Here is a 72089-nt window from a genome sequence, read left to right as displayed (position 1 = left end):
CCTATGAAGTAGGAGTAGAGCAACACCCTCATATCTATTCATGCTTTTCAGTTTTGAGGTCTTTTCACTGTGGTTCAGTGAGTGAAGCAGAGGGAGGAAGCCTAGCATAAGGATAATATAATATAACGAAAAATACCCTGTTTGTTCACACAAATACACATTAGACCTTTTTCCTGCCATACCATTTAAGGTGGAAATGGAATGCTGACTTGATGGTAAGGTCTATGAGGGGTGTGCATTGTACTTTGATCAGTCCTGTGGGTGTCCGTCTGTGATGGACTTAAAAGCTAACATTACATTAAGGAAACAACAGTAACATAAACATCAAAAGGCACACATTTGATGTTTCTTTGCTCAGTTAATCTACAGGACAATTAAAGAAATCAGGTGATTGAAACCAACCAATGGAATTCCTGTGTCCACTCTGAGTTATAAGAGAGCAGTCTCTACTAGTGATGAGATAGGTGTGAGATATTGATAGGCTTTATTTCTATAGACTTCCCAATCAATGACAATTTAATCAGTCCATACAGTTGTATGTAATTTTCTACATGGAAAAAAAATGACACCCGTGACCCTAGCTTTAAAAGCACTGTGACAGCGATCCATGTCTTCCTTGTTTTCTTCACACACAGTTGACTCTAGAATTGAATTGGAAATGAAAAGCCATTAGGATCAACAGAGTCTATGTCATTACCAAACACCATGCAGTCTATCGCTCACCGTTTACCATTTGTCAGCACCTCTGATGGCGCAAATCCTTTGGAGATGATGCATGGAGCTCATGCCATTATCCCCTGCCCAGGCTCGAGTCGTGAGAATGACGTGGGTCATTCCAGTTCGTGATTATGACTAAACAGCTGCAGGAAAGAGGCCCTCTCCTCAGGCTGCTTTCTGAGGGCCAAACGCTAATGGCACTTCTAATGGCCAAGTGCTGGAGGCAGACAGCAGTGTTTTATGCGTTATGGTCATGCTCGCCGACGGCTTAGGCCAGAGAGGGACTGTGCCTAGAATAAACAGGTCTCTCCATTGTTGTGCATGAGGCCATACAGGACATGACTACGAATAACTAGACCTACACTAACTCTGTTTCCGACTCTTTCTACCTAGAAGCTTATTTTCCTACAGCAACACATACATCATCATAATCGATTGCTCCCGAATTGGAGCCATTCATTTCACAGTCACTGGGATCAGGATCTTAGACAATCGTGATATGTCATTAGAGCTGGGGAAAGGAAAGTCTCCGATCTACAAAAGTATATAACAGTATTTTTTCTGTATTTTTTTAATATTCAGACATTCTGAATTAAAAATAATCTCAGGGGATTCCGGGAGAATTTTTCACAAATTGAATCCCCAGTGATGCCAAAGCCATCCATGACCATAAGCCTTGTTTTCATTTGGTGGGTGGATGTCCTTTCCTCTCTAACCATCAATAGGTAATGTTAGTCAACGTGGCTATGTGTTAGCTGGCATAACTGAACTGTACATTAGCAGTCTCCTCCAAGTGTTGTTGAGCTTTCCAGTGTCATTAGTTTGAAAAAAAATATATATTGCAATTGCTGGCTTCACATGTCCCAGAATGTGCTAGTCTTGTTAGCATTGTGTGATTGGGAGAGACCTAAATATAGTGGAATCACTAAAAAATAATGTGGTGAAAACAGAATAAACAAATAAACATTCATTCATTATCAGTAACCGCTTATCCAGTTCAGGGTCACGGTGTGTCCAGAGCCTACCTGGAATCATCGGGCGCAAGGCGGGAAATACACCCTGGAGGGGGCGCCAGTCCTTCACAGGGCAACGCACACACACACTCACACCTACGGTCCCTTTTGAGTCACCAATCCACCTACCAACGTGTGTTTTTGGACTGTGGGAGGAAACCGGAGTACCCAGAGGAAACCCACACGGACAACACATCAACACAGACAGTCACCTGGAGCGGGAATCGAACCCATAACCTCCACACCGTTGGAGCTGTGTGACTGTGACACTACCTGCTGCGCCACTGTGCCTTTTTTTTTTCTATCAACACTTTAGCTGTATAATTCTAAAATAAAAACACCTAGACGTGTTCCCAGGATGTTACTGTAAAATATACAGTACCCTACTGTTTTATAAATACACTATAATTGTCACACCTTGACACTTTCTGGTTTGTTTTCCTCTTCCATGTGGCTGTCTGTTTGTTGTCATTCCTAGCTCCGCCCTCGTTTCACTCTTACCTCCGCCTCTTTTGTCATCGTTTCCCTTGTTATCCGTGTCAGGTGTGTCTAGTTAGTTCATGTATTTAAGCCCTCTTCCCTCACTTCCTGGTATCGGTCATTTTGAGTTTGTTCATCTCTTTGTTTGTTTCATGGTTTCATTGTGTTTGTTTCACGCTCACGTTTCTTCGTAGTGTTTCTCGTTTGTGTTTTGTAATGTGTGATCTCTAGCTTGCCCTGTTTCCTGCTCGTTAATGTTATTTCGTGTTTCTCGTCTAGTTCGTTTGTTTTGTTATTTCTTTATTAAAATTCCGTGTTGTAGCGAGTGTGTCCGCCTCCCTGAATCTACTCATCACACCACCCTGACAGAATGACCGATCTGAATAAGGACACAGCTAACACGGACTACCCCTTTAGGAGAGGTGTAATTCGCCGGACTCCGTTCCGCAAAGATCCCGTGGAGGAGGCGTTGAGAGCGGCTTCGGATTTGAGTCAACGGCTTCAGAGCATGTCCGGTGTGGTTCCTTTCCCCCGAACAGAAGACTCGATTCAGGAATCGAGTGAGTCCTCCAGCGGGAATCGACGGAGCCGGAGGAGAAAGCAGGCTGAAAACCCAGCTCCAGTGAATTACCCCCTCAGGTCCGGAGAGATTTTTGGGGGGGCGTTATGGACAAGGGCTGTTAGCCTCAGATCACAGGACATGGGAGATGAGGCTAACAGAGGCGCATCTCCGGGGGAACTAAGTTCAAAGAAGTCCCTCGAGAGTGCGCCCAAACCCGCTAGAGCCACAACTCGTGCTCGGAGAGCAGCACGAGCAACTGCCTCGCTGGGCGTTTCAATTCCTGCTTCCATAAAAGCGGCATCTACGGCCGCTCCTGTTCCTGGAAGAGCGGCACCTCCGGCCGCGCCTCTCTTCATGCCCGCGGCACCTCCGGCCGCGCCTGTCTCCCTGAGCGCAACACCTCCGGCCGTGCCTGTTTCCCTGAGCGCGGTGCCTACGGCCGCGTCTGTTTCCCTGAGCGCAACGCTTCCGGCCGCGCCTGTCTCCATGGACGACGTCGCAGATTCTTCTGCCTCCGTGGACGTCGTCGCTAGGACCCCAGTTCCTAAACACCGCTCTGCGCTCACTCCTGACCTCCAGGAGAAGCTTACAGGCCTCATGGCACGCCTGGAGCTCTCCCTGAAGGCGGGGTCCGCTTCTCCTGTCTTCGAAGGAGCGACGCCCGCCTCTTCTGTTTCCGTAGACGACGTCGCAGATTCCTTTGCCTCCGTGGACGTCGTCGCACTGTCTCCACTTTCCGTGGATGACGTCGTCGCAGTTCCGTCTGCCTCCGTGGATGACGTCGTCGCAGTTCCGTCTGCCTCCGTGGATGACGTCGTCGCAGTTCCGCCTGCCTCCGTGGATGACGTCGTCGCAGTTCCGCATGCCTCCGTGGATGACGTCGTCGCAGTTCCGCCTGCCTCCGTGGATGTCGTCGCAGGGTCTCCAGTCTCCGTGAGTACGGCTCCCTCAGCTGCTCCTATCTCCGAGACTGTGGCTACGGCCGTTTCTGCCCCTGAGACTGTGGCCACGGCCGTTTCTACCCCTGAGACTGTGGCATCGGCCGTTTCTACTCCAGTGACTTTGGCTAAGGCCGTTTCTACTCCAGTGACTGTGGCTCCGGCCGTTTCTAAGCCAGTGACTGTGGCTCCGGCCGTTTCTAAGCCAGTGACTGTGGCTCCGGCCGTTTCTAAGCCAGTGACTGTGGCTCCGGCCGTTTCTAAGCCTGTGACTGTGGCTCCGGCCCCAAGGACTTCGAGGCCAATCCCCAGAACTGTACCCAGGCTGGCACCTTGGACAGTCCCACAGACACATGCCAGTTCTGGGTACCACCCAGTTGTTTTTGTTCCTGTTTCTGTTCCTGTTCTGGTTCCTGTCTCTGTCCTTGTCCCTGTGCCTTTGTCTGTTTTTGTTTCTATTCCGGTCCCTGTCACCGTGTTTGTTTCAGTTCCTGTTAATGTCATGGTCCCTGTTCCCTTGCCTCATGTCCAGTTCCCAGTTAAAGCCTTTGTCCAGTCTCATGTCAAATTCCCTGTTAGTCTTCTTCAGTCCTCTGTCCAGTCACGTGTATCTGCTCCTGTTTTGTCTCAGCCCAAGGTCCAGTCACGTGTGTTTTCTCCTGCCTATTCTCCGTCTCTTCTCTCTAGTCCTGTCCGATGTCCGTTTAAAGTCTAGTTCCTTGTTCCCTTTTTCCATTCTGAGTCTTTTCTAGTTTGTCTTGTTTCTTCTGGCCCCCTCCTGCGCCAGCTCCTGGAGAGTCTCATTTTTCGCGCTCCGGGAGTTGCGCGTCTTGGGGGGGGCGTCTGTCACACCTTGACACTTTCTGGTTTGTTTTCCTCTTCCATGTGGCTGTCTGTTTGTTGTCATTCCTAGCTCCGCCCTCGTTTCACTCTTACCTCCGCCTCTTTTGTCATCGTTTCCCTTGTTATCCGTGTCAGGTGTGTCAAGTTAGTTCATGTATTTAAGCCCTCTTCCCTCACTTCCTGGTATCGGTCATTTTGAGTTTGTTCATCTCTTTGTTTGTTTCATGGTTTCATTGTGTTTGTTTCACGCTCACGTTTCTTCGTAGTGTTTCTCGTTTGTGTTTTGTAATGTGTGATCTCTAGCTTGCCCTGTTTCCTGCTCGTTAATGTTATTTCGTGTTTCTCGTCTAGTTCGTTTGTTTTGTTATTTCTTTATTAAAATTCCGTGTTGTAGCGAGTGTGTCCGCCTCCCTGAATCTACTCATCACACCACCCTGACAATAATACTGTGTGCAATTAATTTTTTTCATGGTTGCAGTGGGTCCAGAGCCCACACTTAATCATTGGCTATCTATGATAAGGGAGGAAAATCAGTCCACCACAAAGCATCACACACTCACAGTCACTCACTCATCTCACTCTTACCTGTGGATAATTTCACTCACCAACACATGCTTCTGGATTGTGAGAGGACTCCAGTGCCCCCGGAGGAAACACACTCAGACGCAGGGAGAACACACCAAACTCCGCACTGACAATGACCAGAGATGGTGATTGCACCCTGGACCCCAGCATCCTTGAGCTGTGTGGCACTATCTGCAGATCCACTTAGTTCACAGTACAGGTGAAGATATATGTAGGCTTTGGGCACTTCTACAGCACCACAAACCATTGTGTTCATACACAGCACACCACAATATCCAAACCAAACACATTAAACACATCCAATGAGAAAAACAACAACAGACAACAACAACCACACAATATATTCCCTGTTTCTGGGAAATAGTTTGCATACCTGCATCCCGACACATTCCTCAAAAAATGATCCTCACAATATACTCATTCATGCAATGAGCTGATCTTAACATAATGGATTAGTTCTGTTAAATGTAGCTTGTAATTTACACTCACATTTCATGTATAATAACAAGTGAAAATAACAGAAATAACAAGTTCATGCAGCAACACAAAAGTGTCCATAGGCGTGAATGTGTGTTCCCACCTTTCGTGGGGTGTGTTCCCGCCTTTCGCCCAGTGATTCCAGGGAGGCTCTGTGGTAAGATGTTACAGACAATGAATGAATGAATGAATGAATTAACAAGATTAAGCTCTTAAAATGACCTTTAAAAAAATGTATATTGTTTTAAATTCTGTATTTCTTTATTCATTTATTTTAAACAGTAAAGTGTAAATACAAAATGAGAATAAAAATGTATTGTTTCATTGCCAAACTCGATGCAAATGGATGATCGTTCCAAGCTGGACATAACTAATGGTTTGCAAATGATGACATCAGCCAGAGAAAGGTGTTATTGTTCTGTCATCTGACAACTCTCAATCTGAACCACCTGTTTCTATTGGATGCATTTCATTAGGCAACATTCTTGATCTGAGCTTATGTAAATCTATAGTTTTCACTTAAATATGTTCATATACTTCATACAGTATCATTGCTTATGTTTGATGTCATGTGATGATAACATTAAATTTAAATTAGACACTGTAAAAATGACCCACCACAATGTCTGCAGAGAAAGGTCAGTTTCATGCCAAAGCAATCACAGCTTAATAACTATGGAAGCTTCTAGTCACACGATGACTAACTGTTTTCCAAAATCTCTGTCTCAATTCTCAGAAACCCATTTTAACCAAAAGGTAATTATCCTTTGTGCTTCTCTTGAGGAAAGTGTTTGGCATTCAATTTTGACTAGCACTCTTATGGGTTTTCCAGTTTACGGTTAGAACCAAGTCTTCCCCTTCTTTTGAATGCACCCACTAAGAGTTGTTATGGTGGAACATTAGCATCCCCATACTCAGCTTGCCACAGGTTATACACTAGTTCTCTTGATGAAAGCTGGTACCTGCATGTGTGCCCCCAGTGGCTACGATACCATTTCTGCATAGCAATTCAACCTACCAAAGCATGCTTCTGGACTGTGGGAGGAAACTGGCCAACCAGAGCAACCCTACTCTACTGGGAAGGCTTTACTGCTTGTTGGAACATAGCTATGAAGCTTTGCATTCAGGCACATGAGCATTAGAGAGATCAGGTACTGATGCTGCATGATTAGTTTAGAATCAGGAACACCCCCCAACCCCTATTTCATCCAAAGGTATGGTGCTCCTTCATTCTAAAGAATCCCAGCCATCTTCCCTGCTCCACTTCCCAGGGCTGTATCATTCTAGAAGACTGAGCATGGTCACGCAGGCTGGTGGCTCCACAATTTCACAATCTACAATCCTTTCCAATACAGATGTCTATGGATAAACTGTATCAGTGTCACCTGAATGCTTTTACCAGCCAAGGGTGCACCTTTAAATAGGTGAAATGGCTAATAAGGATACAATGACCACATATATTTGGAAATATAGTGTACATTCCTCTCCAGGCTTGTTGAATTTATCATGGTTGTTGTCTTGTATTTTTGCTATAAAACCATGTCTAGCCTTGGACTGCTTTATACAGAGCTTTAAGGTGTTGTCTAAACACTAATATGGTAATTAGCAGCATGTATATAGGTAAACAGTGTAATTGCAATATTGATTCAGCAATGCATATACTCTGAAATCCGAACCTCACAGCACATAATAGTAAACAAGCTTCAATAAAATGCTGAGTTTCTGTGATATCAGAATGGTAAAAGCCATTATCTCACTCATCCGTTATCAAATGATATACTGCATAGTGCTATCTCAGTGTGCATTTTGTGTGTTGGTTTCCCTGTATGCTGCTAATTATGCCCTGTGTGTGTGTGTGTGTGTGTGTGTGTGCATGTGTATGTCTTTGCATTGTGTGGTTTTGCCATTTTTCATGCCGTGACGTAGCGTGTGTGAATGTGTGTGGTATCTTTTGAAGGCAGCGAGCCCTTGAACAACAGCTGCTATTGTAAAAAGCCAGCGTAGCTCATAACCCACCAATCAGTGCTGTGTGTTGCTTTTGTTTTAAAACCAGTCGACCATCTCACCTCCCTCCACCATGCCCCATTCTCACATCCATCAAACTAATGGAGATATCTGAGGATAATGCTGCTGAGGAGCCACTGACAAACACACACACACACACACACACACACATAGGAGCGGTGAAAGGAAGCAAGGCCAAGCCCACCCTGTAAAAAGCACAATTAATAACCCCTCCCTCCCAAATGATGTCATAGTTAAGTGTTTGGTGTTGTGTTTACACATGGGCATAGCCATCAGTGGAGTAACAGCCACGCATGCACACAACACACACACACACACACACACACACACACACACACACACACACACACATGCTGAGTGAGAAATGAGGCCGGAACATCTTCAGACTAATGCATCACTCACTGGAAAACAGCCATAAATGAATACAGCCATCATTATCCTTGGCTTTAGCAGCTATACTTAACCATAACATTAACTTTAGTAACTATAGGATACAATATAAAACTTCAGGATTGATTGTTATATTAATTACATTATTTTATATATTATACATATTATATTTTATAGATATAAAAAAGTAGTTTAGTATATACGTATATAAGCATAAGTAACATTTTGTTCAAGAAGACTGCACAAATTTGTTAAAATGAAAAGGAGCAGCCTAGATATTCATAATTTCTACTTTATATTTCATAGTTATGTTTTCATCTTCTGTCCAGCTCCTGTCCACCGGTGGCACTGTTTTACTAAATCAAATATGTTCCAGAAGAAGAATTACAGATACGTCGTTGTAGACTGTTGTAGATGAATGATACGTGGAAAGCAATGCTGCCAGCTCTACATTTTGCAAGTTTAGATTTAGGCTTAGGGTTAAATTTAGGTTTAGGCTTGAGATTATGGCTAGGATTAAAGTTATGGTTATTATAGTTAGGGGCAGGACTATGTCAGATGTTGTATGCTGGGTAGGCATTAGATATTAACATATGCATATGATCTATGATTAGTACAGGAAAAAATATAATCAAAGACAACCTATGAAAATGGAAATGCAATCTGCTCAGTGTGTGCTGTTTCTCCTTTAATGTCTGAATTTTGCCATCGTTCCAGTGTGGTGGTGAGTTTGAAAATTACATTTCAAATGCATTGTCAATTGAGTGCAAATGCATATATTAGGTAGATACCATTTTAATGATGATTTTGACCCAGTTTTTGCACGATCAAATGACACAGGTTGATTCAATTTACATTTGAATACAAATATAGTTTCATTTAAATAAAAATACTCAAAGCATTCAAATCTTAGTCTAAATGAAATATCAGTAGAAGTCTGTGAAATTGCAAACGTTAATTGAATTATTGAACTAGAATTTTAAGCTCGAATTTGCATGTTTAAGTGGGAAATTAAAACTCAAACTTAGGATTATATTGCCATTTTGCATATTGCATTTTCATTTGTCAAATGTCAAAAATAAGTACAGTGGACAGTCCATTATTAAAAAATTATATATATTCACAACATTTACATTCAAAATCGGTGGCCATAAGGATGTCTGACTACCACAAAGACATTAAAACAAATGCAAAACTAAACACAAACACCACAATCACAGTAGCACTGTCATGCTCTACAGTTTCACATCAATACACAGACATCACGGCTCAATGCAAACAGATTTTTCCCTTTCTTTAATGAAAAAGAGGAGAGGAGGAGGATGGAAGATGGGAGGGCAGCTCTCTCTCTCTCTCTCTCTCTCTCTCTCCCTCACTCAATACCATCTAATGAGACATATTAATGATGGTAGACCTTAATTCAAGCCATGCATTATTCATTATAATTGATTACCCCGCTTTGAAGGAATACCTTTTTTGCCTGAAAAAAATGATCCCATTAGCAAGAGTTTAATCCAAATCAAAGCTGTCAAAACATCCAGGTCTGGGCTCCCAGGCCCTCCCCCTCCGACATCCTTCTACAGCCACTGTCATAAGGCTCTGGGATGAATCACTATCTTACGTTTGGAAGTGACATTTCATTCATAATTTTCTGCCCTAAAGTGGCAGGCAGTTTTTTTTCCCTTCCCCCTCCCCATGTCCCTCACCCACTACACTCTGTCCTCTTGAATTTTTGATTCATTTTTTACATGCAGAGTAGCTAGAGGGAGATTTGAACTGAATCAATTTTGAAGACAGATTTTCACCACTGGGCGTCCAATTCGTCTTGAATATCTGTTTTAATCGGGCCGTTTCTTGGGATCACTTTCTCTTCCGGGGAAAATGGAGCCTAATCGCTCAGAGGAAGGTGCATATATTCAGTTTTAAAGTAATTGCGCTCTTATGTTTTCAGGGAGGTATTGTAAAAGAAAGATTGCTCATTGCTATTAAAATTTTTCTCAATATTACTCTTGGTTGGATTAAACACGTCATATGCACCAATCTGCCATAACATTAAAATGACCCCTTTGTTACTGCACTAATTTATAAACAGTTATGAAACAGGTGCGTTACACTTTAGTCTTTCTGTAGCTCTGCATACTGTGTTAACCCCTTTTCATCAGTTCTCAATGATCAGGACCATCACAGGACCCACATCATTTCCTGCATTATCCCTGACATGATGGTGATATGTTAGTGTGTGTTGCGCAGGTATGAGTGGATCAGACACAGCAGCACAGCTGGAGTTTTTAAACCCTGTGTCTCTGTCTACAGATGCACCTACCTTTTTTGTCCATCTCTTATGTAAAGTCAGAGACCGTGGCTCATCTGTTGTGCCACAGTTTGTTTAGATCGTCCTCTACTCCTTCGTCAGTGGTCTCAGGACACAGGCACAGGATGCTGAAGGCTGTATATTTGTGGTTGATGGACTGTACTCAGTCCAGCAATGACAACAAAGGGGTTGTAAACTTCAGCAGCTCTGCTGTGTCTGATCCACTCATAGCAGCACAACACACACCAAAACCACACCGCCATTGTCAGTGCAGTGCTGAGCCTCTGTGGTGGTCCTGTGTTTTCCTGACCATTTAAGAACAGGGTGAAAGAGGGCTAACAAAGTATGCAACAGGTGGCGCTTTATAATTAGTGAATTTAGTTACTTTAATGTGCACACATTGTGAGGCTGAGGACCTCCCTTCTCTGGAGTGCTTTAGCACCTTTAGGGGTTTGGAGAGGTTTGATCCTGACCTATGTATGCTAATTCAGAAGAAATAAAGACCATGAAATGTGTCTATCATATTAAAAAAAAAACAGACAGTGTCTTTTTACAAGCGTTATGAACATTGTACATATGATATAAATATCTGTTTCTATTTATCATACTCTTTTTCTGAGATTCTGTTGCAGACCATACCATAGATATGCACAGTGCCCAGTGAAAAACTCCTTAATACACCACCCTGATCATGCAGCGTTGGTTATTTTGTATTCCCTGATCATGCGCTGCTATCATGTTGCTTTCCTGAACCCTTTTACCCAGAATTCCCCCCACTCTCCATTACTTTTATCGAATCTTACACATGCTAGTTTTTAACAATGCAACCCACGGCACAAATACACTCTTTGTGATCAATACGGGTTAAGAGGTATGTGTGTGTGTGTCTGTGTGTGTGTGTGTGTGTAATAACCCTGTGATTAATGTGTTTTAAAGTCAGCCTTTATTTACTACTCTCCATCTCTGTCCTTTGTTTGGCCGCGGTGTTTTAGATCATTCAGAAATTGATTGATACACACAGTAATCAGAGGGGTTTGATCGAGAGGAAACGAATGCTTCCTTGGTCATCAGACTGCATTGTGCACAAATTGCAGCTTCAGACTGACCTTTGGCCCACTGCGCTTGGACAATTTGTCCAAAGGAGATTATTATATTTATGCGCTTTAAATGACATCCTCACTTTTATTCTCTGAAAGAAATGTGAATCAATACCATGTGCTGAATGTGAACTGGTCATACGATGTCACACTATCTTTAAGGTGAACATATGACACCTGGCTCCTTACTGGTGCACACATTTTGGACACAGATGTTCAGATGTGCACAGCTTGGGTAATCTCCATAAAAAAAGCATGAAATGAAATTGGACACTCTGGAGAAGCTACGATTACCATGTCTAGTGCCAAGTGTCTGCCAATAGGCTCTAGCAGTGAATCTGCATGCTCTCGAGTGATGGAGATCATCCAGTTTGTTTGGAATGAACTGTATGTAGAGTTTGTAATGAGCTGGAGTAGGGTTTGTGATCGAGAACTAATTGTCGGGCATTAGCCCTTGACCTCAGTAAATGTAAACAGAAACAAAATTGCGCCTCCTCATTTAACCCATCCGTGGCGGTGAACACACTCACTTACACACAGAGTGGCAGGCAGCCACCTCAGGGCCCGGGGAGCTGTTGGAAATAGGTGCCTTGCTAAAGGGCACCTCAGCTATGGATGTTTAAGGAACAGACACTCCTCTGCCCCAAATTTTACCTTCTGTCTAAGGCCTCGTCCACTTACATATATTTATTTTTAAAAACTGAGGTTTTTGTCTGTGTTTTGACCTCCCATTCACACTAAAAAATGGCATCTTATATCAGTGAAAATGGAAGGTTTGGAGAATGCTCTTCAAGGTGGAGATTTTTGAAAATGCTTTTGACACTGGTTTCATGTGGATGAAAGAAAACAGATAGTTTTTGAAATGCTGAAGTCACAGAGTGTGCCTGTCTGGCTGAAATGCAAATACCTTCTCACTCCCTATATAGTGATGAACATAAGTCAATAAACTCCTGCATTAGAAATATATAATGTACTTTTAGATCCAGATTCAGTCATTTTATGACTTGGGTAGTGCACTACATAGGGAGTATGGAGTGAAATGGGATTACACCTCATGCGTCGTGGTGTTTTGATGCCTCTCTAAGAGGTTCTATGGCCCCATACTAGACTGGCATGATACAGTTGTCTTTTTATTCATCTGGGCAGGGATATTTTCAGACAATGGAGAGAGGAAAATATCTGTTTTTAAAAATAAACTGATCCATGTGGAAGGATCCTGAGGGGATCCAACCAGTCCAAGTCTTACATATACCTCAAACTCTAATGGCTGAATGGCATGTGATCCTCCCAGTACTGTTCCAGTATCTTGTGTAAAGTTTTCCTAGAACAGCTGCTGCTTTTACCACAGGTAAAATGGGTATGAATTATCTAATGCTAAGTTCTTTGGTCAACAGAGGGTTTTTGATTAAGAAAATTAAGGACAGATCACATTCCTTTCCACAAACAATTATGGTGCTTTTCCATTGTATTGGGTCTACTCTTTTCAGCTCTACTCTGCATTTTTGATATTCCATTAGGCACAATTTGATACCTGGTCTGGAACTGGGTATTTTTTAGTACCTGCTCACTCGTGGTTCCAAGCGAGCAGAGTAGAGACTAAACCATGACGTGTAAACGTTGCACAGTGCTGAGTCGTCACTCAACTCATAGATTCAACTCTATTCAACACAGTGCAGACATCCAGCACAAACTAGCCGTTTGTAAAATCTAAACAACACAGTATATAGTGATCACATTTGTTTTTATCCAACTCACAAGGGCACCACATAAAGTAACGTTATCATCTTTTAAAGAGGTTGATACATTCCTTGAATTGGTGGCATTTGAAAGAATCCAATGAGATCTGGATGGGTCAACAAGGAACGATGCACTTTGCTGTGATCAGTTTCAAAAAAATAAAAACAACAACAATCCTTGGGTTCCAAGGATTGCAGCAGCAGCTACTTTTTGGGAATTTGTGTTAGTGAAAAACCAACCAGAAACCAAAAAGCATGTACCATGCGGTGGAAAATCCCCATCACTCTGTGTAGTAGTTTGCTTGCTTTTTAATTTCCCTACCTTTTGATGGTGCACAATTCAAAAATGCATTTTAGTTTTAAAATCGAAGCTTTAAAATAGAAGGAGCACACATAATATTTCAGCTCTCACAGTCTTCAAAAGATTCACTGGTCCCTGAGAAACAGCAGTGGAACAGGTAGTGCTGCCCTCGATATTTCAGACAGAACATTTACTGCAAGTGTATCTTACAGGGAAAGGTACAACATTAACTCCACCTCAAATTACATCATTCCAACTGATGGCACTGTTTACAAAATGCTAATTTTCAGTGTGGTATGAAGTGCGGCTGGTTGAAATTGCAGCTGTGTTGTTTGGTGGGAGATTTGTGACTCTGTCCGAGCCGGCAGTTCTGATAAATAAGAATCGAATTTAGTAGCGGCTGTGACATGTTGATTGATCAAAAAGCTCATGGCTAAAGCCTCCCTTCTCTCCAATCTTATTTATCCTTCGTCAAACGGTTTCAAAATCAATACAGGCCTTGTATACAAGCATCTCTGCTACAGGCGCCAGTGGAGACGTGGGGAAGAAAGAAAAACACCTGCTCTCCCACTGATGGTTACTCATTTTTCCTGTCAATGATGTTTGAAGACTAAATAATTATTGCGGATATGGTTGGAGGCCAGGTGGGGATTATTGTGTGATCCATTCAGATAGTGTGTGTGTGTGTGTGTGTGAGAGAGAGAGAGAGAGAGAGAGAGAGAGAGAGAGAGATTGCTCCAAAGCAGATGGATTGAGCTACCAGGGTGATGCATCATGAAGCCCAGAAGATAGCTCAGCATATAGACCCACTGTATGAACCCTTTTCTAACACACACACACACTCACACACACACACACATACTCACACGCACTGTACTTTTACTGGAAGAATAAACAAGTTTAATTTAATGGACAGAATGGTTTTACAGCCTTTAATCTGAAAAAATAAATAATAATAATAATAAAAAAATATGTTTGACCTGTATTTTGTTCTTGGAAAACCCAACATATCTCTGCTGTCTTTGAAAAGCAACAGTAATAAATTTTATTCAATATATTTACTTGATATATATAATTCTTCTTATTATTATTAGATTGCTATTACTACATAGGTTTTAGTTCAGGTGTCTGCAAAAGCATTAAACAGACATAAACTAACAATAACAGACATAAACTGCAATTTCTAACCTTATGGAGACTTAAGTGTACTATTAAGTTCTCGGTCAAGGTCAGGGTAAGAGACAGGGTTTGTTGCAGTTTGAAGAATGACGTTTCTAGAATTGTGACAGATTTATTTGGATTTATACACTGTGTGACTCCTAGGAATCGCCTTTAAGCAAAATATCTACAAATTCACCTTGAGTCCAAGCTGTTATAAAATGAGATTTACTTTGTTTTTACCTCTGTATAAATTAATGACCATTTAGAATGCATTATTATAATAGGATATTATCACTATACACTAATGACCACTGAACATTGGCTGTTTTAGTGAAGGAAGATAGACAGTGTGAACATTGTGCTATGATGGAAAGTTCAGTAAAGCCTACAACAATGCCGAGTACAGATCCCATGTTCTAATTTTTAGATTTTAAACCCTTTAATGTCCAAGGCACATATAATTCTGGACTTTTTTTCTGTGCTGATTACTAAATGCATTATTATTAAATAGTTACATAGTAATCACCAAATAACAGAGAGTAGTAACTGTGTTTTATATTTTAAAATGATTTTACTACTAATAACCATGGGTTTTGCTAATAAGCATGGGTGTTTAATTTAAAAAACATCCACAAAAAGGGGTCCATCTGGCATCTTTGTCTTTGTCCTAAAATGGTAGATAATAGGTTTACTACAATGTTATTACACTTCGTAATAGGCCCCAATGATTCTTTCCAAGAAAGGAAGGAGAAATGGATTTTGGAAGACTATGGTTGTACCTTTCCTCATCAAAGGATTTATTTGAGTTAAGGGCCATTCCAATCCCTTCCGGACCACTTTCTGGACATCACGTGCACCAAGCCAAGTCTAGCCTTAGCAGATTGAATGGATAACACACTAAATGTTTTCATGGTTTGGGGTCTTCGTGCCATCTCAGACGTAATAAATTGTAATCAAGTGTGTTTGTGGGAAACAGTTAAAGGGGAAGAAAGCAAGCATGATCCATGTTGATTTTCGCATTGACTGCCAGAATAATAATGGAAAACACACAAATTCAGAGCTCTCGTCATAGTGACACGCGCTTATAGGCTTTGAGTGCGGTTGGTGAGACGTGGTGTAGTGCAGCCATCCAGAGCTGTCCATCAAACAGCGGTGGCCTTCTTGCCCTCCCTGTCGGGGGCAGGCCCTCAGGGGCCGGCCTGCATTAGACCCTGCGGCGAGAGGGTGAGTGGAGACAGGGCTGATGTATAAATATAATGGATGGCCCTGTCCGCAGCTGAATGGCTGTCATCAGTTTCAGCCTAATAGAGGCCTCATGTCTAAAACTGACAGGCTGTGGGAGAGAGAGTGGCGTCAGTTCTGTACCACTGCATGAAAGAGAGACCAAGTATTTCCAAACATATGTTCACACTGACCTTTTGCTCTGTGTTCAACTGACAAAGCATGTTTTAATCAGTGCTCTAGATTCTAGACTCAGGAGAGTAGAGAGTCTTACTGTCATATACACAGTAGAGCAGGAATCTACACTGAACAGAAATAGACATGAAGAATACAAATTAAACAAGTCTGTTAACATGTCTGTGTGATATTTATACACTAGAAGACAGAGGATAAATGAAAGGAGAGGCCATGTATCATATTTTTTGCAGACTATTTTTACTTTTAAAACAATGATAACGGTGTACGAGTTTTCAGTGGCCAAAGGAGAAGTGGGGAATCTCTGGAGTACAGTGACAGAGCAGACTGGATCTAATGAAGATCCAGTGGATTATTAGTGGACATAGTGAACACCATGTCAAATGCAACCTACCATCAGCAGCATAAGACTTAGGTGTAATTTCCCTTACCTGAGCAGCAGTTCCTTACTGACACAAACATTGGTGATTTTGACAGAAAAAAAAAAATGCCAAAGAGAAAATGTGCAGAGAGAAAAGGGCGAAAGCTACGGGGTGATGTCACAACAGGAGAGCATGGTCATGATTAATGGTGAAATTACAAATTTCTTACAAAAAGGCCATTCCCAAGATTTGTAAATTATGTACAAGTTATATGTGAATATCTGGCAACCCAGCATGAAAGCACTGTCGTAAAACTTCCCTCCAATGTGATCCTATACCTAAACCTAACTCTAAACTCAACTCTAACCTTAAACGTCTGTGTAAATTTAAGACTAAGCTCCAACAGAAAAAAAAAAATAATAATAATTATAAAAAACAAAAAAAATTGTTAAAACCTAACCTTAAACCTAAGCCTAAATATAACTGAACCTGTTTTTATAGACCTTCTATGGGCATGTAACATTGAGCTTGAATGTGTTCATTGAAACAACACTACCCGAGGATTAGAGCTTGGTTAGTAAATGTAAATGAAGTAAAATGTAGGGAAGAAAATGTTTTGTTAATGTTTGTAGTTGCACTTGTTGTTGAAAGCAAAGCTTACAGTTGTTGGATCTGAGCTGCTTTCTGATCTGTGGTATGATTAACACTTTGGGGATGTGAGTCATGACAGTACACTGTCAAATTGGTGGGTTTAGAAAGAGGCATGAGCAGCTTTTTTTTGGGAGGTGTCACAAGACATTTATTTATTTTTATTTTTTTTTTTCAAAGGACAACAGAAACACTATATATTGGGGAAGTTTGTAGGGCCCAATTGTGGACACGGTCAGCTTGTATACACTTCATAGCACTGACCAATAAAATGGCTTGTTCTGGAGCAACTGCACCTGAAGCTAAAGTCTTTGTGTCCAATGCTAGTGTCTGCCAGAAGTCATATAGTCCCTCAGCATTTGGCAGTAGAGCAATACTCGAGGGAATACATTTTGAAAGTGTTCGAATGCTGTTTGTAGTCCAGAACTATGAATCCTACCTCATGACCTGACCTCAGTAACATTCTCATGGCTGAATACAGTCAAATCCTGCACTGTAATGTTCTGTCATCTAGTAAGGGAGGTCTTGGCTAGTCAACTATGTTTGGCCTCAAAGGAAAATTGTATGAAGTTGTTGTATACGTTTTGAAGCTGAGTGGGGCTCCGTCTACTGAGTATACACTTATGTAGAACACAACCGAGTCACCACAGTGAAGGGTTTGTGTCTGACTGAAACATAAAGATTGATGGCAGTTCTTGTTTACGTGGCATCTTCTATCGTTCTTTTATTACTGTAAGTGCTCTCTCTTCCCCTCTTGTACAATCCCTCTGTAAATTAACATCTTCCAACTTAAGTTTGGCTCCATACAGCTCCACACAGAGTCTCTTCAAAGTTCCCGAGGAAGAGAAGCCTCCCTCTCGGGCATGTCGTCTGGCCCACACGCGATAAATAACTTTGATGATGTTTATGAAAAGTAATGGGCTTTTATGAGCACACCGTTTGCCATTTGCCAGCGATTTCAATGCTCTTTGGCTGCAGAGGGTTTATTGAAATTAAAGTTGAAACCACTCTGGATATTACAGTTAACCTGTCTGTGCTGCGGCGGCCGGTCGTAAAACACATGTCAGACGCATATTCGTATGTCAACTCCACTGACCTTTAATGGAGAGCTGGGGTCATCAGGAGAGTGTTTATCAGACTCACTGTCTGTGCCCTCTGAGCAACCCTCTCCTCAAACATCACACACGTCATATTGCAGCCTCCACGGCTGCCTGGAGAAATGAGCAGTTCCTAATGGCTTTGAGATATTTATTTATCCTTGGGAGAGAGCACTGAAATGTCTTCATTTGGTCCAGCTGCGTGTTTTCAAGTGTTATGGGACAGTTATGGGAAATGAAAAGCATATTCTACTATGATTCACATGTAAGACGAATACACATTATCTCTGTGTGTGGGGGTGGGGTGGGGTGGGGGGTGTAAGTAATGGATTTTAAAAGAGTTTGAATACTGACTATAGAATATACTGGAATTCTACACTCTTAAGAAAATAAAAAAGTATGGTACAGGTACATTATTTTCACAAACTTTACACAAAGTGTAAATGTACCTTTAAAAGATACAGCAGTGGTTTTAAAGTCCAGTTGTGTTGCCTAAAGGTACATTACATTCTCTTCTCCAGAAGGGGAGTGTCATGGGAAGTCCTTGGGGAGACAGAGGTAAACCCGAACCCCGCATTTTGCGGGGTAGAAACACACCTTATATAATCAGCTTTGTAAGTCTTGAATGTCTGAATGCGTCTGTGAGCTCCGTATACCGTTAGAAAGCGCAGATCCTACCGTTTCTAAAAATAGCGCTCTCATCGCGGTGCTGTGAAGCCTCTGGGGGTAATCCAGTGTGAAAAACCACCTAAAAATCAAGGCGCTCCTTCAAAATTTTGGTCTTATGTCCTTGTCATGAAAGACTAATGATAGGCGCTAAAATCATAAAAAAACCGCTGAAAAAGGGACAAGAAAGACGCTGTTTACTTTCAGTTTCGTTTTGACTCACATAACGTCAACCCACGCTGTCTCTGGGCAGAAAAATATGAGTCATCAGCAAAAACATATTTCTATTATTGATTTATAGTTTTTCAAGGTTTTTTTTAGGTTTCACATCAAATAACACTGCATTAGATCAACAAATATAAACTAAAAAGCTTAAATAATTATTTATTGTGTGTTTTCTAAATAAACAAGTATTATTTCATCATTTTTTAAAAAGATTATAATAATAATAATAACTGTAAACATTATCAGCATCTGAGAAAACTGCCAAAGTACCAAAATGTTTTTTATTTGTTGGGATATTGTCCATATTTGCCCTGAACTAAATTCCTGAAAGTCTGGGCCTGCTGTGACTGTCAGAACTTTATCAGTCATACATCCCAGAGCTTAGAATATCAAGAAAAATATGTCCGTCTGATGCTAAAAATTTATTTTGTCACAGTAATATGACATGTAATAAATTAGCATCAAAAATGCTTATGTTTTCAACTAAAATACACCTCACACTAACAATCTGTGTCAAGATATCCACTGTGGGAATATTATTTCAAGGCTGTACATTGAGAAATATGAAAAAAAAAGCAGGCGCTAGGTAAAATTTTTGGTCAAAACATGACAAATTTATAGAAAAATTGATTTATCGGTCAGCATGAAAACCTCAAGTGATTACATATTTGAGTAGCTAAGGTTCTTTAGAAAATAAAACAACATAGCCATATTCAATATGTCACATAATTACTGTTTAAATGCAACTGAAAGAGGCACTGACAAATAAACGGAATAGCAAAATAGCTATATATATAGAGTCCATAGGGTTAAATGAAAAGGACACAAGGGAAACAAACAATGAAGAATAAATTAACTACAAACAACTAATCAAAAGAATCTGAAACTTAACAAAATATTAGACAAAGACCCGAACACTAAGACACTAATTAGACCTAAACAAATCTCAGAATTACAAGACCAGACGAACAGAGAGACCTGGAAAGCTAAATTAACTACAGATACCTAGACATAGAGAGACCTAGACAGAGAACCAGGAACATAACAAAGAGAGCTAAACCTAAACAGAGAGAGCTAAAGTTAAACCTAAACAAAGAGAGCTAAGACTAAAGCTAAAAAAAATACTTGGACAAAGAGACGGAGGGACCTGGAATGTCAATGGTGGACACCCACTGAAACTTGGGAGAGGCAATGCGAAACACCTGGGAACAAGAGTCACACGAGGAGACTCTGATGAAAGGGTAAAGCTAAGGACCAAGGTGGGGCTAAGGCAGAGACAAGGGAGGAGAACAACAACAAAACCAAACAAAGAGCCATGTGCTTCAACTCACATGACAAACAAGGGAAACAATGAGAGAGAAGGAACACACAGGACAGGGCAATTTATGACAGAGCGGTGAATATATGTGACCTTTCAATACAGAACTGTGGGAAATAAATGCACATGACATAAGTCCTGGAGATCAACATAATGTTAAAATTATAGTAGAACAAGGTACAATAATGTTCCCTAGTTAAAGGTACAGATTATGCACACTCTTGAGGTTACCACCAGAGTGACAATTTTTCTGACGGTGTGCATAAATCTACATCATTTATTGCTTTATCGGCGGCTCTATACTATTTCCTGACAAATTGTGACTGATAATTGTTATTAAATGAGACTGATACTGTGCAGCTGAGTGGCCTTCTGAAACTGTGCATCTTTCTCATTCGTCATTTTCATTTTCTATAGATCCATAGAAGGAATTGCACAACATTTGAATCAAATCAAATCAAATATGAAAACAGCAATGTTCAAAATTAAAAATGAGTGAATTCAGGTTTAAGGGCGCTTCATTAGTGCACAACTTCTGTAATCTCCATGGAAAAGCATAAAATTCATATGTATGTTGACAACAGATGCTTATTATTGGTTTATAATGCTGTTGTGTACCATAGAAAAATATTAGGTGTACACCAGTTTTAAAAACACTTTTTTGTGTTGGAAAAAAGGTGTTATGTGGAATAGTAATTAAAGATTGAATTTCAAACATTTTCCCCAAGACAACTTGACCATTGTTATTTTATAAAAAAAAAAAACTACAAATGATAAATATAATCATATAATATAACCTATTTTAATAATACAATAAAATAATAATAAATTATTGAATATATTAAAATATAAAAAAACTTTAAAAATGGCAAGCTAGAGGAATTCTCCACTGCATTCTTTCTGTACTCAAAAGTACATGTATGTTTTTATTTAGCTTATTTGAAGATAGTGAAACCAGCGTATTAATTAATTAATTCATTATTTAAACTCCTGAAAGTTTCTCCTACAAGTTGACGTAGGTTTTTCTACTGTGTAATGTTATTCCCTAATCATTTAAAGCACTGTTTCCGTTGTTTCTTTTGTGAAACTGTGCCAACAGTGGACAGAAGCTCATTTTATGATGAAAACGCAATGACATGAATAACTGTAATTATCATTTTGAGGTTTGATTCTCCTTCCAGTCAGACATTACATTCTTTATCATTTTATATATGGCTGAAATAAAATGTGTCAGAATCAAGCAATGTAAATACTTCATACAGCTGTCATGACTTGTGGTTCTAGTGGTATAAATGTGTGTGTGTGTGTGTGTGTGTGTGTGTGTGTGTGTGTGTTTGGACAGCTGGGGGACATTACGCAGAAACTACATGACCTCTGCTAGTGCGAGAGAGCACAGAAGCCTGCCCTGACTGGAGTTATGATTAGCCTAAATGGAAGTCAATGGGAGTCATCTACTTAGTAGCCTCAATTTCCAAACCTTGCTTTTGTTTGTTTATTTAATGCTGTGGAAACAGAGCCAATCTTCCTTTCTTCTTAGCAAAGGGCAGATTGTTTACAGTGCAGTTCAGTTGTCTTCCTTCATGGAACCAGGAAGGGGAAAGGTGAGGGGTGGGTTGTCAATTTCAGTCAAAAGGAATTATTAAAAGTAATGAAGTCAATGGGAGACCAAATGAAAGCTGACCCTCTTAATCATTTCTGTTATGAAAATGGACTGGGATGCAGATGTGACACCAACTCTATTTGTTTGAGAAAAGTGCTCAGATATTTGTGCAGCTGCGATGGTCATAGGGTTGTGAGGTGTGGTGATCACTCAATAAAAGGAGGAGGGATTTCTTAATAGATGACCACACCCACACAGTTTAACACACCTAAACATGTAATAGACATCTGCCAGAGTCTTGACTATCCATAGAGAGTTAGGACTAGGGTTATGGTGATGTCTAATGCTGAGGTTAGTGTTAGGATTAGGGTTATGGTGATGGTATATGGTTCTTTTGGGAATCTGGGAGAACTGCTCATGTATAGGGCTGGTTCTACACTTGTTACTGGTTGAAGAACCCTTTTAAGCTTCATTATTTTAGAACTATTTTTAGTGTTAGACTAGTGTTAGTTTAAAGGAACATTAGAAGATTTGAGTATTTTGCTCCTGAAGTGTTTCCTAAACCCCTGCAGAAATGAAATAGTACAGTTTCTGCAGTGCTGAGCCCAGAGTAGCAATAAAGGACAATGTTTCCCCCTATTACAGGCCAATGGATCATCACTATTTTAAAGCTATAATTTCAAGGTAAAATATTACATACTGTCTCTATAAGTGTGAGAGTTTGAGTTAAGCTGAGGCTTAGCAGTTGAAGTTTAGGTTTTAGGTTTGGCTTTGAACTAGATTAAGGCTCAGGGTTAGGGTTAGATTTTCCATGCTGGTAAGGACTCATATTTCATGCAGGGCACGTGTCGCAAAGTCATGTGTATGCATTTGAAGTTCAAACTATATATCTCTTGTCTAAAAAGTCAAAACTGATTTTCCTTTTTTGCTAAATGCTTTGTCCAAATGAGCCATTGTCTTCTCTTGTGGAGGTACGTGTTGGAGCCAGCTTGGTAGAAGATATGGCTCTATTTCCTTTAGCAGGATAACAAGGAGTTATCCATAGCTGCAGGGACAACCATTCTTCAGCCAGTGACATCACCATTAATCATCAGAATTCTGGAACTCTCAGCGTGGAGCTGGGAAACGCTCAATCATGCTTCTGCAACATCTGAGTCCCACTGTATAGTTACACATCGCTCCATTAATGGAAAAATAACATATCACGGGTTACAAATGAGAGCTGGAGAAGTGCGAGGACTTCAGAAATGGAGAGATAATTAGATGTCTGCCGCTGGATTGATGGATGCGCGGTAATTGCTTTTGTGTTATTATTTCAGGTCCAGACAAAAACGGAAAAACGCACTCCTCTCCTCTTCCAGCCATTCAAATTCATTAATCTCATTAATGCGTGGAATTAATATCATTTTATCAGACATTCCAGAACTGCTGGAGGTGCTTGTGGCCACGCTCACATTGTGGAGACTGATCAATCATGCACAGAGGCGCTCATCTGGTGTGTGTTAGTGTGTGTATGTGTGTGTCACATGGCTTTAATTTGTTGGGGGGTGGATTATTATTAATTTGTTGTTGCATCTTTGTCGCTAAGACCAAAGTTGACCACAGATTTTGGAGGTGGAATTGTAACTCGTGCATTCCCTGCAACACCATAGGATTCTACTCTCCTACAAAGGCTTCAGACTGAAGTTTTGAACATTGCTGTGTGGATTTGACGGCATTCAGCCACAGGACTATAATGACCATAATGAGTAGATTAAAAAAAATGCATTCTCCAGGACTTATATTATGTTGTTATCTTACATAGTTCCATATTGAAATCTTCCAAATCTTCACATCTCCTTCTGGAGAGGAGAATGTAACATACCTTAAGGGAACACACCTTTAAAGGTACATTTGCACTGTTTGTACCTTTAGTGACAATAATGTATCTCCACTACATCTTTTTTTTCTGAGAGCATACTCCTGCTCCAAAAGTTATTTTTACCCACCTGAATTCACAGTGTTATCCAGCTGCACACTGCAGATGTGAACATTTCACATGAGTAAAACACTATAATTGTAGACCCTCTGTACCCTTCTGGAACAGCATACTGAGATTAGGAGGCAGAAGGCTGGATTCTCTCCTCTTGCTGTGGTCTCTGTGGGGGTTCAGATTTATGGGGAATGTTCAGCGTGTTCTCAGTGTTTCAGAGGGGCAGGTTGGTATGTAGTGGGGATGATAAGGATGTTATCTAATCTGCCTGAGATAGGTGAGGGTGACTCTGCAACAACAATCCAAGCACAGGTGCTGCATTATCAATGATGGGAAGAGTGTTTCACCATTAGTGAAGAGGACAGAGGAACTGAGGAAAGTGATCTGGGTTGGATGGTATGGAGTTGTCATCATTGTTTTTATTATTTATTTATTTATTTATTTAGGGGGGGTGGGTTCAAATACACAAGTTGAGTTTATTGTATAAGATATGGGGGGATCATCATCTATGACATTTTTCTAATTGATATTAGTGATGGCATAATACTACTTGGCCTTGTTCTATTTATTTATTTATTTATTTATGTATGTATGTATGTATGTATTACTTATTTTTTGCCCTGTGAGGGGCTATGCTATGGACCCACCACGACCCTGAACTGAATACGTGGTTACAGACAGATAACAGATAATGAATATAGTGAATGAATATATATATATATATATATATATATATATATATATATATATATATATATATATATATATATATTTTACATTGTTTTTCCTGTGTGGGGGAGAGGTGAGTGAGAACATGCTACATTTACTGACAACATGTTTACAAAGATATAAAGGGATTTTACTGGATTGGGTTATTGACATTGTAGCTTTTTACATTTAAAAAACGAAACAGAAAGTTATTTACAGTATGTTCACATCCTTGATTTTGATCATATTTCAATTAAATATACCTTTTAATCTGTCAAACGAAACATTTGGAGCAGCCTATTTCAGAATGGAATCCTAAAAACAGGCATTAAGAACAGTTTTCTCTCTTGTTTAGTTTTATTTATTTATGAGAACAATATTATGTGCTGATATTTTCACGTCTGCCTGTGTGTATAGGTGTTTGTTTGTGTATATGTTGCACACATTGTGGTAGGGCTCGGTCTGAGGGGCAGTTGGGTGGGCTATGATTGAGTGTGTTTATATGGTCCATCACTGCCACACTAGAGCGAGCCCACCTGTAGTCTGGGAGTCATTATGTGGAGGTCATGGGATATCCTCCGTGTAAATGCAAACTCACTTCAGCTCAAATTGGGTGTAAAGATCCCATTTCCTCTTTTTCAGCACCCTGGCCCACCTGTAGAGGAACAGAGCGCCGTGGCAGTGCGGACCCCCGGTGTCTATTACCATCACATTACAACCTCATCTGGAGAATGGCCACATTTAGGAGCTAAACGTTTTTTCATAACTTAAGTACAGGGCGATTTAGAAGCTGTCCGACAAAATGCTTAAACAACACTAAAATGACCACTGTTGCTACCGGATGCTGACTTTAAGGTGTAATTATGGGTTTACAAAATATTTTTTCATCCTATTTGAAATATTATATGCTACCAGTATGTTTTTCAGTATCAATTAAATTTTGCAGAAAGAAATTAAATATGTTATGTATAACCTAGTAAACAGTATGAAGTTAAGACTTGACATTCTCTATATTACATTTGCTCTGTAACATATTATTCTATGAATAATATGAAAATATTTACAGCTCCACCCATCATCAAAACCTTAATATTTTATATAGATTCTGAAGCTTGAAATGACTCCATCAGCAGCATCATTAAGTAAAACTGAATCCAAACTTTTGAATGGTCGTGCATGGAACTATTGAAGCATCTGATCAAGAACCAAGTTGGTTCTATTGCAGCATGCCACAGAACAGTAATTAATACAATGTAATGAGTAGTTTGTAAGTATGTAATTACATCAGTATTTATGCCTTATGTATTGAACAATTCTTGAATTATTTTAGCAGTTCTACCAAGTGTTGAATAATATTTGCATCAGTTTAACAAATTACAAGCCACTAATTAATATTTAATGATATGTTTTAGATTTAGGACTGATTTATCCGTTATCTATGACTACAATCCCCAGTACACCTTACTCCATTGTCAGGAGTTACATTTACATATTGTTCAGCAAACCAAATCAGATGAAATCTTCATGACCACCACCATCATATCCATCATGGACTCAAATAGCTCTCGATTAGACTGCATCAACACGACTGAGCTTCACCCAAACCCACCATGTTATACATGAGTGGAGGCCCTGATGTCCGTGGAGCTGAGCTGCTAGCAATGATCCAAGTGAGGAAAAAATGAGCAATTAAACCTTCATTAAGTTTCCATTAATTATTAGATCATTTAATTTCCCTTAATCAGTAGATGTGGCAAAGTGGGACATTCCATTTAATCACCCCTCTGACTGATACTGAATTAGACTCATGATATAAACCACACAAGGCCATACAATTGGTTGAGTGCACCTTTTAAAATGACTGACAGCACTATCCCTCCATGAAAATTCTGTTAAACACCTGAAGAAGGAAAACCAGATTAAGGGCTGTAAACCCATCTTGGAGAAGGTTGTGTTAGTGTGTTCGTTTTTGTGACATCACAAGCATAGCTCGTCTTAACTGGCCTGGACTCTAGGCACAGGGAGAGAATGGTATGCTTTGAAATTTTGGAAATGTTAATTTCTTTCCAAAATAGTTAGGATTCTTTTCAACTGAGGCTCATTACATCATAGAGTCTACACTCCAGCATCTGCCTCTGTACAATGCCATCACTGCCTTCAGCTCCTCAGATCTCCACTCTTCCTTATCTCTCCTCCCACTTTTACTCCTTTATTCCCCAATCCTCCTCCCTCTGTCGTCAGTTCTCATGTGGGTACCATGTGAGTGGTGGTCTGGGAGTCTGCGGTGTCCCAGCACGCGGTGAGGACAAAAGCACAGGGACACGGCAGCAGTGTAAAGCAGCAGAGAAACAGCTGTTCACGCAGCCTTACCCCCCTTTAATAAGACCCCACTTCCGCACCAAGACTCCAGTACAACAGCTACTCTCCTTAGTACAAACACGCTCTGACTATAAAGAGAGAACTCTCTCACTCTCTCTCTCTCTCTCTCTCTCTCTCTCTCTCTCTCCCTCTCTCTCTTCCAGTCTGTCACTTTCTTCTTTCCCTTTCATTGTTCCTTTTATTTTATTCTCTTCCTACTTTCTTCATTCATTCATTCTCTCTCTCTCTCTCTCTCTCTCTCTCTCTCTCTCTCTCTCTCTCACACACACACACACACACACACACACACACACACACACTCCAGTGCAGGTTGTGGTAAAGGAAGGGGTTTGTAAGGGTAATAAACAGTCTGGATGAATGAATGGATGTGAATGAGAGGAACAGAGGAACAGATCTGAGGTTGAGTGCTGACTATGTGTCTGAGAGTGTTGAGAGGGAAATATTTCAGAGGTTTTGTGAGTGGACTGTGTTTAAGTGTGTGTCCGCTGTGGTCAGACAAGTGCTCTGTCTTTTTAAGAGCCATGTGCAGGTAAATGCCAATAGCAATGCTGAGGGGTATTACTTTCATGGAGCACAATGCTGTAACATTCAATGGATCCAATATGCGTGTGTGTTTGTGTGTGTGTGTGTGTGTGTGTGTGTGTGGGTGGGTGGGTGTGCGTGTGTGTGTGTGTGTGTGCAACTAAGATACAAAAGGAATTCCAAATACAAAAATAAAAAGTCTGTAATCATTCGTTTTCATGTTAAATATGTATTACCCATTTAAATATTCATAATCATATTTGCTTATTTTTGGATCAAGAAGAGTGTATTGCATCATATACTGTCATTCTCTTGATCATGAAAATATACATAATATACATTTAATATAAATAATAGCCATAACACTTTTACTAAAGTGGTTTGTATTATATTAATGTGACAAGCAAGTGCTTGTGTATGTGTGTGTGTGTGTGTGAGTGTGAGTGTGTGTTTGTGTGGATGTGTGGGTGGGTGGGGATGCACTGTGTGTTTGTGTGTGTGTGTGTGTGTGTGTGTGTGTGTGGTATCTGACAGCTTCTGGGTTTGCACTGCAGCAGATAATTGTTGTTGACTCTGGACAGCAGTTTTGACTGTTTGGCATAAAATTGGCAGAGAGAGAGAGAGAGAGAGAGAGAGAGAGAGAGAGAGAGAGAGAGACTAAATATCAATGAGGATGTCTGTGTGTATCTGTGTGCACGTTTGCTTGTTTGTGTGTGTGTGCTTGTGTCTGAGAGGGGGAGAGAGAGAGAGAGAGAGAGAGAGAGAGAGAGAGAGAGAGAGAGCGAGAGAGAGAGCGCGAGAGCGAGAGAGAGAGAGAGGGATTATCTTTATATGGAGGGAGGGTAGATCATATGAATCAGTCAAATCTGCCATTAAGTATTTAATTGGAGGTAATAAATCATGCTGTGTGTGAGGAGCCTTGTTTGGTTTTGGCCTCATGTAGAAGTTTGAGTGTGTGCGTGTGTGTGTGGGTGTGTGTATGTGTGTGAGAAAGTTTACTCTCAGTCATGTTGGACTCTTCCTCGCTCTTCCCAGAACGCTTTAGTTTACTTCAAATTAATATTTATTTTAACATCTTTTGCAAATTTGATCTATTTCACACTGTACACTTCGAGCCTGTTGCTGCACTGAACCAAACACACTTCAAATCACATGCCTCTGTGTTGTGAATGTAATTTACCAACCATCAGTTAGCACAATATATATTGCATAATATTAGTGGGAGTCATGTATCTCTGCTAGCAATATTAGGAAATTAATTCTGACAATGATCAATTATACATTTATTATGCATATTAGCTTTTCTTTAATGGTATTGTCCCTTTAACTGATCAGAATTTAATAGTAGCAGTTACACACCAATAACTACTATATATATATATATATATATATATATATATATATATATTTATATATATACAGTACTGTGCAAAAGTTTTAGGCACATGCAAAAAATGTTGGAAAGTAAACATGACTAGTGGAATTAATTCTTTATTACTTGAAAGGAAAAGACAACCAATGAAAAACATTAATAAATGAAAGAAAGTCAGTATTATATGAGACAAGATTTTTTTTCCTTATACACTAAGTCCTAAATAGTTTATACAGTTTTACTAAGTGTCTTGGAGAATCAGCCACAGTTCTTTTAAGAAGTTGGATTGTCACAATTCTTTTTTTCATGTAAAAACTCAGGAAAACTCATGTTATTTATTTATTTTTTAATAAGCTGCTTTCTTTACAGACATACAATTATTATTTTTGTAACATTATTATTACTATTATTGCTAAAGTAAATCTCAAATGTTTTTGTAGTTTGTACTCCAAAAATAGGGTGCCTAAATCTTTTGCACAATACTAGTGCTACCGTTGACTGTCACCCTGTTTCCACCAGTTACCATAAAATCATTAGGTGGAATCTGTTTCTTATCATGTATTGTTAGCGATATTAGCTTTCCTGTGTGAATGGCCCCCTTTGACAGCTTCCCAAATGACATATATTTCATTGTTTTTATCATTTTATAATAAGTATAATAAAAACAAACCATTACAGGTCTTTATTTACTCAGCTAGGCTTGATCTCTGTAAAATACGTTGAGCTCTAGCCAACATGGCCACCCTTATCCAGCAGATATTGATCCTAGCAGTGAATAATCCATACACAGCAGATCTACCCAGCTTTATATCCTGGATCTGTATGTTCTCTAGGAGCTTTAGCTGGACACAGACGAACAGTGAGTTAAGCCTTTGAGGTCACTGCCTCAGACACTAATGGCAAACCGCAGTGTATTACACCTCCATTTACAAAGAGAATAACACACGCAGCACTGAGGAGAAAGAAATTGAACAGGAAGTGGTTCTACTTTTCATTAACCTACATTATTCAGTGAAGTGCTTGGAAGAATCATTCACCTATGAATGTGAAAGAATGGATTGGGAATGATTTCATTTCATAAGTTAGTGACTGTGGACACAGGGTGGGTCTGTGAAAATAATACTGGAAAAGTATGTTTTAGCGTTATGCAGTGGTCTTTTCTGCATAAATATAAATTTGCCAGAGTTAGCTAATATACTAATTTTCATCTGTTATTCTAAAGTTCTCACACACATTGTATGGAATAGCACCCCACACCATGACACCAGCCATGACAACAAGCCGTACATCTTGGCGCTGGCCACAGTGCCTCTACATACAGATTTGTTGGTTATCTCAACCAAGACCAAAGCAGGACTCATCATCTGAAGATGAACCAGTGTGATTCTGAATGACACCATAACAGTCCGGCATGAAACCACTGCAGTCTATAGCATGCATACTTTTATAAGACCATCCCACTTCCTGGAGCCCTATGACATGACCTCACTTGACCTTTTGCAACTGCTCAAAAAGCTTTTAAACTCCTTTCAGAGGTATATTTTGCACGCAAATAATGCTACCAACACAACAGCACGAGTCTGAATGGAAAGCATGCACAATGCCATGACCTTATATAGTCCATCTGAAACTTGGATCATTTACATGTCTCATTACTAGTCACATTGCAGGGCGTTACTCACTCTCCCAGCCACTCAGACCCTCACTTCTGTGAATTACTTCACACATTGTGATTTCTAATTGTGGGGGAAGCCAGAGGAAACAAATGCAGACACAGGAAGAGTTCTACTCCTCAAATATATTGAACTGAAGCAAGGGTTGAACTCAGGACCCTGAGATTTTGAAGATGTGGAGTAGGAATGCTACATGTAGTACAAGTGAATGATGGTGATGCATATGACAACAGGTGCATCAATTTCAATACACTTTAATGTAACATCAGTAACAAAAGAAAACATATACAGTTTCTTCAAATTAATTACATTTTAGTAGAAGGGAAAAACTTTCTTCACTTTCAGTAGAAGTCAATGTTTTATTCCAAATGTTCCATTTTGGAACATTTCTATTGGTCCATTCATCATGCAATTTGCACCATGTGAAGGACAGCTCCTGTTGTGATGTAGTAAACTAAAAAATGCCAAACGGAGATATGCATGTTTTCCACTGGACATGATATATATGCATGGGTGATGTAAACTAAATATTTTAAATGTTTAAATAGAAATGCCAAAAAAAATGTATATCTTATAAAAATATTAGGAAAATAAACAGTAATATCCTGTGTATTAATGAACATGGCAGTGGGGCTTTTTATTGGAGGTGTTCTGGCCCTCGCTGGGTCAATAACACCTTAATTGAATTTGGAGGTGTGATGTTTTGACTGTAATCATGTAATGAATCATCTGTCATATTTCACTGGCTCTAAAACCTTGGCCCTAACACCAGCATTCCTTCAATGGCTCCTTTTCCACGGCTGTGTTTTGTTTCTGCGTGACCCTACCTTGGCGGAATGCTGGAAATATGACGGTTATGAATAAGTGCTCTTGTTGCCGAAATGACTGTGTGTGAGATGTGTGAGGTCGCGCATGACTCGGCCCTTGTCTCTCCTCAGGTGGTCAACCAAGGGTCAGAGCCTGGCTGAGCCTGTTCCTATTTGCATTCAATTAATGTTACGAGCTGCAGAAGAAAAAATACAAAAAAAAAAAGAAAAAAAGACCCCAAAAACTAGGCACAGTGGAACACAGAACAGTTTCTCTTTCCACCGCTGGCTTCTCTGACATTTTATTATTTGTTTTAACAGTTCTTACTTAAAGGATTTTTTTTATTTTAATGTTTTCAGACGCTGCCCTATAAAGCAGTGAAAGCATCAGGCGCAAATGAAGGAGGAGAAACCGCAGTAGCAATTCAGAAGTGAAATGATAATTAGCCGTGTCTAAAAATAAGGAGCCATTAGTAGCTGAGGTGTCAGAAAAGTCATGAGGAGGCATAAATCACCAGCTGTATGTCATTTTCACACACACACACACATATATACATGTTCACACACACACAAAATAAACTTTTGCATACACACACACATACACTGTCTCGTCTTCATGATTTCAGGGGACCATGGATTTCCATTCATTTATTGGAGACTACCATCCTAATACTAACCTTAACCTTAGCCTAACCTTAACACATCTTCACATTAAACATGTAATGGTTTGCATTAAAGGACATCACTTTTATCTCCCTGAGGAAGACAAGTCCCCACAATAGGAGAGTGTTGTTTGCTTGTGGTCTCCACAATGTGCTATACATCTGAAATCGAAAAAACACACGTACCAACACAGACGGTTACATACACACACATGCTGTTGGTGTGTGATGCCTTTGGGGAGAGCTGAAATGTTTTTCATACTCACCCTCTTCTCATCCCGCAGAAGCAGCATGATGTCCCACACACAGGAAGGACATGTTTTCACTGGTTTTGGATGTGGCCCATCTGTCTGCAGTAATTGGTGTGGTATAGGTGTGTGTGTATGTGTGTGTGTATTGGTTGGAGGAGACTAGAATGTATTCAGAAATGCAACAGCTGTATCTTTGTTAAGGTTTATATTTACTTGACAGTGACAACACTACAGAAACCTACAGAGATTTCTTCAATTTTTAAAGAAGAGATACACAACATAAACAGCAGCTGGAAAATTATATATTTAATATATTTCAAATAATATTTAACAAGAAAAGACATGAATATAAAAAAACAACAACTGATGAATACATTTAATGCAGTGGAATGTTCTACATTCGTTGTCTATGTAATCAGCTCCACTGATCATATGTAGTTCTACAATGAGAGTCCATCTGGGCTCTTCAGTGGTCAGGGCCCCCTCTGGACCATCACAGATCCTGTATGATTTGGGTAGTGGATCATTCTCAGCCCTGCAGTGACAATGATGTGGTGGTGGTGTGTTAGTGTATGAGGTGCTGGTAGGAGTGGATCAGATATAGCAGTGATTTTGAACCCCTCATTTTCAATCCTGGTTATTGTCCACCAACGATTACTGATGAAGGACTAGAGAATTATTGGTATTTGTATTTTTAGAGCCCATTTACAGGACATTCACATAAACTACTTAGAAAATCACAGTTATATCAACAGTGTTCAGGAATAAGAGAATTCTGATGTAGGTTTGTGCGTTATGAATGATTAGTTTCATTGTTTAAGCAAACAAAAGTATATAAATATGCAAGTGTATCAGTGGAGTGAGTGTGTGTATGTGTGTGAGTGAGTGAGAGATAGAGAGAGATTGACTGACTTTGGGGTTAATTCCCTATTCGTTTTTCACTGTGAGATCATTTCCAATCACTGGATTGATGAGGACGTCCTGGGGCATTTTGATAGCTGTTATTCCATACAGAAGAGCCTCTATTTTCAGACAGAGGATGTTATGATAACAGGGGTCAAGTAGAGGGGTCACTTTTTCATTCAGATAAAAGAAAAAGGAAATGATACATTAATGGCCACTGCCTGTCACGGTGGTCCTCATACAGATTTGTCCAGCTGTTGTCTGGTCATCTTGAAGATCAAGGGGGAAAAGAAAAAATTATATCCAGTGATAAATGGAATGTGGATCACTGTCTTTATTTTTCTTTCATTATGAGATTTAGTATTTGAGAAGGATCATTTGTAAAACAAGAGACTGAGTGGATTATACAGAATACAGTACTGACATACAGCCACCCTTCCTCCACCAATAAACATTTCTTATGCATTACAGTAGGAAGCATTCTCCTGACATCTGCCAAACTTTGATTTATGACCTGACTTTGGCAAAAGTAGCATCATTCATTGAGACATGAGAAGCTGATTTATTTATTTATTTATTTTTTTTAAAAAGCCACTAAAACAGCTTCTTCTCATTGTGAATTTTTAGATATTTAATTGAAGCAAATGTACACAATGTGTGCCAAATATAAGTCAACATTCCTGTTTGTCCATGTCAATTTATGATGGCTACCCAGCATATTAAAATCAGCCATAGACCTTCCTCTAAACCTACCAAAAATCAAGCTAACAAAAAAAAAAAGACCCCATCCATAACCCTAACTCGAAGGCTGCATCTCAATTGTGTACTATACGCACTAATACTATACTGTATTGCCTATGTACTAATCCAGTGTGTATTGGGCAGGACTTGCAATGTCAACATACCACATCGATTCTTACAAACAGGACTTCCTGAACTGTTGCTATGGCAATGCACGCCATACAGAGCTGCAGCTGTAACATTTTATGTCATTTTTTTCAAAGGCTGAAAGTCAAAAATCTTCTTCCATACTTTGTATTGCACAATTGTGTTAATGCAATAAAGGTTTCTGCATCAAAATTGTGGATTGTATGTCAGATAATAAAACCATTAATATTTGATATAAGCTTCATGTGGCTCTGTCCAATATTTAGTGCACTGTCTGTTGTAGTAGTAACCTGTGAAGTGCACTATGTAAGGAGTAGGACACTGTGAGACTATATGATTATTTTGCAGAAAATGTTTCTGGATTTAGTGAAACAGTGTCACCAGTGGATGCGAGCTCACTTAGTGATCAGAAAATAACTATGAATCCTACATATTCATAACATACAAAAGTCACAAACAGAATTAATAAGCTGATGATGAGACTGTGTGGCGTTTGCTCTTGTCCAGACTGTATAATGTCAATGTCCAGCGTAGGCAAGCCGGTTGGCTACTGAACTTCCATTATTGCTGGTCATTTAAAGCTGCACCTGCTTATTTCTGTCTTCTTTATCCCTAAATTATAGTTCATTTTCTTGCATTCTTATGGAAGGTCACTGTGTAGGAGATGAGATTATACCACAAGGACGCTTCACTGATGTTTACCACATGTAAACATGTTTTTCTGATGTTTGGTTTGCTCTGCTTATGATTCAAAGCATTTGTGTAAGCAAAAGGGATGACCAAAGAGGATGTGTGGTGTTTTTTTTAATGTCATTAACCCTTGCAGGTTGTGTTATTTGCATTATTGGGGCAGCAGTGGCTTAAAGGTATAGGTTGGCTTGGGATCAGAAAGTGGAAAGGAATCCAGTCCATCACAGGGCATCACTTGCTCACCCAGTCTTACTAAGGTATAATTAGATTGTATGAGGAAATTGGAGCACCCGAAAGAACCTATACAGACATGGGGAGAACACACCAAACTCCTCACATACAGTGACTTGAGGCATGGACTGAGCCCACAACCCCAGGGCCCAGGGCCCAGGAGCTGTGTCACATGAATTAGAAGCATGGGCTGAAATTGTCATCTCTCCCAATGACCCTCTCACACAGATGCCTTCCACATCCCATAATCAGCATTTTTCTCTTAGCAGAAATATAAGGACTAAGCTACCAAGCATACAGGCCAATAATAATAATAATATTCATTAATTCATTATCTGTAATTGCTTATCCAGTTCAGGGTTTCGGCCGGCCTACCTGGAATCATTGGGTGCGAGGTGGGAATACACCCTGGAGGGGGCAACAGTCCTTCACAGGGCGACACACACACTCACACCTATGGACACTTCTGAGTCGCCAATCCACCTAACAATGTGTGTTTTGGACTGTGGGAGGAAACCGGAGCACCCAGAGGAAACCCACACAAATAGAGGGAGAACACACCAAACCCCTCACAGACAGTCACCCGGAGCGGGAATCGAACCCACAACCTCCAGGTCCCTGGAGCTGTGTGACTGCGACACTACCTGCTGCGCCACAGTGCCACCTACCTGAAATCATGTTAATATTATTAATAATATATTCATATATAATAATATGAAAAAATAACAAAACAACTGAACAGCCAAGACAATAAAACTACCTCCTTGTCTCTAAACTCACTGTACTTTTAAATCACTGACCACAGGTGTACACTGTATATCTACAATAACAAACTGTAGTCTATCTGTGGCTCTGCATATTCCTCAATGGTCAGGACCTCAAAGGACCACCACAACCATTATTTGTGAGCCATTCTCAACACTGAAGTGGCATTCCCATAGAAAGTCATTCACATATAAAAAGGCACAGCGGTCCAAAATCTCACTGATGTGCTGAAAGAAAGAAAGAAGGCACTAGGCTCTTGTTCTAGGGCTGGTGGTCTCATGGCCCCCATATGATGTGCTGAGTGGCGTCCTAATCAAAAATCAATGCCCCCCACTTGAGCCCGGCGGCCCAGGCCAGTGTTGGACGCTTATGTAATTTGATAATATCAATCATAACAGCGGCTTGGGCCATCCGTCTACTTCCTGCTGCTCCTGGGGTCAGTGTGTGTGTGTGAGGAGTGAGGTGACATCTCCCGAGCCATCAATTATGGCTTATTATGGGGGCTGTGGTGGAGGCAGAGAGCAGTGAAGCCCTCCTCTATAAATAATATTAACAGCTTCTACTCCATTAATCAATAGCGGTACAGTTGTAGAGCTCCAGTGGTAATGCTCTCTCTCTCTCTCTCTCTCTCTCTCTCTCTCTCTCTCTCGTGTGAGTGTCTCTCTTGCTCAGCCTGGATCAATGGCCATGGCTCCACTCTCTCTCTCTGTGTACAGAAGCTGGTAAAATGAGCTGCTCTTGGGCTTCTGAGGAAAGTCTTGTTCAGCCCACTGTCTCTGCTGAATTCTGTCAATCAGTTTTCATGTCTTTCTTAGTATCAGCACACGTTATGCTTTATATTAGGCCATGATTTTATCCTCTGCATTAAAAAGAACATATAAGAAACTTTTGTTATTAGTACCCTCTCAGGAAAAAAAAAGTAAAAAGAAAAAAAATCCCTGGGACATTTGTTGTTTTTACATATTTATTTCTTTTAATCATTGTTTTAAGTTTACATCATAAACTCCCCTGTCTTTATAGTGAAGAGAATGTAATGTAACCTTGGGGAACACAACTGGAACACATTGTTTTATGTCTAAAGGTACGTTTACACTGTGCATTTAGTGAAGAATAACTTACCTGCAGAGTGTGTCATTCTGTATTTAAAGAGTTACAAATGTACGTGCAGATGTTTGCAGACCCCTTCACAAATGAATGACCTGTGCTCCTTTAAGGTTTATCTACACAGCTGGTATTATCTCCAGAGAATTCACTGCCCATAGAACAGGCTTAAGGTCAACACGCCTAAGCCAAGCATTACCTAGAGAGGTATACATCCTCCCAGCACTGGCTGAGGAACTGTGTTCTCTGGAGTAAAGGAACTCTATTAAATGCCTTTGGGCTGAGTTGGTGCGGCTTTTGTGATCCAACTAGCATCATGATCTGATTGAAGTTTGTGTGGCTGACTGCAATCAAATCCCCGCAGCAATGTTTCTGTATAGAGTAAAGGCCTCCCAGAAGATCAAAGTGGTACTGGTGCAGAGTGGAACAATCAACAGATGAGGAGATCTTTACATAATTACATGGTTAATAAGATTGTATGTATTCTATGTATTAGGGCTTTGTATTATTACATTTTTTTAAAGCTGTTTTCATTGTATACATGTGGTGGGCTTGTGTGTGTGTGTGTGTGTGTGTGTGTGTGTTGAATTGAATAAAATCATGCTGGTGTATTCTCTGTAGGATGCAGGTTTAGTGCTGCTGTAAGAGCCAGAATCCTGTTAACACTGTACACTAAATGAGGACCACTGTGGAGCTGTGAGGGGAAGTGCCAAGTGTGTGTGTGTATGTGTGTGTGTTTGTAAGCATAAAGGGAAGTGTCAAAAATGGATGTAAAAGCGATCAGAGGGAATAATTATGTAGCCTCAATGAATCATTTGAATCACTCTCTTGTTGATTTCTTGTCACTTCCTGCTTAAAGTGGTGAGAGTCTCTCTGTGTGTGTGTGTGTGTGTGTGTGTGTGTGTGTGTGTGGTGGGGGGATGTGAAGTGAGAGAGAGGGATTCAGTGTCTGAATAACATTAGATTTATATGTCCCTTGCCACTTGGCAATGAGCACGGTGACCTAAGGTTGATGAGCAACTTCTCCACAGTGTTCATTTGTCTGTGAGGATTACACAAGCTCTTTGTGTAAACCTGAACATCTTAGTTTAGAGTGGGTCCACCTGAATTCACAAATTAGAGGGGGTGTCTACATAAATTTGTCCAGTAAGTGTAGGTATTAGAAAGGTCTCCAGGGCCGTTCTGTGAATATTCACTCTGCAGGATTACAGATGAATCTAAATTTAAATTAATATAATTAACAGAGTAACATCTTATAAACACTGTACGGTTATGTATAGACCTCTTTCATTCATCTGTCAATCCGTTACGGTGCTCTTTTTATCTGCTCCTCATACGGATGTGGAGATGAGTGGAGAATTCACTGCAGACTCCACACACTGTCGGCCTTTTGATGACCTCGGCACTTCAAAGCTTTCCCCGGCTAACCCAAACTACTCAGCCCCAGACTGCCAAATTTGTTAAATGAGAATCAGAGACAGAGAGAGAGATGGGCACAGAGGTCATTACGTCTTCCTGACTTGCCCAAACATAGCTGGGTTAATTTAGTGACACAGATAGATGGGGTAATATGATATGGAGCAGTGGCGAAGTCAACTGTCTTATTCATTAACAGTATCGGGAGGGTTACTTTTGAAAATGTATTCCACTAAAGAATACAAAATACATGCCAGTAAATATGTTGTATCCTGTTACATTACTCACTGTAAGTAAATATTTTAAAACACTTCAATATCATATTACATTTTAAAAATGCTTTAATTATGAAGCACATTCTGTTGTGTTCTTCAGCTGCAGTAAGTAGCTGAATGGGTGACTAGTTCCTCCGGGTGACTGTCTGTGAGGAGTGTGGTGTGTTCTCCCTGTGTCCGCGTGGGTTTCCTCCGGGTGACTGTCTGTGAGGAGTGTGCTGTGTTCTCCCTGTGTCCGCGTGGGTTTCCTCCGGGTGACTGTCTGTGAGGAGTGTGGTGTGTTCTCCCTGTGTCTGTGTGGGTTTCCTCCGGGTGACTGTCTGTGAGGAGTGTGGTGTGTTCTCCCTGTGTCCGCGTGGGTTTCCTCCGGGTGACTGTCTGTGAGGAGTGTGGTGTTTATTTAAAATTGTGGAATGGCTCAGAAATTCTTCATCATTTAAGATTAAGGGAAAAACGCTCAGTTATAATTGAAGCACAGTTTAAGGTGGATCGGAGAGCCAGAATGTAAACTGCTACACACTTTAAGGTGGAACAAAGTGACTCTGGTTAGAACATTGCTTAGAATGCATTCATTGCAGTTATTTATTTTTTTGTATTATAAATATGTAATGCTTTACATGCGTTCCATCACTCCCCAACACTCACAGTAACAGTGGCTGATAGTAACAAGGGTATAGACCCAATTGTCTGGTATATTTAAGTGATATCAGCTGCTATTCGAGGTCCTCTGATATATCAGTTAGACCCTGTACTGGACTATGGCAGCTGTTCCACTTCCAGTCCAGCCAGACACTCCAGTCAACAGAGCTTGTATGAATTCATGCGATCATTTTTGTTCTGGCAGGACGAGGACAAGGCTGTGGCTGCCCTCTTCCCAGGTGAGGCACATTCATTAGAAATGATTTGTCAAAGCAGATGGACTTTGCGTATTTACAAAATGTCACGCTCGACTGAATAATGCAGGCTGAGGTATGAATCTGTAAAAGGTGACTCTCTCTCTCTCTCTCTCTCTCTCTCTCTCTCTCCTGTCGCCCTGTCTCCTGTTGAATAAACGAGGGTTGGACGGGGGCAAAAAATTGCATCCATAATTAATGAAAAGTCACATTAGTGGTGTGTTTGGCAGCCCTGCCTCATAAACACAGGAACAAAGGGGACCCTTAAGAAGAAGAAAAGAGAAAGAGAAGCAGAGAGAACGAGGATGAGAGGGCACAAAAACGATCGCTAAAAAGCAGGTGGGAATGAGCCGATAATGAAGAGATGAGGTAAAAGAGATATAGGCAAAACACAGCAAGCTAACACAGTGGGTTTGTGTGTGTGCATGCGGTTGTGTGTGTGTGCTCGTAGAATTTAGGCCCTGCCTTTGCAGGCATTCGAGCCTGTGTTCCCACTGCAGGCTTAAATCCATATCCGCAGGCTTTAATGAGCAGATAAAGTGGAGCTTGCTCGTCTGCTATAGACTCCAGTCTCTGCCTGCCACCTCCAGAGTGCAACACAACTCTCCATCGACTCCTGGCCAGATGAGCTTCAGCAGCGGCAGAGACAGTCTGACTGACTGACTGTCTGGAGGAGAAAAATAGCCATATTGTTGAATGTCTTCACCTGCAAGGGTTGAATCCTATGCAAAGTTCCAGAACATTACTAATAGGACACATTTAAATCCCTCAGTTTTTTGCTGTTTGTCATAATGTGACATAATAAAAATAAGCAGGCCTTTACACCAAGCTCAAGTTTCATTATGAACTGATCAATAGAAACAGTCTAAAACGACTTGGAATAAAGTGCTGCAGCATTTATATCCTTTAAGAACGAAGAATATCTTCTCCTTCTCCTGTAAAGTTGCCTTTTTAGAGAAAAGAGGTTTTGTTCAGAGAGTGACATTAAGTTTGCCAAAGAATTGTTTGCAATTACAACACAATTTCATATGCAACCAAAAGGAGCACCACAGATATTTGTAAAAACAATAACCAATTATGTTTTGTAGATATTTAATGATCACTGGGGAAGCTCTTCATCACTGGTGGTGTTGTTTTGCGAATCCATACGACATTTTAGTTATAAATACACCACTCTGGCGGTGAAAGAAAATCCAAAAATAGATAAAATATTAGCTATTAATCTTTGTTTTACACGGTTATGTTTAATTATGTGACATATTAATTGAAATATTAATTCATTCATTATCTGTAACCGCTTATCCAGTTCAGGGTCGCGGTGGGTCCAGAGCCTACCTGGATTCATTGGGCGCAAGGCGGGAATACACCCTGGAGGGGGCGCCAGTCCTTCACAGGACTAATTGAAATATATTTAATGTAATTTTACTGAACTGTTCCCACATTGTGCCCAGTGATTCCAGGCAGGCTCCGGACCCACCACGACCCTAACCTGGACAAGCAGTTACAGACATACATACAACGAATGAATGAATTAATGTTCAATAAATGGGGTGGCATGGTGGCACAACAGTTAGTGTCGCTATCACACAGCTCTAGGGTCCTAGGGTTGTGGGTTGAAGCCCCACTCCCAGTCCTGTGAAGACTTTGGTGTGTTCTTCCTGTGTCCACATTGGTTTCCTTCGGATGCCCCAGGTTCCTTCCATAATCCAAAAAACATATGTTGGTAAGTGGATTAGCTACTCAAAAGTGTCCATAGGTGTGAGTGTGTGAGTGAATGTGTGTGTGTGTTTTGCTCTGTGAAGGACTGGCGCCCCCTCCAGGGTGTATTCCCGCCTTGCGCCTAATGATTCCAGGTAGGCTCTGGACCCACCACGACCCTGAAATGTATAAGTGGTTACAGATAATGAATGGATGGATGGATAATCATAATCATGGTGAAATGTAAAATTAATCGTGATATTGATTGGTGCTAATATCGTCCACTACTTTGTACAAATACTGATCAAAAGTGAAGTTCACAATAAGAACAGGCTGAAAATTTTTCACTTTTTAAAAAATATGAGAAATTCTCAAACACCACTTCCAACATTCCTAACAAGCATCACATCTAAATAATATGCTTTCAATTACTCTCTATATCAATGCTCTGTAAACTGCTATTACTCAGTTAGAGCAAGAAATAATTTTAGAATCATTTTATTAGTTTTCGCCTTGTAGCATACCGCATCTGTTTTTTTTTTTCTTTCTTTCTTTAAAGACAGCACCAGCCCTAAGCATTCATCTGCTCTTACTGTACTGACTGTGGAGGCTCTGGGAACCATTACGACTGTCAAGCTTTATGATTGATAACCTTTGTTTATGGTGTTTAAAAAAGGAGACAGATTTCAAAACATCGTTTTGCTGCACATATAAATAACCGTGGGCCTAAATGGAAGCCCCTTAATTGGCGGACGAGCGCTAAACGCCTGCCCCAGAGAAGGTTTTCCGACAATCAAATAACAATAACAGTTTCCATTTTTGGCATGAAATTATGTCCGTTCCCAATCCCCGCTCATACATCTTGGGTTGACAGCTAGCCGCCAGCTGGGACGGAAGCAGGCCGTAAGTACTGTACTTACACCCCACGCCACACACTCATCTGATCACGGCTGATTACAGATTAACAGAGAGCAGCACTGGGAGCCTCGGAGAAACAGAGCTGGAAGAGGCACTGCTGCATTCCATCTGTAGAAAGAATTCAAAGAGAAGAAATACTTCAATGATGCCCTGAAGTGTAAAGGTGCCAGAAAGGGGGTTTAGAGCGAGCTCAGAGAAGAAACACATCTAATTCTGTATAGAACCCTTGAAATTGCAGTGTGTTTAATTAGAATAGTGCAAACTGCATCTCTGAATCCCACTGTCCTCAAGCTACTAACTAGTCCTAGAATTTGGTGATGACCTCTTAAACTCATCTAAATTTTTTGCTAGAATAGTCTCACTGTGTTTACATGTATCAGCAAGCATAAGTGCTCCCATATTTTCTATCACTGCTTAATAACGGCTGAGGCTCCCTTTAGCTCCAGGGCTAACACTGTAAATATTAGACAAAATGCTTGTTGCATTGGCTTTGAGGCCAAAGGGTTATTTTTAAATCAATTTGTACATATTTGGTTAAAGGATATAATACTTAGAAAAGGTACAGTGTGTGCAAAGTATAGTTCACAATTCATGGAAAGTTCACAAACTAAATCAAGACTCTAGCCCTAATTCTAAACCTTTAGAAGAAATCTAAAATTTTAGAAGAAGCAGGATTTCCTCAGGATTTCCTCAGGTTTTGCCAAGTTTTCTGTAATTATTCTTAGAATACAATTAGTGCAGTTTGTTATTATTGTGGTTTAATTATAATTAATTAATATTGTAGTTACATATTAATTAAGCAAATTTTTGCATTTATATAACATGTAATATATAAACAGGGTTGTACACACAACAGTGAGATCCTGTCAAATTTCAGTGATGACAAACACAACTGTGCCCTCAGTGTGAGTGTGTAGAATCTGGACATTGAGAGTTAGTTTGCTTGTTGCAATACATTATGTGTAGAACAGAAATACCTCAACACAACACTACTTCTCTGACCCTAATGGAAATTACAGCTAGTTTAACTAGCTTTCTTTGAATGAAGTTATGTCTGAAATGTTCAGAATACTGTACAGGACTAATCCAGTTCTTGGTGCTAGACTCTGTAAAAATACAGAAGTTGTAGTAAAATGTCATTGCCTTAGGAGGAATGTGTATTTTTCTTGTCAAACATAATTTGTGTGGTTCTGCAGTTCACCTGCCTGATTCTTACAGATCTCTCTCTCTCTCTCTACTTTATTCCCTATGTGGAAAACCAGCTGTTTCTCTACTCTCTCTCTGTTTAGCATCTCGACTCCTCTGATTGGCTGTTGGTCCTTATTGATCATGTTGCGGATAATGTTTCGTGCCAAAAGTGTGTGTGTGTGTGTGTGTGTGTGTGTGTGTGTGTGGTTTGAGTCTGAATAATTTTACTGATGTCATGAGCTCGCTAATCCTAAACGGCAGATCAGACTTCAGAATCACTTTTTATGTGAAACAATATCAATACCCACTATGCTCCTGAGAGTGTGTTATGATCTTCCGTGTGTGTGTGTGTGTATGTGTGTGTGTGTGTGTGTGTGTGTGTGGAGAATTATTGAGTGAGGCCTCATGGATTTTTATGGAGCCAGCGGGGGGCTCCATATTGACCTGTGGCTGACATCTACTTTTTACCTTCATAACATAATGAGACTTTGACACGTGGTTATAATAACTCAATTCAATTTAATGCGTTCTCTGCGAAGGCATTGATTTTTTTATACTTTACAGCTCTCTGCGCCAATTACATTAATATGCGGGGCATAATTAGTTTACACATTACTAAATTACTGACAGATTAAAAGTGAAGCGCTGCAGTTCATACACGGGGGCATAACAGCCAGAGAGGAAATTAATATGGATTCAAACGCTCCTTAGAGATTCCTGCAGAAACACACACACACACACACACACACACACACACACACACACACACACACACACATACATACACAGTGCAGAGAGAAAAGAAAGGGCAAGCAAACAGTGAGTAGTAACACAGAGAGAGAGAAACACTGATAGAAATAATTGTGATCCCCAGATATAAATACAAAGAAGCCAACAGAAGGAAAGAAGAAAGAAGAAAGGAGTGCTCAGGGATGGAAAAAAAGAGCCTCAGCTGCTTTCCTTCTGTTCCCGTTAATCTGGTAATGTAGGCCGTAATGAGATCAGCATATTAATGTGAGGAGGGAAAGAGAACAAACAGGAAAGGGAGGGAAAGTAAGTGTGGAAAAAACATGAGTTTTCAAAACTGGAGATTACAAAATCATTAAGTTACGGAAAAGTTGGAAACCTTAACCTGGTAGATCTACAACACCCTCACCTCAGATAAATACACCTTATACACCTTAATAGTGACATATTCTAACCCTTTACCACAAGTTAACACAGTTTCATTAGGACTAAAAAAATGTGTGAAATGCTTTTGCCAAAATACCAGAAGGATTAAACACCACAGGAGCACTGTAACTACCCCCCCTCCACACACACACACACACACACACACACACACACAGCCTTGTTCAGAGTGCAGATGTGATTACAGGGCCTGTTCCAAACACAGCTCACATATGTGGAGCAACAATAAACAAGGTGCAGAAGCTTAGGTATGTTCTCTTCCTTCTCCACTCTCATTGTTTTTATTTATTTATTTATTTATTTATTTATTTATTTATTTATTTTTGCAGTTTTAGCTGGTTTTCTTATGTGTGTGCTCTTGTTTTTGTAGTTTTTGCTGGTTCTTATTCCCCATGGCTCTGTGTTTGCAAGTTTGGCTCAGCTTTTTTTTATGTTTTATTTTTTTCCTGAAAAATCAGAACGGCTCATTTAATCTTATATTTCCTGACTTGTGTCTCGTACGGAAAAACTGGCCGGGTGGTCCTTAGTCACAGTTCGTGAGTTGGTGCTCAAGTGGTAAAAATGGGTTTTCAACATATAGGTGTTCTTTAAAACTTTCCCCGTTTTTATTTAGAGAACAGCCTCCATTTTAAAGTTACCTCCACATACAAAATCCACAACTGTTTCTATCCATTCTTCCTCTGTGGGAAAGCAATGCAAGTCTGGATCTGAAAGGATGTGGATCTGGCTCGACCCTGATACTGTGGAATGGAAATATATTCCAAAGAATTTCCAGAAGCTGCTGGTGTTGTCAGAACGATGGGTTACAGCAGTCTACACTTGTGCTTGGAAAGCTAAAGCCAGCAGTGGATCTTCTGATCTAAAATTATTCTACAGAAGCTAAAGGTGTTAACAAAGCGTCTGTTCCCGGTTCCTGTGGGAACATCCTGCACTCGTCTGGGAATGTTTTACACTACATTTTGGAATATTTCCTGTGAGGATTTGATGGCAGCCAGCCATGAGAACATTAGTGAGATCAGATGTGGGCTGATTTTGGATCACAAATACCACTCCAACTCCAGTGCATTGACTGTAGTGGATTCCACTAGTCCAGAGACCACAGTTCCACTGTGCTGGCAGGCTTTGTGCTTCTCTGGCTATTGCTTGGCATTGAGTATGGTGAGCTTGGGCTTTTGTGTCACTACTCCTTTGTCCCACCCCTTGCACAACATGTGGATTCTCTAATTAAATGGTAAGCCTGGCCGCAAAGTGTAGTTTAAGAAGCACTATGAACCTTTCTAATAATTAAGGAACCTCCTTGTAAATATTCTTTGTCAATTCATGGCGTTACCTGGAATTGAACATCAGAGCTGAAGCCCAATTAAGAACCTAGAGAACATCGTAAGCATGGGACCCAAATCCTACCACAAGACAGCCTCAAAATCAGCTAAGAGTTGAACAGAAAGTTTATATTTCCTTGCTTTTTATCCATGGACTCTGCTCTTGTCCAGAAGGAGTAGACCTCTCTGACCTCCTCTGTCCACATCGATCCTTCCTCTTCTATCCTTCCATCTGCTCTCTCTAACGAACCAGCCATCCAGCAGATCCCAGCCATGTCCACAGCTCCTTTTCCAACTGATATCAATCAGTTCACACTTATTGAAACAATATGTTGAGTGTTAATGCTGACTTGGGGGCTTTGGGGAAAGCTCCAGAGAGAGAGAGAGGCTTCAATAGGCGATGATTAAAGTCAACCAATCCATGCTGCAGCAGCTTGTAGTAAGCAGAAAGCAGGACGAGATGGGAAAGGGTCAATCTTTCTTGATTTTTTTTTCTTTTTTCTTCATGCTCTTAAGTGCAAATGTATGCGCAAAAAAAACCTCACTCGCTGGAGCTTTGAATCTGTTTACATTGACACTCAAAGGAATACTGTTCTATGCTTTGTTTCAAATGGAGATATATCAATGATAATAAACATCACAATAAAATTAACAATACAGGAACCAGTCAGCCTACACTCACTGTACCAGCATTTTATTAGCATTGCTGACCATATATGTGCACTTTGAAGATCTACAGTTTGAGAGATTGTTGCTCTGCATACCTTGTTGGCCCCACTTTCTGTTTTTCATTGGCTTGGACCCACACAGAACTGGGGGTATAGCTGGGGGCTGGATCAGTCCTTTGAACAGTACAATTGATGACATCCTTTCATGGCTTATCTTCACCATAGTAAATCTAGTACTGACAAAATATATATTTATATATCACAAATATACCAAGGTAATAACAATTTAATAAGCACATTATTCTCATATAAAACAGACAAAGGCTAAAAACATTTTCTGCATTAATTTAAAACCTCTCTCTTTGCTGTCTTTGTCTCAGGAAACAGGTGCATTCCTCTTTCCACCTTCTGGAAAGGCATGATCAGGTGTGTTTGTGTGTGTGTGTGTGTCTGTGTGTAGACCAGGTAACATGATTCATAATAAGTAAAAGTCCGCTGACAACACCTCCCTCCCTCATGACTGCCTCTCGCCTTTTTAATGGGCATAAATGCCTCTAATATATTTAGCAAAGGTGTGATTGCGTCAACATATGGCTGAGAACAACAACATTTTCTCATTAATATTATGGAGGTGAGTTATAAAAGGTGGGAGTCTGAAAAGTGTTTTTATTCCCCCAGGGTTTATGGTGTAACATTTGTGTGTGTTCTTTTAAACATAAGTAAATGTATCAGGAAGCTTATGGTGACGCCTTTTTGCAGTCGGCTAATTGGATGATAATGTACAAGGGTCTATTTCTGAGTTTGTTTTATTTGTTCTGTTAACTTTTGTTCTCAGCTGAAATTCAAACCATCACAGAAGGCTGACGGCTGAATGTTGGGTATTAAACATATAACTGCAGTTCTTAAAGAAATACCTTCAAAAACATAAACACAACTTCATAATTCAGAAATGGTAACATTATAGAACGAGGTAAAAAAGCGTGTATTGTGTGTCAACAAAAATAATTTCCAAATTCAGTGTTTATGGATATTTTCTAAACTTATAAAGTATACCTTAGTGATAATACAACACTGAAAATGGTTTGCTGAATATGCAGAGTCTACACATTCCATTCTGTCTTATCACAAGGTCATAACTGACTTATGATAAGGGGTTATGACACGTAAGATACACATCGTCTGCCTCTTACTGTGTGTAATCATTGGTCTTGTTTTCCCATCACCACCCTTCTGGATGAAACTCACCAATGGACAGTCGTGAGTAAAGTTATGTTTTCAGAAGTGATACGAAAAATCAATCTGAAGCTTTTCAGCTTAATCTCTTTTCACAAACCTCAAGCAGGGCCTCGGAAAGAATGGTAAGAATGAATGAATAGATGAATCTTAGTTGAAAATTACACTTAGGATTGGATCACAAAAAAACTGTAATCTGTACAGAACACCACCGAGGCCAAAAGGAAGCCATAGACACTGAAATATTCCCAAGAAACAAAGAAAAGCCCCCCATATTTCTCACATTTCTTGACTCAGATATTGATTTTCCATCCTTTCATTCTTCAGAAATACTTACACTTCTCAGATAAGGATTTTGAGTAAAGCCACAGCCACAGATTTCAGATGCTCTCTCTCTCTCTTGCTCTCTCTCTCTCTCTCACACACACACATACACACACACACACACACACACACACACACTTATGCTGTCTTCTTATGTAAAGCAAAAATGAAACTATTATGTCTCTACATCCTGCATATTTTTCACCCTGTATTCATCATTTTCAGACATGACAGAGTCAATTAGTGTAGACTCGGCAACCATGTATTTTTAACCCACACACAATCCTATCCTTGTCTCGTCCCAGACCTTATATTTGCCAGCTCACCATGGCAACGTCATTAGAGGTGTATTTTCAAGAATTAATCATTCAGATTTTTAATATTTCTTCGTTTTCCATGTGACCTATAATTGTCTTCCTCTAGAGTGTGTACCTGGCCGGAGTCCTTTCTGTTTACTCAGCTGCACCGACTCCACTGTCCTCCCTCAGCTTGAGAGAACAGCCCTCAAATATTTCATTTCCCAAGTAAAACACACACACACACACACACACACACACACACACACACACACACACACACACACACACAGAGTGATGAATGGGCAATCAGGCTGATTAACTCATTATTACAGGGCAGGGGATCCTCCGTAGGAAATGGTGTGTGGCTGGTGGACGACTGTTTATGTCCTTCGCCCACAGCTGGACTAGAGAGAGAGAGAGAGAGAGAGAGAGAGAGAGAGAGAGAGAGAGAGAGAGAGAGAGAGAGAGAGAGGGAGAGAGCAAGAGAGAGAGAGAGAGAGAGAGAGAGAGAGAGAGAGAGAGAGAGGCTACACTATTGCACTGTTAAAAAAATCAGTATTAGTATAAATGTTAGTATAGGTGTATTGAATGTTTATGGCAGTACTGATCATTATTTATGTTGAAAATATTTTAACATAATAATAATAATAATAATAATAATAATAATAATAATAATAATACTAATGCAGTACAGTTTTGTTTCTAAATAGTTCATAGGCTATACATTCATAAAAATGATTAATGATCATTTATAACACATGAACAGAAAGTGCAACAGTGACCTGCTGTTTGCCAAATAGTGAACCCAGATCTCTGGATACTTACCTTACTTTGTCTTCTCCATTAATCGACATTAACGCTGTCAGCTTCAGCACACATTTGTAAATGTTTAAATATTTTAACTATTAGTTATAAATATATTTATTTAACTACTTAATAAACAAGTTTAATAAATTAGCCACAGATAGAATGTCTTTTTATACACTGTTGAACATACGAAATGATTAAATTCACATTCTAATATCTCAACTTATTCTTTACCTTAACATTTTCAGTAAGTTCTGACACTTTCATTATTAGACATAAAACAGGTCACGGTTTCCCTTTTTATCTCTGTGTTACAAATGAATATCAATGACATTTAAGGTGTTTACAAAGTCATTAATAACCATGTATTAAACAGAGTTTTAAAGCACTTACATGCCTTTTAATGAATGGTACCTGATTTATTGTACACCTGCAGTTTAATTATATATTTTGCCTTTGTAAATATTACAAAATTGTTATGTAAGCATTAACCCTATGATATATCATTTAAATTGTTTCTATTGTTATGGTTTTATATTTGTGATTGTAATGCTGTTAGCATATTGTTGCTGTATAATTAAAAAGTTCCACTTTTTGGTTAATTTTACTTTGCTACATCATTGAACACAGCAGCTGCTCACATTGTGTAAAAAATAATGAATGGACCAATAGAAATGCTCCAAAATCAGTTTCTTTTTTTTAGAGCTGCCATTTTGGAGATATATATTTTAGACAGCTACTATATATTGGTATTGCAGTTATAGCACTCACTACTGTAACACTAATACAGAGAGAGAGAGAGAGAGAGAGAGAGAGAGAGAGAGAGAGAGAGAGAGAGAGAGAGAGAGAGAGAGAGAGAGAGAGCAGTAACTGTGTAAGTTTAGAGAGCTGTAAGGGGAAATGTCACTGAGTTGAGTCACTCTCCAGACCTTTCCGTTTTTCTCCTCTTTCACTCTGTTTATATACTCTTTCGTTCAGGTCTAACTGGCCAAATAGTCTCCTCACTCCATCATCTGTCTGACTTCTTTTTCTTCCCTCTCCTGTCACTCTCTTTTTCTTTCATTTTCTTGCATTCGGCTTCTTCTTTCTTTCTTCTCTTTCTTCTGTCTATTCATTGTCTTTTCTCTCTTTTTTATCTTCTCTTCTCATACTGTTCACTCACTCAAGCTTTCTCCCTTCTCATTCTATCACTCCCTTTCTTCTTCTTGTCTTTTCCTTTTCATCTGTCTCTCTTTATTTGTCTCCCTCTTTTGCTTGCCTTTGCTTTTTCAATCTTTCTGTTTACCCCATCTCTCTCTCTCTCTCTCTCTCTCTCTCTCTCTCTCTCTCTCTCTCTCTCTCTCTCTCTCTCTCTCTCTCTCCCCCTCTCCCTCTCTACCAGAAGGTGGAGCTGCTGCATCTAATAGTGCAGACTTACGGAACTCTGAAAACATGGTGTGTGTTCTGTAGCATTAGTCTCTCCCTCACTGTCTCTCTCTGTCTTTTCTCTCTCTCTCTCTCTCTCTCTCTCTCTCTCTCTCTCTCTCTCTCAAACACACACACACACACACACACACACACACACACACACACACACACACACACACACATACACACACACACACCCAAACACTGTACTATCTCCTTAAAAAAGAGTAAAGAGTTGGAGTGTGTTTCCGGACTGGAGGCGAGTGTGTGTTGGAATAAGTGGAGATTTCCTGCTGGTGTTTAGAAGGAGATGAGGTGAAAGTTTGTGGTGGGCTTGTTGAGTGGTGATGTGACTAGGGTCCCCCTCTTTCTCTTTCTCTTTCTCTCTCTCCCTCTCTCTCAGGTGCTGTCTACAGTGGAGTTTAAGTCTGATTTGCTGAAGTTCCTCAGCTGAAGGATAAACTGGAACTGAATCAGGTCCGAACATATTCATCAGCAGCAGCCATTCAAGTAAGAGCAGAGTTTCTGTATTCAGAGCAGTGTGTGTGTGTGTGTGTGTGTGTGTGATGTGTGAAACAGAAGAGAGAGGGAGGGAGTGAGAAAGACAGGCTGAGAAAGAGACAGACAGGCATACATAGACACACACACACACACACACACACACACACACACACACACACACATATATATATATATATATATATATATATATATATATATAAATGCAGATTTCTTTCTTTTTAAAGAGCATTGCTTTTTACTTCATTGATAATGGTGATGGTGGCAGTGATTGTGGTGATTATTATTATTAGTATTATAATTATTATTTTATTTATTGTGATTATTTTCATTAATTTTTTTAATTTGTTTTTTTTTTTGTTTGTTTGTTTATTTGTTTACATTTCTATATATCGATCCCCACACAAACCTATTATTGTTGTGAATATTGTAACAATGTCCATTTTTTTCCTGTTCATTTATTTATTTTCCTCTTACACATTTCCTACTTTTTTATAATAATTCTTGGAAGTGGGACCATGGGGCTTTTGGGGCTAATATGTATGGGAAAACACAAGCACACACACACACACACACACACACACTAACTATCAACACATCCTCTATCACGATCACAAATACAGCAGTCGTCTTTGTGGTTACAGTACCGCAGGTGTGAGACATTCCCTCTGCTGCTGGTCAATGCTGCTCTGTCAGAGTGGACGATGTCCTCAGAATGATGTTATAATATCAGAAAGTCTGTTAACGGACTTTTTTTGTAGGTTAATTAAAGGCAATTTTCTAAAGTTGACTGCTCCGTTATTTGCAGTGTAAATGGTGTAACTGTCCCCTGGAAACTGTGTGTTCAGGTGCATCAGCCATTTTGCTGGACTACTCACTCATAAATGTACACGCACACACACACACACACACACAGACACACACACACATTTGTGTCTAACTTAGAAGGCCCTCTATTTCTCTAAGTTCATCCTTCGATTTGTAGTAGGATGTCACAAGCTTCTTGTCATGAGTTTTCCATCTAAATTAACTCATATATCAAATTCCAGTGGCATATTAAATCTGGGGGAAGTCTCTGGTAAAGAGTAAAGAGTAATCCAATTGCCTGATGTGAGTAGAAAGACGAGACACACACACACACACACACAGAGGGAGAGGTGGGGCCTGTCTAAAAGACCTTTGACCCTGACACGAGCTGAGCTACGTTGAAGCTGAGCAGCTTATCTTACACATTCAAATACACACTGACCAGTAATTGACAGTGTGAGTGGTACCCATCAAATATCATATGATATTTTATTATATTTTTATACTTATAAGAGTGGTGTGACAAATCCTTATCCAACTTAATTAGTCTCTTGTTTACATATTGTTAGCTGTTGGTCTCAGTATGTTGTTAGTCTTGGTGAATTCACAATTAACTTCCATTTAAAAGTGTATTATTCATAACATGTCTAAGATGTGACCAAAAAAACTAAAATAATGTGTTTTTTTTTTATTTCCAATAAAATAATAGACAATGAATCAAGTTCAAGATGCACACATTAGTGTAAAATAAGCTGAAAGATTTGAGTATTTCATTATTGACTGGGTGTTGCAGTACAACTTTGATGTGATTGTATTTGTCTTACATTACTGTACATTACAGACAGATAGGACATGAAGTGTCAAACTATTCTAATTAAAGAAAAGTCACTTGTCATCTCAAGGATGTACCGATGTTCAGTTAGATTCATTGAGAACATGGTTCAGCTTCAAAAAACCTCATTGCCTTAAACGGTAACAAGAAACTCGACTGGATTTATTCAGCTCATAAAACACTGTGAGTGAAACAATGTAGAACAACAGTTTAGATTTTTAGACTTACATCTTAAACTTACATATTAAACAACTTCATCTAAATCAATTATCTTACTCTTAGCAGTCACAGATACAAAGTATGCTCATATAGATGTACTTGTTGCTGTAATTATTGTACCTTGGACTGAAAGATAGGTGCAATATTCACTAAATTCTCCTCTTTTTGAAACCTTCTTGTCCTCGTTTGAAGCACAAGCTCCTTCACTCAGTTTTATCATTCTCTCTGTATCACAGGCTCATCTCATTGTTTTAGTGTCAGATACTGACGTCATAATGAGCAGAATTGTTCAGGGATGTTATAATGGTAGAGTATAAAAAATATATTTTACATATTTTAATGCATTTTGACCCTATTTTCATAAACGCTAAACCAAATATTTCTACAGTCCAAAAATAAGAAGACTATATGTATGTGTGTTAAATATTTAAATTGTATTATGTCATCATTCATTCTTTTTCATCCACACCTCCAAAGTTCAGTTTAAGAAGATGACTGTGTAATAAGCTTCTGGATCTGGGCTCTGGGCTCTGGGGTGAGGTCTGGGCTTTGGTACGGTCAGAAAACAACAGCAGCTTCTCTGTTTGATTTGCAGTATCTCTTCCTTCCTTTTCTCAATAACGGCAGACCCATGTTGTTTGGTTTGACTTCTCACAGTGGAAGGACGAACTGAAACATTTGTGGAGTGGAGCTTGATGAAAGTTTTTAAGTATTCTTTATGTGACAATTATCCTGGTTTTCGCTCACTTATATGGCATTGAGTTTCCCCCTCTGTGTGCACAGGAATTTGGTTATCTTTGATTCTTTTCTGCAAAATCTCTCTAATAAGATAAAACATTGGTCTCTCATATTTTCACAGCACAACTCTTGAAGAGCACTTATCCCAAATTCCCAGAGTTCAGTGCTGGTATCCCTTAATATGTAAATACCAAATGGGTTGATCAGAATGCCAAAATCTCCTGTATTTTAATTGTATTTATTCTATCCTTTCATTCGTTTTAAACTATTATTTTCACAGAAACATGTGGAAATGTGCTGAGGTTTCCCATAGTTATTGATGCTTTTGACCATAGATTAGCCCACTAACTAGCTCCTGGGTCATATTTTAATGCTACTAATCTAATATATCTGTGTTCTGAATTACCATAATCAACTATTCATCCTCCATTGGTGCCGTGACGTGAGGTCGACTTGGCAATTGTTTGCGATCACCCTTCCATAGAAAACTAGTCCTTTAAATATCATATGATACTTATATGTAGGATTACGAGTTCAGTCCAAGTGGCAAATAAACACAGGTCTCTCTCTACCTTTTCCAGTTTATTTGGAACCCAATATGGTTGGGGTGAGTTTTTTCTCGGTTTCACTGCCCCAGTCTGCTTTACATTTGGCCTCCTGTTTGCGTACGGCTTTGTTTCAAAGCAGGAGCCAAGACCCCAAGACTCCCCCAACCCACAACATCACCCCCCACCCTCCTATTTACGACAAGGTATTTACACGCATTCTCTCGCTGTGGCGATACAGGGTTTCAGTACCTGGCCCTGCCAAGTTTTTCACCGAAATAACTGCCGCTAAGTGCTTTTTACATCCCAACACAGGCATTCAGGTTAATCTCTTATTAGCGGGTTTTTGTTTTCTGAATAAGTAAAGTGCCTCAAATTAGATTTGCAAGCACACAGGACGTCTCCTAAGCTATCCATGTGTAGGACTTTATAAAGGAATAGAGACAAGATACAGCGTAGGAACTTTCTTTATAAAGAAGGGTTATAGGTAAAAGTGAAAATAAGGTTGATCTTAAGAAATTGTATTGGTCTTGAATTACTCAGTAACCAATGGAAGACTTTATTGACTTTAGATGAGGAGGCAAAAACATTAACGTATAATGTAATCTTATATAAAAATATTCTTGTCCAAGCCCTTCCAGACAATTTCTCTTTGTCTGTACATAGTGAAATTCTAAAATAATGTAAAGAATAATTCAAATTAGATCTAAAAACATCCGTTCATTTTATTTTTCATTCTACAATAGTGGCAATTACTTATTATTATACAGTATTAGACAGAAATGAACTGAATGTTTAAAACTCCTTTCTGCAAAACACAGCTATCAGGACAAAAAACTGAAAAAAATGTTACTGAATGTGGCTTCTTTTATCAATTATAATTCTTACTGGTAGAACGATAAAAACATGGCATGGCAAATAAGGAGTTAAAGGGGGGATTTGTATAATCTACACTTTTTTTTTATTAATTATTCACTTTGTTAAGTTTTGAAAGTACAGTTTTTAAATAAATAAGATAAATCAGAGAACTCATTTACACATCAGTTACATATTTGTCATAAACTATGAAATAATTATTATGTTTTAAATTTAAGCTACACACACCTACAGTCTTGGTTTTGTAAATTAATTTGTATATAATGTACAAAATATTTATAAAATAAGTCTTTTCTTTTTTTGTTACAATCATTTTTATTATATTTTCACAGTTACAAGTTATTTAAATTTGGAATTTTGGATTTCTTGGATATTACATTTGAGAAAGAATAAGGATGTATATGTGTGGAGTTATGATGATGTCAGTGAAGTGGTGAGATATAAAATTGTTGCTCTTTATCGAGGGTTAATGTCTAAAATCCCATTAACATGCTGTGGAAAACTGAAGTGGTTTTCTTTTGTGCTTAATCTGAGCATTCAATAACATAGTGTACATTTTTAACAGTTCTATCTGTACTTTTCAAGTGCTATGTGGAATATTTTATTCAGCAGATAAACAGTGAATATGTATCAGAATGTGCAAAATGTGTTAGATGTGGAGGACCGTATCCACTGTTTAATGGATATTAAATATATTATATTCATATCATTATTTTAATCAGAAAACCTAGTATTTTTATGAAGACCAGTAAACATCACAAATGTTTGAACTTTTATTTATTTTTCACTCCGATGATGTTACTTAAAAACAAAAAAACAAAAAAAAACAATCAGCTCTTGACAAGAAGCTAAAAGTTCTGTAATTTTAGCCTCCTGTTCTCCATTTATAGTGGTCCCCGCATCTGTGTCTCACTAATATCCCGCAGACCAGGCAATATGCTTCCCAATAACATTATGATGCTTCTAAAACCCCTGTCTATGCAGCTGAAAATGTATATATTTAATATATAGTGTACACTGACTTTGTAGATTAAAGTAGTCAGGCTTAATCCGCATGCTGGTGGGAGGTGGGATTTATAATCCGCTGGAATAATCCCATGATTCCCGCAATCTGTTTTGTGTTATTAAATGTGGAGTGTTTGGAGTTGATTTAATGTCATACTAATCCTGTAAAACACCAGTTGCTGTCTGCCCCTCCTCCCCCTGTCGCTGAGCCTGGGAGACCCTTGGCTTGTTAATATGCCTGGCTTGTTAATATAATTTGATGCACGCCGCCATTAATTAAATCATTGCCCTAATTGATCAGGAAGCACTGATCTGAGCAGATTACTGTATTGACCGTTGCATATTTAATACAGGTCTTAATCAAAGCGTCATTCATCGGAGATGAGCTTACTGTATGTTTGACACGGATGGTGAATTAATAGATAATTGAGCACTGGTGCATTTTTGATTGTTAAAGAATTAGCTATCATTAATGAAAGCCGTCTGACCTCTATTGAAATCATGTCTCGGAGCGGAGGGTTTCTGTGCAAAATGGTATTTTTATTTCTGCTGTTTTGCTTAGATGTTATAATAAGTTTGTAAAAGACATCAGTGTTACTAACATGGATTTTCAATCTGGGGATATGGATATCAATGGATATAAGATGGATGCTATAATAGAATATTAAAGACAAACAATTTTCAGTTAAATCTTCAGATTTTATATATATATATATATATCTGTATATAAAGAAAAAAAGTTACTTAGTTTTCACTTAGAAAATAAACATCTATTGTGATTCAGTGGAAGTCCAAACTTTTACATATTGTACAACATAAATGTACACACACACACTATACATATATATATATATATGTGTGTGTGTGTGTGTGTGTATATGGATATTGTACAAGAAGTACATTAATATATAAAAGTTTAGGCCTCCATTGATGCAAAATACAAGTGAAAAAGATAAAAATGTTCTATATATATATATATATATATATATATATATATATATATACACACACAAACACACACACACAAGAAGCACAGGCCATAAATAGCCATTTTGTTGCAGTCCCTACATATTTACTAAGTTTAACATATTATGGATAAAATATACCTGAAATAATGATGTTCAATTATGTTAAAGTGTAATAAAAAGAGACAGTGCAATCCCTTATTTTATATAATTTTCTTTTACTTATATTAATTTTATATTTATTCATTCATTTTGTGACATTGTGACCTAGGCATAAAAAAACGTGAAAAGTAAAGTAATGCAATAACTGTAGAGTCAATGTATGAATCCTGGGCTTGTGTTGCGATGGTGGAACTTAATGTTAATATAATTGGCCTGTCATAGTGCAGTGTTAATCCTGGTTATTTTTACTGTGTTTATGGTAAGGAGATTGGGTTCCTGGAAGATCCCCTTGTGGCTGGGGCTGGCGTGTCCATTATTATTAGGCGCTATGAGTTGAGCCTGTGTAAATCGGTTAAATGCATAAGTCTATAAGAGGCTCGGCCCCGGAGACACAGCAGATTAATATTTGATCATGCAGAAGGGCTCTTAATCAAATCTGCTTATTCCATCAGCTCTGAGTGGCCCCGGCAATTATCAGAATTGTTGCTAAACACACTCACGCACTCTCAGCTCATCCCTCCTGCTCTTTCTCTCTCGCTCTCTTCTTTCCTCTTATCACCTTGCCCTCTCCTTGTTTCTGTCTTTCTCCTTCTTTCAGTCTCTATTGTCTCTATTTCTCAGGCTCTTTGCTTATCGTATTAGTCCTGTTCTCTTCTTCTTTCTTGTTGATTCTATTTGTCTGTCTCTCGCTTTCTGCGTTCTACTTATAACATCGTTCTGTCAATTCTTCGGTCTGTCTGTCTCTGTTTCTCTCATTCTGGCATCATTTAGGGACTTTGAGCGTACCGTGTGAAGCAGCGATTCCACTGCCAAAGCCCTGGTGTGTGTGTGTGTGTGTGTGTGTGTGTGTGTGTGTGTGTGTGTGTGTATGAGAGAGATTCCCTACTGCACAGCTTACTTCTTTCAAGACGTGGTCAATCCTCACTTGTGTCCACACAGCTCAGTGAATGTCTGTGTGTGTGTGTGTGTGTGTGTGTGTGTGTGTGTGTGTGTGTGTGTGTGCGTGTGTTTGTGTGTGTGTATGTGTGTGTGTGTACACGTACATGCAAAGAAAACATGGGAAGAATGACAGTGCCACTGTCTGGCATAAGCATCTATATATGTGTGTGTGCATGTGCGTGTGTGTGTGTGTGAGTGTGTGTGTGTGTGTGTGAGCGTGCATGTGCGTATGTGTGTGTGTGTGCGTGTGTGTATTCCTACACATGATGAAATCTTACTTTTTTTGTTTCTCTGAAAGGAATGTGATATAAGTTAGTGCTGGAACAGTGTAAACTATTATTACTACATAACTGTATTGAATATGGATATGTGATATATGAAGATGTTATTTTTCCAACTATAAAATGCGATAAATATGCCTCCCTGTCCATCTTGTCATGAGATTTGTGTGTGGTTGTGTTTTAGTAAGTGACTTTGTTGCAAGATATTAATAATAATCCTTAAGCCAGACACACGTTTGTTTCCATGTTGTGTGTGGACCTTACATTGACTTACATTCCTGTCTGGGAGACCCAGACCTTAACCATAACTACTACTTGAGTAACCCCAGCACTTACCCTAAACTTACAATTACCTTAAAACATGCTCCCACCTTAAAACTGAATGGTTTACAATGTGGGGACCAACAAGAAATACAAGTCCATACAATGTGAATGTATAAATGGTTCACGATGACAAGGTGACATAAACATATTAAACACAAACACACACTATAGCATTGGGCGTGCATTCACACACTCACTCGTTCTCACACATACTCCTGCTTAATCCCCACTCACAGGCTCATGCTATGAGTTGGCAATTGCACACACACACACACACACACACAAACACACACACAAATCTTGAATTTTGAATTGAAATGACGACAGTGGAACGTATGTCCAGTAACATCCAACCATCACATATTCTCTCTCTCTCTCTCTCTCTCTCTCTCTCTCTCTCTCTCTCTCTCTCTCTCTCTCTCTCTCTCTCGCTCACTCTTTCTCTCTGTCTCTCTGACTGTTTGTTCTTCTTGTTCAGTCACTATCTGCTGCAGAGCTCCTCTGTGGGCCATGAACAGTAATAACAGTGATTGTATATTGTTCCAGAATTGACTGTAGAGTGAATTTGTCTGGGGAATATAATATTTGAATACCTCACATTCAGAAAAGTTTGTGATCGCCAGCGACTACACCAGTCCAGACACCTCTAATACTTCCGCTTCTGTGTGTGAGGTTGGTGTGTGTGTGTGGCTTCATGCTTCGTCCAAGTGTAAATACCTCCAAACTCTTTCAGTTTTGTGTTCCTTTGCCTTTGGTGCCCAAGTGTAAACGCTAATGCCAGACAGTGCCACGCCACTTTTGTGTGCTGGCACTTCCTGTGGCATGGAGATACTTTTTTTTTTTTTTTTACTGCATATTTCAGTAATAAAAGGGTCCAACTTCCTTTTCATTCATTTGTACAGGAGTCAATGCGAGAGCAGTCGGATATACTTCAAACAACATGAAAATGAAGATAAAGACAAAGGTTTGTTGAAATGATATATATTTGTTGAATGTTTTGTGTGTTGTGTTGGTTTAAGTATTTAAATAAACTCAAACCGAACAAACATATGGAGATAACTTGTCTTCCTTTAAAATGCTTAGTTATAGTGTTTCTGTCTTCATCAACTATATATATATATACACACACACACACACACACACACACACGAGGGGTGTTTTTTGAAAGATTTCCTGATAAATACTGACCTCAAAATTAGTGAATATAATTTGAAATGTATTCTGATTATTTTGTTTCCATTTTAAGCTTTATTTTTTTTAATTAAAAGAAAAAACAAAACAAAAACAAAACAAAAAAGTGTCACTGGTGTCAGTGTTTAAAGAAATGTATTCAGATGCACATAATGGGCAGTCCAGGGTGAATACAGTGCCTCACATAGGGAACCATTCTATGAGACTGACTCTCTGTAATCCTGTGCAACAGTAACAATATAATCAGTGCCACAATGTGCTTACATAAAATACACGTTGCTCTAGCTTGAGGAGCCCACCTTCACCCTTTAGCAACAACAAAACAGCCATGTGACAAAATGCAGCAATGTCATAGAAACCCCATTAAGATTTTCTGTAATATTGGCACCAATAGAAACAACCGTACTATAACAAATAGTTAAAATAATAATAATAAATCTGCCCAACTGGCATTGCAGCAACATTGTCCACTGCAACAGCAACAATAACCTGATTTAATTACAATGTCATGTTGTGTATATCATGATAGAGCAAGAATAAAATAAATAAATAAATAAATAAATAAACAATTTAAAATATTGCAAACGTCATATACAAAATTACAAAGTTAATAACATTTGGGAAAAATGTAAATAATCAAAAAAGCCGATGTGAAGCTGATGATATTCAATGTAAACTACATATGAATGAGGTTGTATATAATACTAGGCAATAATATAATAATAATAATATATTTATAATGAAATATATATAACAAAACAAAGCTAACTCTGGACATCTAAGGGTTAAATCCTGCCCAAGTACTTGTTAAACAATTTAACAGTCAGCCCACTCTTAAATAAAGCAATCTGTCCTCCTTCACCGCCTTGTTTTTGTTTATTATTGTCTTTTCTTCTCTGATAAAGTTGTGCTCTGTCAGTCGATTTGTCATAAACCATGCCATGGATAAGTGTGTGAGCACGCACACTCGTGTGTGTGTGTGTGTGAGAGAGAGCACAACTTCCTCCCCCCTTACGAGAGTCATCTATCGTACCGACCACACACACACATCCACCCACACATACACACACACACACACACAAACACACACACAGTGGCTAGGACACACAGGGAGAGATGTGCTGCCATTAATCTGCTTTGACTGGGGGAAATTGCATCTTTGTAATGAGTATTAGGTGTGCATCTACATGAATTAAAGCTAAATGAGTGTCTGATTGATCACCGGCCCTAAATGATGCGGAGCCGCGTGTCATTACGCTTTAAATGTGACTATCATATCGGCATGATTAAAACGCTCGGCCACGCTGAGAAATGTCTGTGTAAACAAGATGGAAGGAAACCCAACCGGAGACAGCCCACAGTGGCTTTGGCCCATTCCAACAACACTGGAACACTTTCCTGTTTTTTACCGTTTACTGTAAACTTTGGTGTTGATGTTTGTGTGTATCAATGTTAATATACAGGCAAAGTTACATCACATTTATCAGTTTTATCATCCTTTTCTTATTGAGTCTCATTATTAAGTTATCTGTTCATATTAAACAAAAAAATGCAGCAGATTCTCTGACGATAACCAGTTGAGTGTCTAGACAACACCTTGTTTTCCTTCAGTAACATTTGCCATTTCATTTTTGATTTTCACTGCTGCCCCTTTTTTCAAATCCTGGAAACATTTTGTAAGCTCAGTTATGTGTTAGCTTAACATACATTACATTCACTCCTCCAAAATAGTAAATAGAACTTTAAATAGACTTTTAAACAGGGAAAAATCATAATACAACTAAAGAAATGCCCATAGTTGAAGTGAGGGAATGTGAAATCAACTGAAATTAATAATTTACAATTAATAAAATATGGTACAACTAGGTTGTGTAATTAAATATATATTTATATTTAATTTTGCCTTTCAAATGTACCACCAAAGTGACAGTGTTGTTAAAATTAAATATTTTGCTCCAAAGGACTTTGAAACCCCCAAAATCTGTTGAGTACTGCAGTAGGTTATAACAAGCAGATTAAATGTCACTCTGGTTGTAACTTTCAATGTCACTGTGGTGAGACCCTGAAAGATACATTCATTACCTTTTTTTCAGGAATTGAATTGGACAGCATCATATATATAGAGAGAGAGAGCTAAGAAAATGTATCCATCGGTTTGTAAGTTGTTTCTTCATTTAGAAAGTACCATCTAAAGCTTTGAATCTGTTACAGCAAATCAGTGTGACAGGCATCTTTGGTAAAAGCATTTAATGTTTCTAATAGTCAGTGTTTTTGATGGGAATGTACCATAAGGATGTACCATAAGGATCAGGAATCGTGTTACCCAGTCTGTCTCGAGCAGACATTAGGAATCCAAACAAAACTTATTTAACAGTCACTCGCTGTGCTCTGCGGCATGGAGCCAGCTGCAGTTGTTGTGTGTGTAGTAGCTGGCAAAGGGACAGCTCTGCCAGCCGATGCATTTGATGTCCCAGCCAAACTCTCTCAGGTGTTTTAATGGCGTGCCAGGCATTCAGTCGCCCTGAACTATACGTCTGGAGCGCCACAGCTTCACTTACTCCATTAAGGACCTGTAGAGCCTGCTGTTACTATGAACTTGGCTTGAAATAGGGACTTTTCTACACTTTTAGAAAAAAAAAAAAACTATATAAACTAAACAACTCATAACCCTCACATCACTGGGGTGGTACCCTCAAGGGGACGTTGTGAGAGCCTTTAATTAAGGAACGTAATTGTAGCATATTTTATGCTGCAATTATTATTATTTCAAGTTGCATTGACTATGCAGCCTGTCCTGACTCCAGGGTTTTAGTGTGGTGTAGTGCGGTGGGTTATGAAACAAATATGAAATATAAACACATAGGCATGTTTTCCCTGGTTAAGTAATTGTGGTATACCTTTCATATAACTGTGTCTCAAGTACCATGCTGCACCCTTTAAGTGTATTTTTTTCCCCAGGTAAAGCGCCTTGTTACTGACTCCTTCATTCACTCAAATAGATACACAAACAAGATGCTCACCCTCCATGCATATAAACGTCAATTTCTGATGACTCTTGAATGTGAAAACCAAGCCACTTAACCCTATTCTTATCTTAGCTCTGAGCTCTGAAATGTAGTAGTGACAGGACTTATTTTTTACCAAAGAGCAGTTTACAGCATGTTATCTGTGATTCTTGTTTTGGTATTTAACAGAGAGTTAAGGGTGATATAGTGAAACAGTGCGACCAGTGGATTGTGACTTGCTTATCATAAAAAAACAAAAAAAAAACAAAACCTACAAATATAATTTATAGGGTTGCTCTGTGTTGTAGAATATGCACTTATTTTTTGCATTAACTGCCATTCTAGTCTGAACCAAAGCCCATGTTGTATATGTACAGATCGCTCTCATGATGAAATCGTAGATATTTTGATAAAAGGACTTTCTCAGAATTTGTATATTATGTACAAATTATACATGAATATCTGGCAACCCAGTATGAATAAATATATTTAAAACTTCCCCTGAATGTAATTAAACCTAAATGCTATTTCTAAATGCTGTTGCTAAATGCTATTGCTAAACCCTAACACTAAATGTAAAACTAAATCCCACATGTAACATTAACCCTAACTAAAAAAGCTGTGTTATTTCCAAATTTTAAGAAATGATATATTTTTTGTGTAACACTATATTTTTATTTGTCAGATATTGGCTAAGAATCTGTCTGTAGCTCTTTGGTTTTTGAGCTTTGGCATTTGGTTATAGTCCAGACATGTGAAGAAATGTCAGTTATTTTAAGATATTCTTTAGAGTTCTTAAGGGAGCTTAGAAATAGAAAGATATTCTGAGTTACTGTAAAACATCAGCTAAATTATTGTAGGCTTCTTGATCACCTTTACTCGAGTGTAGGTTAAAGCTTCCAGTTTCCATGATGCAGGCGAAATGTACTGCATTTCCACCTATGGATGCCCTGCATAAACCCCATAACCACAGACACAACATACAACAATGACAGCGTAATTAAGCTCAAACTTTGGAAGAAGAAGCTTTGTTTTCCTGACGGCAGGCCTTTGTTCAGGTGAGCTAGTGATAATACCAGTCAGACACTGTAATTTGTTTAAAGACCGTTAGGACATGGCTTGATAAGGACAGACTTTATTTAGTGTTAGACCTGGGGTCGCGTGAGGTTAGTGGGGATTTTTCATCCCGTTTCACGACATATTTACAGTACCTGGACACATTAATGTTGCACTGTAAGCATGGAAACCTCAATTATTCTGCCATACTCCCCGTCGGGCTAATTACTCTAAAAACCCTCATTAGCCAGCCGTCAGGAAGAGAACGCCTCAAACTCTTCCTCTTCCTCCGCCTTCATCCTCCTCCATTACCTTTGGGAGATTCTCTGATCATATGTCAATTTGTGAAATCTCCTGCCTTTTCTCTCTTTTTTTCTGAAAGCTGCTTAATACACTTCTGATGAAATTCATTTCTTTAAGCTTTTAACCCCAGAATGCAGATTTACTGAGATTAATCCATATTTCTGAAGCTCTGAATCAGTAGTTATTGTAATGATCTTATCAAAATGTCTGTGTAATCTGTATGATCATGAGGTTTGTAAAGTTATAATAATCTAAAAAAATATATTTTAAATATATATCTGTGAATCTTTACTTAGGCAGGCTCTGCAGTGGCCATATTGAAAGAGGGATGGAAATCTACTGCCACAATCTTCTCCTGGTGTATATCTGCTGATAGAGGAGTCATGGCACATGTATATTCATGCTGCTCACACTGAAACATATAGTAGAATCAGAGTTTGCGTGTGATACTGTTTCCTATCACTGTATAAAAGATGCACAAAGCTTATATTTTGTTGACAGTGCAGAGTCTGTGTTCTGAGTGAGCTTGAGAGATTATACCACATCTCCAAAAGTAGAGAAGCAAAATGTATGCTACTGAAATCTGGAATCATGTCCATGAGGCTGTGAACAGTTTGAAAAAAGTAATGTATATAATGCTTAGATATGTATATAATGCATGCCTATGCAAAGTGAATGCATATAAATGTGACACTCAAAGACACTGCTGGGTTTAGACAGTTAATAAAATGGCTGTATTTATGTTGAAGACATGCCAAACCCTGATTCCTGTCAGCAGCACTGTAAAGAGATCTGAGTTTCTACAATGAACCATTATACACCAACACACTCTGAATGACACATCAGTTTAATCAGGCCTGAATTCTACTGACAAATCAGTGGCATTTCCTTTAAAATGATATAACCCATTCAGATTTCAACCTGTAGACTGTCTCCTAGCAGCAATAAGAAATGCTCCAGACCAGACATTTAGCAAATATAACATGTCCTAACATAATCTGTGACTATTAGTAAATGCTTCACTTTTACAACATTTATCAGAGGGTGGATTAGTGTGAGCTGTGACAGTGTTCTCACTGATGATGCAGACACACGGTTTTAGAAATGCGCCCCCAATGTCTTGCCCCCAAACTGAAATAAACATTGTAATTGTTTATGCCTATGAGTCAGACTCCTGGTTTGTTTGGGCCTATAGGTCAGTGCTAGGAATGGCTCTGGAGTGGTTCAATGGCCCAGGTTTGGTAATCAGTTTATGACAGTGTTCAAACTGACACCAACAAAATACATATCTATTTTCAGCTTGGCTCCACCTTGTTCATATTGAATACTTGTACAACATTAGTGACACCTCATTTTACTAACAGAGAACCATAGATGAAGCAGCTGCCACCTGAGCCACTGTACAAATGTAAATAATGCAGTTTTAATAATTTCAGTTCCCTGAGTAATTTTTCCATTAATTGTTTTTTTTTTCAAAAACATAAAATCATAAAACCTAAATACTGGTAATTCCAAGTTAATCATGATCAATTCTTCTTCTAGTGTAGATCATCTTCCACATAATGCTCTCAACTTGGATAAAACATCTATGTCATGTGACGCACATGAAACAGTTTAACATGCTTGGAATAGGACACTAACTACCCACAGCCGTTACATTAACTCATGGCTAGTTTGCTCTGAGTGTTGGGAGGACAATTCAACTCAACCCAGCTCTTCTGTTTGTTGTATTTTCTCAAAAGAGGTGTTTTTCCAATTGCTGACAAAATAAAATTGATCAGTATGGGTTTCTGTATTTGTTTCTGAGCATAATTCTCAGCAGTGAACTGAGAGTAGATTTTCATTGATCCTACACAACTTGCGCCAGTGTTTCCCACTTCTTTTGTTTATATCAGTTAGCATGCCTACAATAAGGGCAACTGCCTGTAATAAACACTCTGCTATTAAAGGATGGCTTAAATGAGGCTGCAGCACAGATTGCTGTGTGTGCTGAGCTGCTGTCCGTATTAAAAAGCAGGAGAAATAAGAGCCCTAGTCAGGTGGGAAGTCTTCACTTGCCCTGTGCTGCAATTTGCTCAACGTTAAATTATTCAGCACGTCATCGTTTTTTATGTCAGCAAAATGTGCGCTTCCCGGCGACAAAGCCCCAGCTCGGACTAATCGTTTCCCATCGTCTGCCGTTTTTATGACTGACGTAGCAATAAGCAGATTGTCCCGATATTTATGCCATCTGTGGTTTAGAGAGATAATTAAAGTATATAAATTAATCAAGTGCAATTAATTAGGCGCTTTATGTTGGCGGCCGTACATCGCCTCGCATGTATAATTTATATTTATTGATTTGTTTGCTTTCATTAGCCTACGAGATAGCAGCTGAAATGCATTAGCGCAGAGGGGGAAATGCAGCATTAGCATTGTGTGGGCCAGCAGTGTGTGTGGGGGGGGGTATGTGTGGGTGTAGGGGGGTGGTCAGTAATTGATAGATCATCAGTGCTCTTTGCTGATACGTTGCTGTGTTAACTATCATAAGTGTGTGGGATCAATGAAGGATATTCAGATCTAGCTTTTGCTTTCAGTTGATGGATAATGTGTATAAAAGCTGCTGTGGGTCTTTTGTGAGACTAGTGGGCTTAGCTGAATTTCGCCTGTGTTTGATACACCCAGTGTGGACACAAAGATTGAATCCTCCTCATAGAAAGTTATGCTTTGAAGCAGCTGCACATGAGCTTAAGGTCACCATGCTTTTAGCCAAGTGATATCTAGACAGTTATAAAGCATGGAACTGGAACACCAATAAGCCTAGGCTCCATAAGTCAAGAAAGGGAAAACTGTTTAAGCCTAGATGCCCTTTATCCTAGCCTTATTTATTCAAATACATCAGCTATTACATTAAAACCCATGTCCTTGTTTCTGCATACATTGTCCATTTTATGAGCTCCACTGACCATACAGGTGCACTTTGGAGTTTTACAATTAAAGACTGTGGTTCATTTGTTTTTATGCCTACTTTGCTACCCCCTTTTTCACTATGTTTTTCAATAGTCATGACAACCACAGGTCCAGTTCAGAGACACTGACTTGGTGGTGTTGAGTCCTGAACCCCTGGTCCAAACCACAGCCCACTCTAGTAGACACACACACCTTGTTGGTCCACCTTGTAGACGTAAAGTCAAAGAAAGTAGCTCATCAGTTTTTAAATATCTCAGTGTTGCTGCTGGACTTAGTCCAACAACCAGAAACATACAGCCAACAGTATCCCGTGGGCAGCATTCAGTGACACTGAGGGGTTTAAAAACTCCAGCAGCACTGCTGTGTCTGATCCACTCTCCAGCACAACACACACTAACACACAGTGACCACATCACTGTCACTGCAGCACTGAGTATGATCCAACAGCCAAATTAGCTGTCTTTTGGTGGTCCTGTGTGGGTTCTGAACATTGAAGAACAGACTGTGATAAGGCTATCAAAGCATGCAGAGCAACAGACACACTTCAGAGGTGGGAGTGAACTGTGTGATCAACAAGTGTGTTGAACTATGTCAGTCAACTTGAGGTGTGTGAGATGACTCCAGTATGGATCCAGAGGTCTTTGCCATGGTGCTTGGGGGTTATGACATATGACTGGACCCTGAGCCTCATTTTCCTAATTGTTCAGGTGGAATCTGTTTTTCCTCCCACGCAGCTATTGATTTTGTGGTTATTGATAAGGGATTATTGAGCAGCATGCTATTCAAGACCTCCTCGACCTGGAGAAGCACACTGACCATCTGACCTGCTGTACGTCTATAGCTTTCTTCTTGATAGCCAGCAGATGTTTATATTCATATACGTAAATGTGTGAATGTGTGTTCAGAGGGTTTCTCTTGGCTAGATAGCATGTAGAGTTGGTCCGAAGAAAAAATGAATGTAACAAACCTAATAGTAAGTTTAGCTGCAAGCAGCAATCCAAGGGGTTCAAGCCCCAAGATCAAGAAAATCCAGGGACTAGTTTGCAAAAGTAGTTTTTTTCATATTATGTACATTAGCAAAACTAATTAGATGGAAATTAAGGTTCCAAACTGCCAAGACAGCTTTAGGTACAGGTACTGATATTTAACATTTTGTTTTGGATCACGATAAATAATCCAACTCATTGAAACTCTCACCCTAAAAACATAGTACACAATAGACACAATAGTTCACAACACTGTTTCTGTAATTCTTCTTCAGGAACATAGCAAATGGTTTGCATGAACTTACATTACAGCGCCATCAGTGGATGGGAGCTTGCTTAATGTTTGTAAAATAAATATGAATCATAATTTAAAAATGTTATGCTGCTCTGGTTAGTCATATATGTACAAACATCTGGAAATTTTGTTGGGAGAGTCTTTCCTGACCACAGGGCCGAACATATCTTTGTTTTTCTATAAAACATACACACACTCCAACAAGCAAATATGCACACACAAACACACACAAAATCCACCTCATATTGGTTTTAAATTCAGATATAAACACAGTTAATGAATCAGTTGGTGCAGAAGCTTTTTTTTCATGTACAGCTGGGAAGCAGACTTTTTCCCTCCTTCATTATGGATTTAAGAAGCTGCATGCTGGTAGGTGGATTGTCTGTGAGTGTATGAGCGACTGAGGGAGTGTGTGATGCCCTGAGATCTTGTGTGTTCCTGCTTTGTGAATTAAGAATTTTATTGGAAAGTGTAACCCCATTTTTTTGGCATTGAGTACATGTTTCTATTTCTCTATATGTCCTAAAATAAAGGTGTTTTTTACCTGTGCCTTCAAGACTGTTGTATAGTGTATGCACTGATGACATTTTTACCATTCTGTTGTGTATTGTTCAAAAAAAAAAAAAAAGAAGAAGAAGTGAAAGCCAGAATGCACTTCAGCTTAAATCAACAGTTGAATGTGCTGCTAATGGCTGAAAGGTAAAAGTGTTTGTTGATATGACATCACTAGGTTTATGGGACACATGTGACATTGAACATCATATTGATATTTAAACTAATGCCTTCTCACTAGGTATGGTGCTTGTATAAAGTTATATACAACCATAGTTAATACAAAACAATAATAATATAAAACAAATAAGAAATATAAGATAATTTTCTTTTTCATAAAGTAGTAGGTGTGAGTGAGTTTGAAGAACAACTTCGTATTCAGAGTCTCCCTGACTGCATGAAATTGTTAAAGTAACAGCACACATCATTTAAAATCATTATTTATTAAATGGCGAAACTAGGTATTGGATGATAACCTCAAATAATATGGATTGCAATGAGGAGGCATTTGGAAAAATGAAATCAACACATTCACACACAGAATATTACACTTACTGGAATAATGTTGGTTTGATTGGTTTGTTGGGTTGCCCCCTGAATGGGGCACCAGTCCTTCACAGGGCAACAAGCATAAAACATTCACATCTACAAATACTTTTTTAAGTCACCAATCCGCCTACCAACATGTGTGTTTTTGGACTGTAGGAGGAAACCAGAGCACCCGGAGGAAACCCACACAGACACAGGGAGAACACTGTATATATATACCATTCATACTGTCATTAGCCCCACAATAATTTAAAACACCAAGTTACCAAGTTTAAGTAACAAATTCATCTAAAATCTGTTTGTTTTTTTAAACAGAAATCTTTGCCCCTCCCCCTTCTCCCTTGCTATTTATAACTATTGACCGTGATAAGCTGAAAGTGTGAAAGAGGGTTATTGGCCGGTGCTGAATAATGCAGACGCATATCTGTTTGCCCACCAGTAAGAGAAACCTTTTAACCTTCCATCTCTCTGGGGGGTCGACGTAGACACACACACTCCTCACACAAGGCACATGGTCTGAAATGTACACTGCGAGCAGCTGGAGATATTTGCTGGGTGGTGGTCCTACGTCTGTCCCCTATCACTGAATGTGTGTGTGTGTGTGTGTGTCTCCAAGTGTATGTGAGGAGAGAGGCCATATTGACAGTACAGGCTGCCTGGTTTCTTTAAATCCACGGTGGGCTATCTGATATTGGTACAATGGGTCTCTAGGGGGTTGCATGGGTTCCATTCTTTTCACTGAGCCAGTGGAAGCCCTGACTGGGGGGTCAAATCTATCTGGCTATTTATGACCCCCGAAATGTGACACTGCTTCTTAAATGCTGTCATCTAACGCTGATATAGGCCCACAAGCCTCTGTGTGTGTGCGCGCACTAGGTTGTGCAAGCATTCCCATACGAGCAGCACAGGCAGAGAGAGAGAGAGAGTGTGGGAGTGAGCGAGGAGTGGGAGATATTTTACGACCGTTGCAGCAAATTGTTTTTCCCCCGTCTTGCCCCTTGTAAACAAAGATGGGTTAATATGTTCTTTTGATGACAGCTTTATAGAAAGCTTTTAGTCCTTGAGTATGTATCATATTTACTGTAAGTATACTTCAACTACAAAGGCATGTCACAGCACCGTAAATCAAAGCCCCTGGGCCTGGAAGCAGAAAATGTATTCAAATAAAGTGCGTAAAATATGATTGTTATCTTATCTCCGGGAAACTGGGCAGAGTGACTATGTTTGGTTTTGGCCAACGGAGAAGAGGAGAGTGATGCAATGCGGTTACTCAACAAGAGCAGGTCTGTTTACAACATGACAACAGGAGCCGCACGTTCTCATGCCTGTTTAATTGAAAGCAGGTCTTCTGCTAAAGGTGAACAAGGCCTTTGCATGTACCTTATACACAAACACACACACACACACAGATACACACACACACACACACAAACACATATACATGCATTGTATATGTAGGCCTTTCCAATGAATATCTAGAGTCCTAAAGTTGGTGCAGTCTTGAATGTTGTTCTTAACTTCTGGAGTCCTCAGTCTTTGAATTCTTTAAGGCTGTGAAGTCCTGAACCTTTTGCATTCCTGAACACTGAGGAATCCAGTGTCTTGAACTGTACGTTGTCCCAGACTTCTGGAGTCCTGACAGAGCTGGAGTGTTAAGCCTCTGGGGTCTTGAAATGTGTGGCCTGTTATACCTCTGGAGTCCTGAAGGTTGTGCAGTCCTGAACTTGAGTGGGTTCTAATGCAGAGGAGGCCTGAATTTCTGAATTCTTAAATCTTAAACCTCTGGAGTGTGAACCTACTGAAATTCAAGCTTGCTCATTGGTCTTACAAACACTTCTGTTTAGGGATCTTACTGGGTTTATAATCTGTGCTCAGTTTTCCTTCTGTTTCCAGTTAAGTTTTTCACAGGATGGATTTATGGATTCTACCATAAAGGAAACCAATGCATCAACTCTCTACAAAATATTACCTTTAATAAAGCTTCAAATATTAATCCTTTCAACCTGTAGAGCCCAGGTCTGGTCAGTGCTGACGTTCTAGACAAAGGACAACAACTTATTCCATCATGGCCCAGACCTGCAGATCCATCATGTTGTCTTCCACTGCTCCGCTTCCTAAAAGCAGCTGCTGGCGGTGTATTATTCTCTCATTGGAGAAGAAAGAAAATAGAGTCCTTTCCTTCAGTTTATGTTTTAGAAGAGCAGGCCACCCTGACCGAGCAGAGAGTCATGAGGGGGAGAGATATGGGGGGAGAACAGGGAGGCATGGAGAGGAAAAAGAGAAAAAGTGAATGGCTAAAACTAAAGAAGGAAGAGTTTGAAATGGAAAGAGATGGTATTAAACATCAAGCAACTTGAGACTGAACCAAGACTGAAATTTGAGGGCTGTTGTTTGTTACTTCCACTCTTTCTCTTCATGATATTTATTAGTCTATTTCTTTCTATGTCTCTCCATCCATCTGTCT

Source organism: Hoplias malabaricus, chromosome X2 (genome assembly GCF_029633855.1).
Source record: "Hoplias malabaricus isolate fHopMal1 chromosome X2, fHopMal1.hap1, whole genome shotgun sequence".
Taxonomy (NCBI): domain Eukaryota; kingdom Metazoa; phylum Chordata; class Actinopteri; order Characiformes; family Erythrinidae; genus Hoplias; species Hoplias malabaricus.
The sequence above is the reverse complement of the archived record's forward strand: the minus strand, read 5'-3'. Positions refer to the sequence as shown.